Source organism: Amblyomma maculatum, chromosome 1, assembly GCF_055883805.1.
Source record: "Amblyomma maculatum isolate TAMU_Amacu chromosome 1, ASM5588380v1, whole genome shotgun sequence".
NCBI classification, from domain to species: Eukaryota; Metazoa; Arthropoda; class Arachnida; order Ixodida; family Ixodidae; genus Amblyomma; species Amblyomma maculatum.
In genome coordinates this window covers 82,758,478-82,830,566 of record NC_139344.1, presented here as the reverse complement: position 1 = coordinate 82,830,566, position 72,089 = coordinate 82,758,478, and the positions used below count along the sequence as shown (strand labels likewise).

Below are 72,089 nucleotides of genomic sequence, written 5' to 3'. Positions count from 1 at the left end.
TGCGTTGTTACTGCTCCGGTAGCGGACCAACGGGTAGCGAAAAGCCGAGTCAGACGTCGGGCTGCATGCACTTCAATATTGGGCGGTGGTCACCCAAGCAGAGACTGGCCGAGAGTTAGAGAGAACTTAACGAAGGTTTATTTACATGGTGAATCTGAGAAGGTACACACTGGAGAGCACTCGTGCTCTCGTTTTTAACAACTTTTTTGTCCCCAAGTACCTAGTTGGGGAATTTTCTATTTTGTCAAAGTCCAATCACATTTGAGTTCCTGATCTGCTGGCATTCGGGAACCGCCCACTAGAACGTCCTCCCAGCGCACTCTTTCCACTTTAGCGGCACGATGGCGACTCCGCCGGGGGAAGTCAGGCATGGGGGTCCCAAGGAGGCTTGCTGGCTGTCCAAGGTCGGAACCGCGCGCCACCCACGCGGACCCCTCGCGCGGGAGCACTCCGCGGGAAAGGAATGCGGTGACCGTTCTTCTCCACGGGGGGGAGATGACCCGCTCTCTCTCCTCGGTGCTAACACGCAGGCGCCGCGGCTCTCTGTTTCCAAACACAGGCGCGCCCGCTCTTCGGCGAATTCGTTAGCGCCTCTGCGCACAGTCCTCCGGACACAAACTGGGGCAACTGCTGCCGTCGCTGCCGATATGCGACACCGCGTTGCTGCGTCCTGGGTGGTTCTGGTCCACGAACTCCGAGGTGGTCGCGTGCAGTCTTCTTAGAAAAACGGACGCCCATCTCGACACGTGCACCGTCTCGTTACTCGGGAAGTTCGAAACGTAACATCCTCCATTCTGTTGGAAGCAGCATCAAAATTATCGAAGTTGCGAAGAGGATGGCCGTCAAAATGGCGGTTATTTTATACAATGCAAGATCTGACGGCGAAGAGAACTGGGAACTGCGGGCACCCACGGTTTGCCGAAAGGGTTGTGGTTATCGTAGTAAAGCAGTTCACCCTGCATTTTAAAGTTGGCAAGTTGACGGCGCAGTGGAGAATTCGGGATTATCGAACTACCGTTGAGTCGTTCTATCTGTGTGCGACAGTAGGAGTCCGCTTACTGCTACTGAGCGGAAGCCAGATCATGCTGAATGTCGGGCAAAGCGGCAATCGACGCGGTTGGACAAATAATTTGCACGTGCCGGGAAGAACGTGCTCAGGGAAGTACTCGGTGTAGAGGCGACAAGGGGGCAACGAGAGCTGGTATCGGCGTCGAAGTGTTTCTTGCCAGATGTTTAAGTTATTGTGAACTGAAATTCTTCAAGATGGAAAATGCAGCACCCGAGCCGCTAAGTAAAATTTTTCAGGGATGAGAGCCAGCACAAAGCGTAGTGGGTAGTGGCTACCATAAAATGCCGACCATAAAGTTAAGGGCAAAATATTTCAACGGCCCATACAAGTCTGCAAGACACCGGTAGCGCTGCTCAGCCGGAGTTCGCGAGCGACTGGCGTAAGCGACAACCCCTACGATGGATAATTCGATATATAAATCATGCCACCATATGTGCCCCTCTGTGACCCATAAGTGAGATGCGGTGTATCACGCTAGCGGCGCGCTTCCTGCAGCGACGTGCCGCTCGCCTGCATACCGGCAGCCTACCGTTCGCCACGGGTGCTTAGGTGTTCATTCTAGTAATTTCTTAAATATCTCGTAGAAAATCTGACCGATCATTCTGCTTCCAGACATCTTATTTGACTTCGTGAATTACGGGGCAATGAGCCGAGGAGTGCAGAAATTTCCCCAGTGGGGCGCGCGCGTGCGTGCGTCTGTGCGTGTGTGTGTGTGTGTGTGTGTGTGTGTGTGTGTGTGTGTGTGTGTGTGTGTGTGTGTGTGTGTGTGTGTGTGTGTGTGTGTGTGTGTGTGTGTGTGTGTGTGTGTGTGTGTGTGTGTGTGTGTGTGTGTGTGTGTGTGTGTGTGTGTGTGTGTGTGTGTGTGTGTGTGTGTGTGTGTGTGTGTGTGTGTGTGTGTGTGTGTGTGTGTGTGTGTGTGTGTGTGTGTGTGTGTGTGTGTGTGTGTGTGTGTGTGTGTGTGTGTGTGTGTGTGTGTGTACCTGTGTGTGTCCTCTCGGCGTCACGCACGAAAATTGCGAACTTGGCAACTATCCTCATAACGGTTCAGAAAAGGCTAAAATCTGTTTCGTGTTTTCTTATCTCGAGCCTCGGATTCCATGGCCTAGCGGGCGCTATTCGATCGCTCTCCTCGTCTTCCTAAGTTTTGTAGCGAAATGACACGCCTAAATATGATGTGGTTGGTTGGTTTGTGGGGTTTAACGTCCTAAAGCGACTCAGGCTATGACAAATGCCGTAGTGGAGGCCTCCGGAATCATACGTGTATATCATATCATGCGATCCGACCCTCTCCTCGTTTCCCATCAAGCTTTATTCGTACGCGCTGCTGCGCGCATATCTTTGAAAAACGCACTCGAGTGCTCGTTATGTTTAGAAAGGTAAATCTATCCCTCCGTATTAGGTTGACTTGATACTCCTGCGGGAGTAATTGGCTCACAGTGTGACGTCAGAGAGCGCTTATGCAATCTAGGCCACTTGTGCTCTCTGGAATGGACAATTTATATATTTTCATACGGCGCACTTATAATGACCGCCCAGCTAAGCATCGTATTGCACGAGTCCGGACAATGGATTCAGTTGCGGGATCGTATTCAGCCTTGATGAAAACGAGTCGACTCGCTCTACAACTGATCCCCGCTGAATAATTAGAAAGAGGAGAGGAGATATTCCATGGAGAGAAATACAATAAAATAATCGATGGTGGCGAAATTCCGAGAAAATGAAGAAATCTATCGGCTTTGTGGAAGCATCAAAGCAGCGCGGCCCTGAAGCTTGACATTTTGCGAGCGGAAAGTGACATTGCTTTGAGATATTAAAATGCCGCACTGGAAAAAAGTGCTGTCCTCTGGAGTGCTCTTCTTACTTAGTTACTTTAGTACTGCTTTTAATTTAAATGTTAACCTTTCCCTATTCGGGGAGCGCTTTCTCAGGTGCAACCGTTCTCTCCCGTGGCTCGGTTTCGAACTTTTGTGACTGGTTCTGGTGACGATTTCCGCCTTTAATCTCTTTTGCAGATTTCAATTAGCAGCGTACGCACGGCCAGTAAACTTCGGTGGACGAGTCCACTGATGACACTTGCTGCCGCATAGTGGTGGTCGCTACGTACTTACGTGGCTCTGCGGCGACCATATCGGTAATGGATTGCATCTCAGCCACAGCACCTTCGCCAAAAGCATAAGTGTGTTTATGCCTGCGATTTGCCCCCCCCCCCCCCCCCTAGAAAAAAAAGGGGGGCAGGTATCACAGACAAAATTAATTGCCTTTGTTTTTTGGTCCTTTGTGTGTACATTTGTTGTTCATTGCCTTTTGATCTTCAAAATATTCATCCAACGCATACCCTGAAACCTTGGACAAATTTGGGGGAAAGCGAAATTTTCGCACATGTTTTTGCAAAAATGCAACCAGTCAATCTGCACAATAGCAAAAATGTTCATCATAGCAACCAGTACGTCCGTAGATACTACCTTGGAAGATTCGTAGTTTTTGTTATTTATTTTTAACAAATATGTGGCCTAATCCGGGCGGCTACACCTAGATTAGCCCCCTGCAGGAATACACAAGTGTTGCTGACTAGAGCTGTGCACGGGCTCGAGCTGGCCCGAAAGCCCGTACCCGGGCCGCTCGGCAGCCCTTTCTCTCGGGCTCGGGCCGGGCCCGGGCCATGTTTTATTTCTCTCGGGCGGACCGGGCCGGACGTCCTGATCACTAACACATGCAACATTTGCGAATGCGCCATTACGGCCATAGTGCGAGTTAGACTTGGTTTTTCTTGTTGCAGTATGTAGTTGGTCCTAGAAATGTGCACAGGCTTGGGCCGGCCCGTACCCGTCTCGGCCCACAGGCCGGACTCGGGCAGCTCAGAAGCCCTCGGGCACGGGCCGGGCCCGGGCCAAACAAAATATGTTTGTCGCAGGCGGGCCGGGCCGGACACCCTGATCACGAACTGTCACAAATCCCCGCCTCTACGGTCAAAAGAGGCGCGGGATCCCCTTTACGGTTATCCGTCGTCATTCAATGAGGTTTAAGAACACATTTAAAAGTTAGGCCGGTCAACTCGTGAAGGTTGTTAGAACTGATGCTTGGGCGAGTTGGTATGCCATTTTCTGAAGAACAGCGCGACTTGGACTCCTTCCGTCCTTGTCCAAGTCGCGCTGTTCTTCAGAAAACTCGTGAAGCACGTGTGACGGTGCGTGATTGAGGAATAAGTTCAAATAGGTCACTTTCTTTTACAAACAATTGAATGTTTATAAATAGTAGTTCGAATTACATTGCATAATAGTAGAGTAGAATAAAAAAATAAAACGCCACGATGAGATATTGATAAAAGACGAAGAATAAATGACAACAGGAAAAACCCGACAACGAAAAAACGCTGCGATAAAAAGAAGACAATAAAGATAAAAAGCAAGTATTCTAGACATAATAAGTATGGGAAAACTCACATAGAGAACACAGCGAAAAAAAAAATATTACTCAGTCAGGTAAAGTTTAACAAAAGCCAAAAACAATGTTCGATTGAACAACAGTGTGTGGCGAATGCAATTCTCACGGCTTTCTTGTTTGTTGAGGCGTCGAAGGCTGGGTTGCTCGGTAGCGGCGGTCGTACACAGGTGCAGAGAACGATGCGGCGATCGCGGACCCGAGAAACACAATATGCTTTTCCGGAGCAGCCGCGAGAGAGGCTGGAAGACTGAACCCTTCCAGAGCACTGTGGCGCGGGCGTTCTGCGGTCGGTTATTTTATGCACTCTTCTTCTGCGCCGCGCCCGCGTCAAGGACAGGCGGTCGCTGTCCCTGCCGGCGTGCTGAATCTTGTTCAGAGGAGCAGCGGGGTCCCGTGAGTTTCGCTCTATATCTGAGGCAGAAACTCCCGCAATTTCCGCTGTATAATAGGTGAGGTGGCTTGTGGCACGAACACATGCAACTTTTTTGAAGGCGCAATTACGGTCATAGTGCGATAAGCGTATAGAATGCATAGCATTTTCCCGCGTCCTTAGCATGCGGGAGCTTCCGAGTTCTTGCCAGGCGTCGGCCCGCCTTTCCTACCCAACTTCTCGCAGCATACGGATCTTTGGTAGCCGGATGTGACCAAGCAGGTGGGGCACTTGTGGGCTATTTAGTTTCATGTTTCCCATCCGCTTTGGTAACGTAGGCGCTGACGTTTAGGTGAACGGCACACGATGAGCTAGGTGAGCTCAATGGGTGCTTGGCCACAAAATCAACCATTTGTTTAGGTTTAGAGCTAGCGCACCCTTAGGCATTCCAGCCCCAATTTGTTGCACCGAAACTTCGGCGCTCCCGGTTCACTATCCGGGAGCGCCGCAAATGCCTCAATTCAATGCATAACTTGTTGTTTCTGTACAATAGCTAAATTCTACGTATGTGCTGTGCCTCTATATGTTCAGCAAAATTGCATTTCAAAGTTAATAACTCAACACTTCAAGGTCTTGGATAACGTTATCATCCTGAAATTATTTTCTTCTTTTTCATCTCTTCAACTGCAATTATAGCTTGATGGGCCGGACCGGGTTCAGTGACTTGCAGAGACCGGCCGTGCCCAGGTCTGCAGCGTCGGGCCGGGGCCAGGCTCAAAATTTTGGCCCATGCACACCTCTACATGGTCCATGATAAGCGTCTAGAATGCACAGCATCTTCCCGCCTCCTCCCCAGGCGACAGCTTCTGAATTCTTTCCTGGCGTCGACCCGCCTTTTAATGCTAAAGCATTAAGTTAATGCTCTTCAATCGAACGCCGATCGGTGGTGCGCTCAAATTTATATATTAATGTAAATATGCCATTATGCTAGAACTGCCTGTGACCCTGAGGATGGTGGTAGAAAGAGCGGAGTCGTATCTAACGATTAGTTCGGTTCGTAATCGCGAAATTGCTAGTCTAAATCTACTCCCAATTTGATGAGGGAATCGCATCATCGACCTTTGGGGGTCCTAAATGGTAAAATTCGCGTTTGCAGAGGGTGCGGGGGGGGGGGGGGGGTGAGATCTACGCGAAATGAGATTGCGATAAATAAAATCTCACTTACTTGCATTTCAACGCCTATCGGTGGTGGCTGAATTTTTTGTTATTTCTCCGACTATTCAATTGTGTCACGTGTTCGATGTAAGGTAGGTCCGCCGGATGCAAGCGAGGAGGACGCTGTAGCGCTGGCGAAAGCATGCATACATTTTATGCACGCGATGAGCCAACCAGACACACAGAAACAGTTACATAAGAACACAAATGAGTCCACAGCAACCACGTGTGAGCGCAACGACAAGCGCGAGAGAATGCTAGAGGAGCGTGTGCTCGGACAAAAGATAAAAACGCATCGTAAAAAAAAAAAAAGAACTACACTTTCCAAAATAAAAAAAAAAAAGCAATATTTCCAAGGGGGTCTGTTTCTGGAAATCTCAGAAAGGTACGATTCATTGATGAAATAATTAAATTTCTCTCTCGTATGATGTCATTTTTACAGATATTTCTTTACTAGGTTCACCTTTATTCAGCTTGATACCAAGGAGAATTCGTGCACTGGATTTCTGCTTCTGGACACGCCAGTGAACGGATGCGGGATGCAGGGCTCTTCAGGAGCGGTTTCAGCGCCGATGCTTAGCCGCGAAAAGGGGGTTTTGATTGTGACAGTGACTGTCAGGTAGTTCTGCCGAGTCTTCCAACCGGACGTTTGGTTTTAAATACGTTTTTCTTTTTTTTTTTTTTTTTTTTTTTTTTTGCACGCGGATATCAACGAGCGCTCGTACAGAATGGAAGATTTTCATGATACGCTAGCGCGGCAGTCGTTCTTCCGGATGTTATCGCCCTGGGAACGTATCGCATGAACCATGCCTGGGATATCACATTCAAGGATACCGAAGGTGCAAAGAATATAGGCGACGGTGAAGAGCTACGTGTCAAGGACCATCGCTACCTGGTTATTGACCCAGCCAATCATAGACATATACGGCTGAAGCTCCACTGGTGCTCTACAATGTTCCTGATGAGGACGTTAGGAAAAGTCAGAGATGTTTCCCGCGAACGTTGGTGTGTTCAAGCGGTGTTGGAGAAGGGCTCGACCTCAAAGCACCTGACCCTAAACTTGATTGACTTGCCACGTCATTTGAACGTTGGCGGTGAGTTGGCGCTGGTCGCAGTACCGGGTAGACCTCCATTGTTGCTTCGTTGCCATGACACCGGGCGTATCCGACGCGAGTGTCGGGTTCCAGAGCCTGCCGACGCTACGGGCACGAAGAAAGGCCAATGTGTCCGCACTTATGCGAGCATTACTGGCCCCGGGACCGCTGAAGATACGTCCGAATTGCTGATTGACGAGGCGGAGGCGGAGGAGGCAGCCCATGTAACAGGGCAACCAGTGTCGCACAAGACGTCTTCATTGACGCTTCTGACAAAGAAGAGTGTGACGACGTCCAGTGCGGTGGTGAAAAAACTAGACAGGTGAGACTCTGAACGGTGGCATGGTGGAAGAAGCGAGGAAAGCTACTGGTGATACCGCAGACAGCGTGAAACCGGTCAGCAGCGAGTCCACGGACGTCAGCCAGGAGGCGCTGGTACTCTATCTGCAGGGAAGCGGACGCTCGAGGAGAGAATCGGCGAACAGTCAGGAGGAGGCAGCGGTGAGCCGCCGCCGAAAACCCCTGGGGTTCGACATTGAAGCCACGGCCGAATGTCTCGTCCGAGATGCGGCAAGCGGGGAAACCGCCTCCGTAACTGTGCATTTGGATTGTTTAATTTGGAAGTGGGCCGTTAACCGTTGACGGCCCACTTCCTGACGTCGTATGATGGCTTCTCTTGAACAACTCTATTATCGTGGCAAAAGGGGTTTAGGAAAAGCGGTGGAAATGTGATATTCTTTTTCTCTTGGAAAATTGCGTTTTTAAGGCCTCAGTTTTCAAGTTCCCTCGTGGTGTTACCGTACTCCCACTACTTTCTGCGATTACTGCACTGCGTTATTTCTGTTTCCGCAGGCTCTTCAGTCTTTCGCTCAGGACCCATAAAATGCGCCTTTCAATTGTTCCGCTCTATTTCGCTTACGTCAATACCGAAGCTGATATCCTCTTACTAATATTTCCTCTCGTTCTCGGCGACGTTTAATTTCCAGCTTTAAGCAAAAAATATGCCGGTGACAGGGATAATAAATGTTGCGGCTACTTCTAGCACCCGTCAAGCGGCCGACTTGACGCGCTAATTACGAAACCATATCAGTGTATACTGCGATAAATGCTTCCTTTCAGTGCGCCCTAATATGTAGATGCACAGTCTCATCTATATGCCATTTTCGTGCCGTCACCTAGAGTCATTAGACGGTAGTTTCGGGGGGACATAGCGGGTGTCTTTTCTTTCTTTTTTTTTTTACATTTGTTTTCATCCTACCAATTTTGTTTCCGTAGTCAGCATCGCGTAGTTTTGTTACAGTGCGAATAACTCTGATCTTATATAGCCAAAGTAGTTCTTTTCATTACAGTCTTTTTCATCGCGTGGAGAAGCCAGCAAATGAAGGATGTAGCTGGTGAGAAACATTTTAACAATAAGGCTTTGGCGGCCGGCCCGAGGCTCGTTCTTGATGACGCAGCTGCTGTGCCACCGCTAAGCGCTACCGATACATTCTGCTAGCAAGGGTGCCTGATAGCGTGAGCAGCTCGTGCGACGAAAATGCTAAATCACGGAAAAGGGGCGTGAAGAACGCACAGAGCTGGCCTGAGCGTTTAGGACAAGGGTTACACTGGTTACACTGCGCAACGGATCAGTGGAACTACTTGCTTTAATGTCTCGAAAGGCAGCGAAAGGCGCCCCCTTTACCTCTGATGTCATCGGTCGCAAGAGCTCCCATGGTGGGTCGACCGCTACCGAGTCGACCTGAGACATTAGGCGACGCTCGCTATATTGTGCAGTGGAAAATGGCCCGTTGGAGTTTTGTTTCTTTTAATCTGGGGAACACATTTAGAGTCGATGTTGCCGAAACGATGGGCTCGCTCTAGAACGGGCTCGTCGTCGTGAGAATACTTGCGCACATAGGCCTGCGCAGGGTTCTGCATTAGGGAAAGCCAAGTCCCGCCCCAGTGCACCCCCCCCCCCCCTCCCTCCCACCAAGGCCCCAACGGCCAAAACACAGCGCAATGATGAGGAATGGTTATAAAGTTTTTTATGTGATGGTATCACAACATATGTAAAATATTGTGCGCTTAAAAAACAAAACACGCTTAGCCTTGGATGCAGATACTGCAAATGACGCGACGACGTGCTTCTTAGTGCACAGGTGAATGGCGTGTACAACTTCATAAAAAGTACGTGAAGTTGAGAGGAGAGGAGCGGGCATCGAGAAAGAGGCTAGCCGATATTGCGGTAGGTAGCAGCACCTGTGTTCCTCTTCCTGGATGCGTGTTGTCATCCTACTGAGGGCAGGCATCTTTCAGTGAACGGTCGTTTAGGTGGACGTTTACATATCCCTGTAAATATGCTTTCTCTTATAGAAACCACATTTCAATTGCCTCCATATCAGCACGGATAGCGCAGAGCAACATCAAAAGCTGGTCCGGTTGGTCATATTCCCGATGCGCAACGTTGCGTTTTGTGCTAGCAGTCTTCTGCCGTTCTCCATGATCGATGCATTCGTGTAAACGATACTTGTATTGCCACGAAAAGCATTTTGTTATTGTTTTAACAGCCTCCGGCGTGCGGCCTTATCGCCGTGAATGTAGCGCGCACGAAAGGATCCCGCATCCATTGTATTTTCACGCTCGGTATCGCGAAACGCGGGTATCGTTTTCTTTGTCGCGTAAGGTGCGCCGAGATGTGTCTCGAATGATTACAACCAGTCTGGTCTGTTTCCGTTCTGGTCACTTTGCTGCTTTATCCAAATGTTTCTTCGCTGACTTTAAATCGAGCGCTGCAGCAGGCATTCTTAGTTCGACAAACACGTTTGCTGCTTTCGACGCCACCGTGTTGCTTTATTATGTTGCGGGCGCAAGTCAGCTCAGCGAATCTTTCAGTGCATAGCTAGTCTATTCTTTTCTCGCCTAGGGAATTGTCGCTACCACGTGCCATCTGATGGGGGTGTTGTGTGTCCGTTGACGTGCTCAGGTCTCAGAAGATGAATCCAGACGAAATTGCCTTCTTGCAGACCTGTGAGCCCCCCACCTTCCACGGACGGCCTGATGAGGATGCGGAAGACTGGCTCGACCTATTCGAGCGCTTGCCAACATTCAAAGCCTGTAATGACGAAGCCAAACTTAGGCAAGTCTACTTTGCACTTTAAGGGTCTGCCCGAACCTGGTTTGAGAATCACAAGACTCGTTTGAAGGATTGGGACACTTTCAAGGCAGAGCTTTTGAATGATTTTACAACAATTATCAGAAAAGAAAGAGCCCAGTCACTCATTTAATCAAGTATTCAACTCCCAAATGAGCCTGTCCTGATTTACGTTGAAGAGAAGCTTCTCTATACCGCTGCGCCGATCCCAACATGAGCGAGGTGACCAAGGTTAACTTGCTGATGCGCGGTGTAAAAGACCAAATATTTGCGCGCCAGCCGCCAAAAACTGAGGCGGACTTCTGCCCACAGGCAGCAATTATCAAAAAGCCCTTGGATGCGCCAGTGCAACCGACCACTTCACATACTCTCTGCAAGCCACTGCGGCTCTGCAGCTGCAGATAACCTGCGTGAACTGATCAGCCACGTCGTCCGCGAAGCACTGCGCCAACTCTTATACTATCGGCCCAATAATCCGTGGTAGTGATGCTTGCGGACGTCATGTGCGCAGTTGTTCAGCATCGGGTCCCGTCATCATCGGCTGGAGCTGAAGCCCAAGTCATGAATTACGCCACTGCAGCACGTGCGCCGTCCTGCATCACGATGCGAACATTTATGACATACTATATGAAATACTATTTTACGTGCGCATTGAGGTAGAAGAATGTGAAATGACATTGCTCGCATTCGAAATTCGTGAAGGGCACAAACCAAAGGGTGATCGATCGAGGCACTTTTGCATCAAACTCGATAGATGGACGAACTCTCGTGTCCCATGTCGGGTTGACGAGATAAGCAAACTGCACCGGGTTTTCTGTGCGCGCGTCGGGCCGTAGCCACGAACGAAACGCAGCGAAATGGGTCCGGCAAGAGCGCTCACTTTACCTCACGGTCAGATGCGCGCAAGGTAATTCAAATAACCGAGTTGCGCTTCAGCTGCCGCAAACACGCGGAGAACAATGCCTTGGCTCCTGCGGCCTAAGCTTCGGGGTGCTAGCGTCAATCTAGCTGCCGAGTGTTCGTGTTAAACGTGCTGGCGGCGGTGCATGTCCGCTTTCTGTACAATCAACCTAACCTGACCGCACAGAGGTTAATCTGTAAGCGTGAAAGAAAATCACCCGGTATAACTAAAAAAATGGTAGGGGTAACATTAAGAAATAGGAAGCGTGCAGAGTTGGTCAGAGAAATAACTCAAGTTACTGACATTATATAGTGGAAATCAAGAAGAAATGGACATGGGCAGTACATGTAGTGCGAGGAGAGGATAACAGATGGTCGCTTAGGGTAACAAACTGGATTCCAAGGGAAAGAAAGCGTAGCAAGGGGCGGCAGAAAGTTAGGTGGGCGGATGAGGTTAAGAAGTTCGCAGGGGTCAAGTGGATGCAGCTAGCACAGAACCGGGTTAATTGGAGAAAGATGGGAGAGGCCTCCGCCCTGCAGTGGCCATAGTCAAGCTGATCATGATGATGTCGAATGCACAGCATGTGCTTACCTGCGTATCCCCGAGTGAGTTCTTTTCCTCTTCGACGTCAAAACTCCTTTCTCCACGCGCCCTTACCCTGAACAGAACAAAGGGGTCGTTTGAGGGCGCTGAGTTCTGACTTTCGCCTCCCGTTTCGCATGGATAAGGAGCGAGCGTGACATCACGCGGCCCTGTGTGCAGTGGCGAACATGGGACCGCGCCGATTCCCCGGTGCTACTAGGAGGGAGCGCGCGCAGCCTCCGCAAGCCAATCTCCTCTGACGCCACTCCCTTCTCTCTCTTGCGCGCAATGATTCTTGGGAATTTAGCCAACATAATTGCCACTCAAAAGCAGCAGGGTACATGGGATTCTTTAGTGATTTTAGATGCCCCAGCAGAAAGTCTATACCGGAGTGAACTACCGAACGTTGTGCGTCTCGTAACACATGTTACGTTGTTTACAGATGTTGCATTGCACTCCGTGTTTATAGGCACACTGGTGAGAACTGCAGGTGGCCTTTTTATCCTCGGTTTCATAAGGGAGACTACGAATACGACATAACGTTGCATTCCTGGGGAACCATGACTTCAGCATAACAATGTGTATTTGAGGTCTGCATTTCCTGAATGAAACAGACGATTTTCGCCTCGAACAATGCATGCACATGCCCTGACAAACATTCAGTTTCTTGAACAGTGCCCATAACAGGATACTCACCTTTGGAGCGACAGCTCCGGGTGGTATATTCGTGTAGTTCTGTAGCATACCGGCACGCAGGATTTCATATGGCAGTACTTGTTGCTGGGTTAGTTGGTTTGATTCCATGCTTGCGGGACTCGGCGCACGGAAACGAAGCACAAGAACACAAAGGACGACAGGACGAAGCGATGATCAGCGCTTCGTCCTTGTGCTTCGTTTGTACGCCGAGCCCCGCAAGCTTTTCACATGGCGCAGTTGAGGGGACTCAGCCACACGTCGCGAAATACACGGGTGCACTGTGTGGCGATGGCAGCACACCGGCCCGTCTAAAAGTCCAATGTTCAATCCATCCTCTGCTCGCAGCGCGCGCCTCAGGTTTCTAGCGCAGGCATTCCTTCAGAGCGGAGCGTGCAAAACCATAGAGGAAACTCAATGTGCGAAGTCGCAACCGAAACCAGCTACCACTTTCCGTGTCACGTGATGGTTAATTTCCCACGATGCTTTCCATTATATTTTATATGACTAGGCTTCACGTTTACCCAACCACGCGCGACGCCGATTCGCGCATGCGCGCGCGCACAGCGGTAGTAGATATCGCCGCAAACTATCGCGTGGTCTAATCACGTGGGGACCGACTGGCTCCCTTTTATATTTTATGACTAGATTTCAAACGTGTTGTCGCGCACTCCGTCCTTAGTTTTTTTTCCTCCATGCCGTTTCGCTCCACCATAGCAGGTGTTTAGGTGTCCGATTCGAGATTTGTGCCACGCTGTCGCCTTTCACGCGTCACTGCTGTGGCTTCCTCTGGGCTACACATATCCTCGGTGGAACTGGCGCATAGCACATATATAGTCAAAGAATCCGAGGTGCTCGAGTTGCTTCTTGTTACTCGGCTCAGGCCATGGAGTGCCGGCGCCGTGAAAGGCACGCATGAATGAGACGAGCTCACCAAGTAATACAGGCTCCCAGAATCAGTTACTTGCTCAGAGTTGAGCAACGCAGTTTTGGATAAGCAAGATGCTGCGTAGTACGTACCTTGTTCTAAGGAAGTTTTTTCCAGCCACCAGATCGAGCAGCGAAAAGAACTTCACCGCTGCCGGGCTCGCTATGGAGTGCCACACGCGTCTGAGGCCTTCTTTAACGGATAACTTGTTTTTGCATATTTACCAAGAATGATTATTCTGTGTGTACTGTGCTTCTATATGTTCCCCAAATCTGCCAAACGTGAGAATTGCTCATCATCCGACAGTTCTTTCTCTGGCTTTGCTTCAGCTGAAAGTATAGCAGGTTATGCGGGCCCGGACCTTACGTCTGAGCGCAGGCCCAGGGCAGACTAGGTCATATGTCGGGCCAGGCGGGCCAGGCGGGGCTCTTGTCGGTATCATTGAGCCCGGGCCGAGCGTATGCTCAGAATTTAGGACTGCGGAACGCACACACCTCTAGGCTACCCTATGATGTGCAGCACACATCACGTTGACTCAATTCCCTGGCTTCAAAAATTTTCGACCCCTCATCCCCGCTCCCTTTGCATCTTAAATTGCACAGCTACCGAGATTCCAGGAGCGCAGCCTTCCCCGTCCCACGATCTTCCAGAGAACCGTCTCTTGGTAGAATGAAAATTATTTCCCGCACCTTTGTTGGGCTCATCTACTAACTGCTACGCTGACACTCGTTCATAGCTACACCTTGTTTTTAGACACGCTAGAACCGCGCTTCCAGCAGCTGCACCAGCTATTGACTGCCGCCAACGCAACGCTTTCAAGCAAGTCTTTGCATTCACCACGGGTTCTGTACCCAACGTGTGCAATCAAATGAAGCTCTCTGCGTTCAGGCGCTGCTCAACACGGATGGCCAATGACTCTCCAAGTGCGATGAAATGTAAGGCACTTTATTAAAATATTTTCATTTATAAAGGCCGGACTTTGGCCATCATCACTCAACAAGAACAGTGAAGTGAAATAACATGACTAAAATACGCGAAACGAATGAAAGTTTTTCACAGAAATCAGAGCAACGAAACAAAATGAAACCGACAAGGTACCCATATTCAAACTTGCTATTACAAGCAAAAAAAGAAAAAAAAGCGCCTAAAACTTGCTATTAACAGCAAAAAAAAGAAAGAAAAGAAAAAAAGTTTTTGAAACAAACAAAGCTGTCCGGCGAAAAGAATGTTCCTGAACAGATTCAATAAGCACTTTCTTCTGGGCGAGTTGGTTCATATTAGCAAAAGGTAAACGACTTGCGCAAAAAGTAGATGAAGAAAGAGACGTGACAACAAGACAGAGCGCTCTGTCTTGTTGTCACGTCTCTTTCTTCATCTACTTTTTGCGCAAGTCGTTTACCTTTTCCTGAACAGAGGTGCGAAAATCCCTCATTTTGGGCTTTCCTCCCTCGCTGCTGATCGTCAGTGTTAGGGACAGTCGAGAAAGTGAGCGAGGGATGGGGAATTTTGTGAAGAGAGGGTGACGAAGTTGAGGCCACTGACAGAAAAGTGTGGGCGAAGGAAGAAGGCCTAAAATGAGGGCATCTTGCTTACCATGTTCCAATTAAATTGTACCAAAATGTACCAAAATTGTACCAAAATGCAGGTACTGGCTTCTTGTGGCCAAAAGACACTTCGCAAAAAATGAGATCAGCGAAAAAATGAGAACAACGACTAATTAACGAGGTTTAGATTAGGGGTTCCCTTGCGGGCCGGCAGTGCACATGCACGGTAGGCTGCGCTGAAAGCGCGGAAATATGCGCACTCGCCCTTCCCCCTCCGGTTTTTCCCCTTAACCGTCAGGGCCCCCCTATTCTAATCCTCGCTATGCGAGTGTGGCATCTAGTTGTTGAAGTCGCCGCCAATCTGCAGCGCCAGCTTTATGTCCTGCGGCGTGATCGTCACCCGATTCGCATGGATGGCTAACAAGTTGGCGTTCTCAAGCAGGGTAGTCAGGCGCTGCTCGCAAGCTTCCTGCAATGTGGACAAAAGACACATCACCGACCTAACTATCAAAAAGAGAAGTCCGAGTGCAATGCCGGCATGGATGTCGCAACACTATGATTCCGTGCATATGTTAAATAAAAAAAAGCTGTCTAGCCTAGCAGTGCTTATGCACGAAGGGAGCAGACAGCCGAACGCATCTGCCACAAAAATACTGCTCAAGAACTGCAAACCATTTGTACGAGCAACAGTTACGTGCATTTCCGTGTCCATGAGGAAGTTGTTGCAGGAAGAATACAGGTGCTGTCTGCCCACTTCTGGGTACCATTTTTGGCTGGCTTCACGCACCAAGGCAAGAAAGTTGCAATAACTGCACTCTCAAGCACAACAAGCTCGAGGGAACGCACAGCAGTACATGCATGTTATTTCTGTTCTCCTCATGAGGATTAATTATTGTGCACTGCACTGACCTTTCCAACACAGAGCTACATTTTATAACAGTGCACCGTAATGTAGTCGTATCTGCCGTGCAGCCCAAGAAACAGCACTGTCGGTGTTCACTGAAATTTCCTTTTAGGAGCACACTCACTGTTGTCATATTAGCACTGCCCTGCACCTGCAACAGTTTTAAAACACGAAAGAGACGTCACAGAAAACGTGGCACAGAACACCGGGGAGCAAGCTGGAAGGTTTACCACGGAGAAGATAAATGGAGCTATAAAAAACAGAAACCCCTCGCCAGCAAGTTTTTATTTAACAAGCAAGAAATGCATGTGGCCGCGCATTAGGTATTTCATACTTTTAATACTTATCATTTCCTTTGAAAGGAACGACTGTACAAGAAAGCTATTTAGCGCGGTTAGAGCTATGCTCACAGCCACATTTTCTTCCTTTTTAAATCCATTGCACCCTAACGGACGACAGTTAGCTGTTCGTTTGCATGCACAAGCCCTGCCCATTTTCTCGTCTCAATATGAGGTAGGATATCATAGTAATCCGCAAATCTTGTTTTGTCTGATAATCAATTCTCTTTTCACTGGTCTATCCAGTGAGCTCGACGTTTTATGTCATGTATAGTTAGCCACATAGTTTCGGCCCCTACAGCCGAGTACTGACTGGCTGCGACTACACAATCATATCTATAGAGGGATCATGGAGTCTGACCTGCAACGCCGCAATAGCGGCGGCTTGGAAGCGAATGTCAATCTTGAAATCCTGAACGATCTCCTTGACAAGGCGCTGGAAAGGCAGCTTGGGTATAAGCAGCTGGACAGACTTCTGATACTGTCGGATCTCCCGCAAGGCCACGGTGCCCGGTCGGTAGCGACGGGGCTTTCTGATGTTTTCCGTCGGGGGTGCCTTGCGCAGTGGCCTCGTGGGAATCGGTTGACGGGGGACTTTGCTGCTTGACACGATTGTCACCTGCAGAAACAAAACAACAAAAAAATCATAACGGTTGAACCCTGGTTACACCCATGATCGAGCGACCGCTGTACGATTATATATATTCTCTGATTCTACTCGTCGAAACCTTTCACAACGATATATATGACGAAGCTGTAGCATCAGGTTTAATCACAGGTTAATAATTACTGGTAATTCAGTAAATACTAAATTAGTGCACCGTAATTGCACTCATATAAGCTATCCAACCATATATGACTTGGTACATGTCGCGCGAAGTCAACATTTTAATCACTAGTTACCTTAATTACAACACGTAATTAATTGGTAAGCCGGTCAGTCAAGTGGTCATGCACCAGTTCCCCCCAGCACTATACTAAGCAGGTTAAACTGGTTTATAGAGAAGGTATAGTATCTGTCACACTTACCGGTGGCACCTGAGCCGGGCGGCGGAGCTTTCTGATGTTTTCCGGGAGCGCCTTGCGCAGTGGCCTCGTGGGAATAGGTTGACAGGGGACTTTGCTTTACATGATTGTCACCTGCAGAAACAAAACAAAAAAAAAATCATAACGGTTGAACCCTGGTTACACCCATGATCGAGCGACAGCTGTACGATGATATATATTCTCTGATTCTACTCGTCGAAACCTAGCTTTCACAACGATATATATGACGACGCTGTAGCATCAAGTTTCATCACAGTTAAATAATTACTGGTAATTAAGTAGAAATTTAATTAGCGCACTGTAATTGCGCTCATATAAGCTATCCAACGATACATGACTTGGTACGTGTAGCGTGAAGTTAAAATTTTAATCGCTAGTTACCTGTAATTATAAAGCGTAATTGATTGGTAAACCGGTCAGGCATGTGGTCATGCGCCAGTTCGCCCCAGCACACACTATTTGTTTATTTATTTTACCCTCAGGGCCGTTAGGCGTTACAGAGGGGAGTGGATATAACATACACGAAAAGAAACAAAAAAGCAGCAGATAATAAATTAATTGCAGTACAGGCACACACTTATATAAAATCTATAACAGCATCTTGAAAGGCAACAGCATCAGTAAATTCAGCAATATTATGGGGAAGGTGATTCCAGCTGACACAAGTTCTAGGTATGAATGAATCATGAAAACATCTTGTGTGAGAAGGAGGGATGCAAACTTTGTGGCAGTAATCAATGCGTGCAGGAATATATGGTGGTCTTTTTAATAACCTGTCTTTAAGATAAGGATTACGATAAACCTTGTGAAAAGTACACAAAGAAGCTATTGACCTGCGATGAGAAAGAAGCGGGAGGGAAAGGTTGCAGTAACACTACTAGTGCGATGGTAGTTGGAAAGTATGAAACGACAACCGTGGTTTTGAACAGATTCTAAGTCAGAAATGAGAGGTTCGACCCCGGGGTTCCAGACCGATGCCGCATACTCTAATTTAGAGCGGCCCAATAATTTGTAAAGTAGTAATTTTAATGAACTAAGCAGGTTAAACTGTTTTATGGAGCAGGTGTATAGTATCTGTTACACTTCCCAGTGGCACCTGAACCGCGCCGGCAGGCTAAGTCCTACTTTAACGTTGGTCGATATTGGAGGTCCTCATATCAAACCGAGGAGGTTCCCCGAATTCGTTTGGTGACGCTTCAAAAAAAAAAAAAAATCGAATGTCTTCAAGCGCATGACAGTGTTAAAAGCTCCTGTCATCTGTTCTCCTTTCAGACTCTACACGCCCCCAATTCGCTAATTGTTTATTAATGATCCCGTTATTTTTTCTACCTATTCTCGCACAAGCAATCATTTGCACACAGTGTTAAGCGATTACGTTATGTGAAAGGCCATCCGACGTAGACATAAAGCCCCGCCTTATCCGTGCCATAAAGAACGTGTCTGCGTGACCTAGGGGTAGCCTGTCTAACTCGAGATTCAAGAACCTGGGATGGTTCTATTTCCCTCGGAGAGAAACAACCGCAGTCGGCACAACCTTCCAACCAATCGGTGTCCGGGCCTCTGCTAGCAATCACCTGCTGTAGGCATGCCGATGATATTTTGCTGATAACGCCGGCGCAAAAATTTTTGACGTTAGCGGTTTGAAACGAATTACGATTAGCAACTACACCGTCACAGCATGCGCAACAAAACACTGAACGAAAACTCAAACACATAGGCTAAAGCAACGCAACGACTACACAACATGCGCAACAAAGCACCGAACGAGAACCATTGCACGTCGAGAACAGTGCACTTGTGCCCTGACCAAACACAAGGCTTAAGCCGAAGCACAGGATCCGGCATCGCAAACCTACCGCGACGCTCACCAGTCGTCACCCGCGGAGCTGTTCTGCCTGGCGCTCAAAGCGCGCTGCCCAGTGCCGAAACAGGGCGCTGGAAAGCAACCGTCGGCGTCAATCGACGCTCGGCGTATTCTATGGTCGCCATCTTGCCACCGAGCAGTGCGGACGTGTTTCGCATGGGCTCCGAAGATTTGCGCATCATTGGGCGAAAATACGGACCTGAAGGACCCGGAAACTTCTTACCGAGGTCAGTAAGGGTGCCTAGTACCCTCCCGTCACCTTTCCTGGGAGGAACCACTAATTTTAGACCGTTTTCGGGTACTTTTGCTCTCAGGCAGCATAAGGCCGAGCTAGGCCTGTTTTAGGCCTAGCACGACTAAGGAAACCACCGCCACGTCTAGCCGCGGGCGAGATGCAGCACGTACACTGCGCAAGGGGAGGAGATTCCTCCGACATAATATGACAACCCCAATTTATAGACCCATGCCTCCAAGGCCCACGACCCGATCCATACGAAGAAAACAAACGCTACGTCAGCGTATGATATTACACCCAAGAACGGCGCCGGCAAGACCGTCATGCTGGAGACTTCATCCCCGAAGCGTCGACCAATTGGGAAGAGGAAACCGCTTCCACGCCTCCGGCAGAGGACTATAAAGTGGTTTTCAGACCCAAAGGAGGACTTGACCTCCACTCCGAACACGCCAACAGCCTACTGCAGGTCTGCCATGACTCCGAAGTAGACTTCGCAGCTGCCAGAAGGCAAGATCAAGTACGCATGAACCCAACCAATGATCATTCACTGTGAGCTCCCCGTTGCGACAGAGAGCCAGCAAGTATATGTCAACCTTCAAAACTTGCAAATACTATACCAAATGTACCAGGTCAGCACTTACATGGCGTCACTGGACGAAGCCGTCAAGGTGTCACACACCCCCACCTTTACGGTCAAAAGAGGTGCGGGATCCCCTTTACGATTACCCGTCGTTCCTCTATGAGGGTTGTGAACACATTTAAAAGTTAGGCCGGTCAACCCGTGCAGCACGTGTGTCGGTGTGTGATTGAGGAATAAGTACAAATAGGTCACTTTCTTTTACAAACAATTGAAGGTTTATAAATAGCAGACCAAAATTACACTGATAATAATAGAGTACAATGAAAGAGAATACAACGCCACGACAAGATATTGATAAAGACGAAGAAATAAATGATAAGAGAGAAAAAAAAATAACCCGACAATGAACAAAACACTGTGATAAAAAAATATGAAGACTATAAAGATAATAAAGCAGGTATTTCAGATATTATAAGTATGAGCAAAAGTTCCATAAGAACACAGCGTAAAATACTACTAAGTCAGGTCAAAAGTTAACAAAGCGAAAATAATGTTCGATTGAACAACAGTCCGTGGCGAATGAAATTCTCACGTCTTTCTTGTTTGCTGAGGCGTCGAAGGCTGTGTTGCTCGGTAGCGGCGGCCGTACAGGTGCAGAGGACGATGCGTCGATCGCGGGCCCGAAGAACACAATACGCTTTCAGAGCACCGCGGAGTGGCCGGAAGTTTGAATCTTCCCAAACGCGCTGGTGACGGCGTGCTGCTGTCGGTTATTTTATACCCTCAGCCGACTATGCAGCAGCCGCGTCAAGGACAGGCGGTCGCTGCCCCATCGGCTTGTCGAATCTTGTCCAGAGGAGCGACGGAGTCCCGTGAATTTCGCTCTATATTCCAGCCATAAGCTCCCGCATCTTCCGCTGTATAATAGGTGAAGCAGCTTGTGACACTGCCCCCCACTGAAGAATATTGCCTCGGAATATTCTAGAACTCCACAAGCGCCGAGAACGATGTTATTACGCCCCTATAGAGGGGTGCAGTAGATTGGGTCCGTTCAGTGCACTGAAGATCGTTCGTCACTCACTACCGTTCATGACGCGCACCATATACGCACTGATCTGAACCCGCACACACCACAACTCTGTAGTTCTTCAGTCATGTCTTGCGCACATGTCACAAGTCACGGATCACTGATAACAATCAAGTGCACATATATACAGGCACATCGTGTACGATTTTCATTACACAATCAACACAATGCAGCTATGCAGTAGTGCAAGCTTAACAACTATTCCAGCCGGCTCATGTAATCTGCTCCCACGTTCTCGCTGCCTTTAATATACTCGACACGGAAGTTGTATTCCTGAAGCTTAATACTCCAGCTAAGAACGCGGCTGTTTGCAGATTTTGTTTCTTTTATGAACTTCAAAGGCTGGTGATCCGTCTGAACGAGAAACCTCCCGTAGAGGAAGACTTGAAATTTCTCGATTCCCCAAACGAGCGCTAAAGCCTCTTTCTCAGTGGTTGAATAGGCTACCTCTCGAGGGAGCAACTTGCGGCTCGCATAGGCAACTGGGTGCAGGATTCCGTCATGCGATTGAAGCAGAACGGCTCCAACACCTCTATCAGAAGCATCTGTTCGCAGGACGAATTCCCGGTCAAAATCTGGCAATTTCAGAATTGGTGCCTCAGCCAGTTTTTCCCGCAAGTTCTTGAAAGCCCGTTCTTGCTCGGGGCCCCAGCTCACGACTGAAGGTTGACCTTTCCGTGTTAGATCTGACAGAGGACAGGTTAGGTCAGCATAGTTCGGGATGAAATCACGGTAGTAACCCGTGAGTCCTAAGAAGGATCGGACCTGCTTCTTTGTTGTCGGCCGTGAAGCTTCTTGTATCTTCTGTATGGTCTTGGTGAGGGGTGACAATTCTCCGGACGCAATTTGGTGGCCCAGGAATGCGACGGTTTCCATTCCGATCTCGCATTTCAGCGGTTTGATGGTGAGACCAGCCGCTTCAATTCGAGCAAAGACCTCGTACAATGTTTGGAGATGCTGTTCCCATGTCGCACTGGCAATGAGAACATCGTCGAAGTAGTACGCCACGTCGGGAATATCGGCCAAGATGTTCCGCATCAGCTTCGTAAAAATGGCTGGCGCCGTCTTAATACCGAAGGGCATATATCGGAATTGAAAGCGCCCCGTGCCAACCGTGAAAGCAGTCATCGCCTTTGAATCGGGTGACAACGGTACTTGCCAATATCCCTTGGATAAGTCCAGCTTGGAAAAGAATTTCTTGCGGCCTACCGAGGCGATAAGGTAGTCCGCACGTGGTAAGGGCTCGAGGCAACGAACCGCTTAGCGTCAGCCTGCATTGCTGGCCAGAAGAATTCTGTCTGAAGCTTCAGTAGGGTTTCCTTCGCGCCTTGGTGGCCTCCCATCAACCCATCATGTGCCAGCTTGAGAATAGCTGATCTGTACTTTTGGGGCACAACAACTTGAGTGTACTCCCCGCCCGACTCGGCGACGTATTTCCTTTGAAGGACGCCGTTAGCAATGAAAAACTGGTGGCTACCCTTTCCTTTCTTCGCTTGCGGCGGGCCTACGCGATCGAAACACGAGCGTAGGGTCGCGTCATTCTCTTGCTCTTGAACCAACTCTTCGCGGCATACACTAGGGAGGCCTTGCAGGACTTTAAGCTTTTTCAGCGTTTTATCCTTGCACTCCTGCGCTCTAGTCACTACCGGACAAGCTTCAGCGGCATCCGAAATGGGTGCGGGGCTCTCGGTGTCAGGCGCTAGCTCTTCAACTTTTACTGCAGTGGACTTCGTAGTCTCGCTTTCTGTTGTCTTGTGCCAGTTCGGATCGGGGTCGTCTGCTGGCCTAGCACCTTCCACATTTCCCAGCACCAAATCGTACAAGGGATTCTCCATACACTTAGCGAGAAGTCGTCCCTGAAAGTACGGGGTGTCGACATCGACCCAAGCTTCTGGGAGCATTAGGACTGAGCGGTCAAGTAGGTAAACTGGAGACTTCGTATCGGTGATATCTTCTTTCCGTACTAAGTCCTTTCTTACCACCACCGTGTTGCAGCCTGTGTCTCTCAGGACTCGGACTGTCTGGCCTCCGATCATGCCGGCTACGACAGGTAAGCATTCCCTGACGGCGCATTCTTTACTGGTGAACCCAGCGTTGATGACGGGGATCTTCCCTCCATCCTTAAGTTCGAGGTATCCGTTCTCAACACATACTGCAGCGGACTCCCGATTTTCTTCTCTCTGTTTCGGGGCCCCATTTGCCCAGCATCTCCAGCTTGGATGACCTGGTTTTCCGCATTTGTGGCATTTCTTGGGCGGTCCCGATCCGTCGGATGGGGCGGCCCGGCAATTTTCGGGGCGGTGTCCCGTGCGTGAACAAATAAAACATTTTTTTTTCATCGCTGCTCTTCGCATCCCATGATTGAAGCAAAGTTTCCTTTCTCTCGGTCGTCTTGGAGACGGCGTTTTCTGCCTTATTCTTCGGGGTGCTTTGCTTTCCGAAGTTTGACCAGCCATGGGCCTCCACATACTTTTCAGCCCTTGCTACTGTTTCAGAGAAGGATGTGTCCTTCTTTTCTTTCAAAAACATTTGTAGCGGAGTGGCGCAGTTAGAAAGGAACTGTTCCTTTAGAATCAGGTCAAAGAGATCTGCGTACTCTTTCTTTGTGTCCGACAGCTCTATCCATCTGTCTAGGAAGTTCTGAAGACGCGTCACGAACTGTGAACACGTTTCCTCGTTCCGGGGACTAGCAGACCTGAATTTTTCTCTGAACCCTTCCTCTGTCATACGGAAGCGAATCATGAGTGCCTGCCGGAGCTTGTTGTAGTCCAAGCACTCGGACGCAGACATGCGACTAAAAACGCTGAGCGCTTCGCCGCTTAAACATAGACTAAGGGCTGTAGCCCACTGGTCGCGAGGCCAATTCTGACTCTCAGCGACGCGCTCGAAACGCATGAGGTAAGCGTCAAGGTCGTCCCTGCCCTCAATAAAAACCGGCATCAGCTTGTGCGGGCTTATGCGTTCGGGCCGAGCAGCTTGACTCTCCCCCGTTTCTGACCTTGTCTCTCCGGTGCTGTTAGCGTCAGTTGCCGGATTATTAGGTAGGTCTCGTCGGAGCATCAGTAACTCCTTTTCTTTTTCCATCTCCGCTATCCGGAGTTGGGCTTTCTGCGACTCTATTTCCTTTTCTTTCTCCATCTCCGCCATCCGTAACTCCTTTTCTTTCTCCATCTCCGCCATCCGGAGTTTAGATTCTAGTTCTGCCTCCTCTTTCCGCCGCGTACGTTCCTCATTGCGTTCTTCTCTGCGACGAGCTCGCTCCTGATCTACCCATTTGAGCAGCTCTTGACCCTCAAAGCCAAAAGTTCGGCCATACTCAACAAGCCGTTCTCTCTGCATCAGCCATGTTAGGTGGAAAGCGTTATGCAGTGCTAGGATACAACACTAAAAAAAATTGCACCTACTCCTCTCTCCCTCACCGACACTTGGTTGACCAGTCCTGTCGCGGACGCCAATTATGTCACACACCCCCGCCTTTACGGTCAAAAGAGGTGCGGGATCCCCTTTACGATTACCCGTCGTTCCTCTATGAGGGTTGTGAACACATTTAAAAGTTTAGGCCGGTCAACCCGTGAAGCACGTGTGTCGGTGTGTGATTGAGGAATAAGTACAAATAGGTCACTTTCTTTTACAAACAATTGAAGGTTTATAAATAGCAGACCAAAATTACACTGATAATAATAGAGTACAATGAAAGAGAATACAACGCCACGACAAGATATTGATAAAGACGAAGAAATAAATGATAAGAGAGAAAAAAAAAATAACCCGACTATGAACAAAACACTGTGATAAAAATATGAAGACTATAAAGATAATAAAGCAGGTATTTCAGATATTATAAGTATGAGCAAAAGTTCCATAAGAACACAGCGTAAAATACTACTAAGTCAGGTCAAAAGTTAACAAAGCGAAAATAATGTTCGATTGAACAACAGTCCGTGGCGAATGAAATTCTCACGTCTTTCTTGTTTGCTGAGGCGTCGAAGGCTGTGTTGCTCGGTAGCGGCGGCCGTACAGGTGCAGAGGACGATGCGTCGATCGCGGGCCCGAAGAACACAATACGCTTTCGGAGCACCGCGGAGTGGCCGGAAGTTTGAATCTTCCCAAACGCACTGGTGAGGGCGTGCTGCTGTCGGTTATTTTATACCCTCAGCCGACTATGCAGCAGCCGCGTCAAGGACAGGCGGTCGCTGCCCCATCGGCTTGTCGAATCTTGTCCAGAGGAGCGACGGAGTCCCGTGAATTTCGCTCTATATTCCAGCCATAAGCTCCCGCATCTTCCGCTGTATAATAGGTGAACAGCTTGTGACACAAGGGGATCGTCTACAACGCACCGGACGACCAATCCCACGAGGAAATCATCAAGGACATCACAGACCTGAACAGGGACTGCCAGGTTGCCAACGCCAGGCGGCTGCTAATTACCTTACATCGGCACTGCTAATTACCTTCACTAGGACCAACAGAGCGCCCAGGTAAATCCGATTCTACGGAAGGCTCTACCCGTGCTACCCTTTCAAAACCAAAGTGGAAGCCTGTTTTAACTGCCGACTTGCTGGCCACAGGGCCGACGTTTGTCCGAGAGCAAAGGACGAATTTTTACAACCGCTGCGGGAAGGAGCACCCTGCAAAAAAAGAACCAGATTGCACACCGACATGTATATTATGACGCGGAGATCACTTCACTGGAACGAAGAAATGCAAGGTGCGCTTTGACAGACCCGGGAACCCCAAGCGAGAAAAAAAAAGAAGCCACCGCTTTCAACAAATACAGCAGGGACAACACGAGCCCCGGAGCAGATTCAAGTCCAACAGCGAGAGAAACCGGATGAGCCGAGGCCGATCCGTCTCTTTCCCGCCCCTACCGAGAGCTGAGAGCAAAGAGCGTCTTCCTAAACAGGTAAGCCGGAAACCGCAGCTCAACTCCCAAGGGGGAATGGCGGAGCTCAGGGCAATAATTCACCAGCAAAACGAGGCTATGAGTGAACTTAGGACGACGATTTCAAACCAGAAAGAAAAGACACCTCCGCCCCTCCCCCCCACAAAAGGAGACTCCAAGCCCTCCGATAGAATATACCCCACGGGCTAACCCAAACAACTAGGTACCCGCATCCACGAGCTCGCGAGCCACATCGCCACATCGCCACAGCGTAACAGCCCCCGGCTAAAAAGTGAACCATGGAAACGACTAGAGTCGGAGAACCCCATTCTCAAAGACATTATTCAACTCATACAAATCTCGAACGCTATAGCTTGGAAGAGATTACGAAAACCGCCGAAAAAAATAGAGCCGATATCAAAGGCCAGATAGGCGGGCTTTCCACACAGCTAAACAGTCGCATGGACTCTCTTGAAGCACGACTCAGCCAAACGGAGGCTAAGTGGCCGCTATGCAAACCCAAATCAAGAATCATGCGGAAATCATCGAAGTTTCCGCCAAAATCGGGAGAACCTGTAGCTCCACAGAATATGAGCGTCTCGGAAATCCCGGACGTTATCGCACTTCAGGAAAGCAACACCAAAGTAAACCTCAGAAATTATAAAACCTGCGAAAACTCGCGCGCAGCCGTTTTGGTCCATAGAAACGTAACGGCCCTTCAGCACGAAATTAATACGACGGACGGCGATTGCCTCCTCGTGGAACTCATACCGACAATAAAAGGTAACCGAAATCGCAACACCCCCAGGTAACGGAAGCCATAGGCAAAGCTCTCAGAATTAGTGGACGCAGGCTGCTGTTTACTGTGGGTTACTTCAACGCCAGACACATGGCCTGGGGTTACAAAATTAATAAGATGGGCACGGCAATCTGGAACTACATCCCGGACGAAGGTCTAACACTGCTAAACGACACGCTACAACCTACACGAATAGGCAACAGCGCGCAAGCTGACACTAGCCCGAATCTCACGCTCTGTAAGAACGTGGGAAACAGGCAGTGGAAAAACACCACGTGTAGCCTAGGCAGCGACCATTACATTATCGAAACTAAAATCCCGGCACTATCGCTCAACAAAAAGGGAAGGAAAGAAATCAAAATCTCAGACTAGGATAAATTCCGGCTCGTTCGAAAGCAAAACAGAGCAGGTAAAATAGAGAACCTCGAAGATTGGTTAAAACAGCTAGAAAAAGATGTCGAAACCGCGACCGAGGCAGTACCGGTCACGGCGGAAACGCAATGTGTCGACAGCAGACTAATACACATGTAGCAGGCGCACGAAAGCCTCCGGAAGAGGTGGATGAAATAAAAGGATAATAGGCATTTAAAACTTAAAATTGCGCGCCTCGTCAAAGACGTGGAATCCCGGAATCGCATGCGCAAGAATCGCTGAAACAACAATGGGGCCAAACGTGCGACCGAATGAGCGGCATGCTCGGACTCAAGGACACGTGGCAACTTCTTAGACGCCTCCTATACCCAGAGAACAGCAAATCGACGCACAACAAAAACATTCGCCGAATCATAGACGCATACCCGCTCGAGGACGGCAATATCCTCGAATCGCTCAGAGACAAGTACCCAGTCACGTCCGTGCCAGAAAAAGTCCCGAAATACGACGGGTCGCCAAATCCAGAAATGGAAGACGAGATCACCGTAGCGGAGGTAAGGGAGGCGCTGCACCAGCTGCGCACTTCCTCAGCACCGGGAGCTGACGGGTAGCCAATAAGCTAATTAAGAATCACGACTACACCTTGATCGAAGAAATCATCGAACTTTTTAACGACTGCTGGGAAAAAGGGGAAGTGCCGGCCTCCTGGAGGCACGCGAAAGTTACCCTCATCCCAAAGCCGGTAAGGGCCTGGAAATTCAAAACCAGAGGCCCATATCCCTCACATCGTGCCTAGGCTAACTCCTAGAACACGTCATCCTAGACCGCATACAAACACATATGGGCAAACTTGAACTCATCCCCAACATCATGGTAGGCTTCAGACCGCATCTCTCCACGCAGGACATTATCCCGGCTGTCGGAAGACGTGGTAAGCTCAGGGCATAAGAAAGGTACGACACCAATCTTGGCCCTCGTCTTAACTAAGGCTTTCCACAATGTCGAACACGAGGCTATAACGGCAGCAATTTCAGACTTGGACGTAGGCGAGCGCAAAGCCTACCTATCCAATAGGACAGCGGAGATACGTTTCGGGTTGCTCAAATCGGACACCTTCAAACTCTGCAGCAAAGGCACCCCGCAAGGATCGGTGTTCTCACCCCTGCTCTTTAATATCGCACTCATACCAATGACTCGACTCCTAAAGCGAGTTCCGAGCGTGTAGCACTCTCTCTACACGGACGACATCACGCTATTGACGACTAGAGAGAGTTACGGCGACATATAGCAGACGCTGCAATCGGGAGCTGACATTGTCTCGGAGCGGGCGGGAACTGGAGCTTCTGGTCATGCGTTACAAACAGACAGGATCGGCAAGCCTATCCCCATAGAGATCTACGTAAACAACACGTTAGTCCCTGAAGTCGAAACGATTCGAATATTAAGCATGCACCTTCAAAGCAATGGCAAAAATGCAGCGACACTCAACAAACTCACTGCGTGTGTAAACCACAGGAATTCGACGCATCGCCAACAAGCATGCGGGAATGAAGGAGGCGGACCTCAGACGACTGGTCCAGGTCTTCGTGCTGAGCCGCTTCGTCTATTCCCTTCCGTACCTGAACCTTTCTAAAGCAGAAAAGTAAAAAGTCAACTGCCTAATAAGACAAGCGTACAAAGCAGCCCTACATCTGGCGAGATTCACACCAACCACGAAACTCTCGAAAATGGGCATCCATAACGCGCTCGAAGAGCACAGGATCGGCCAATGCGAGAGGTTGTCCAATACACCTTCAGGGAGACACACTCCCCGGGAACTAGAAATATCTTTCGAAACAACTAAATCGAACGAAAGATCCGTACCCCGAGATATATTCAAGCAAGCACGTCGTAGCGCACCCGATCCCAAAAAATATGCACTTGGAGTACCACAAGGAGAAAAGGCAGGCCAGAGCCAAAGCTCTCCACAAGCATTATGGGAACCGCGAGGAGGCAATCTACGTAGATGCGGTCGAACACGAAGAGCGGGACGCCTTCGCGGTCGCCATCGTTGACCAAAAATTTAAACACCTCTCCGCCGCTACCGTCCTTGGCAGACGCGCGGACGAAGCGGAGGAATCCGCGATAGCAATTGCAATCACCAATACCGCCTGTGGAATAATTTTTAGCGACTCAAAAACTACCGTGCATAACTTTGGAAAAGGCGAAATTCACAAAACGGCATATAGAATCCTACAAAAATCACATTTATCTCCCCGCTAGTATAAAATTATCTGGGTCCCTCTTGAGCACTCGTCCCACCCGGGAAACTAAGCGGCCCACATATAACCCAAGGATTTGTCAACCGGGCAGTGGACTAATCGTTCCTGCGAGGGGTGAAGGAACGCATGATAATGTACCAAGAAATCATAATGTAAAAAATAGCGCGAACACACGGACAGAAAGGACGACGCAGACCGTGTGTTCTTCGCGCTATTTTTTACATCATGAACGTTCACCAACTCGCCCAGATTTCTGCTTTACCAAGAAATCACGATGCATTACAGGAATAGCAGAGAATACCCATCCCCGGATAAATCCCCCAGTAAAAACCAGCAAGTGACTTGGAGGCAGCTTCGATCGGATACCTTCCCTAACCCTTTTAAACTATCACTGGTTAACCCAGGGTTGTACACCCCCGAATGCACGCTTTGCGATGCCAAAAAGGCTGACTTAGCGCATATACTACGCATATGCCCTGAGCTCCAACCCAGAGGCGAATGGCTATAATCTAACCACTACAATGGGAGGCTGCGGTGACCAGCTCCGAAACTGTGGTACAACTGCGGCCGGTGAGCTGGGCTTTGGAAGTCGCCGAAACGCACGGTCTGACGGCCACATCACGAAACCAACGAAAAGAAGCCCATTGATCGAGTGAAATTATTTGTTTCTTTTTTCTTTACGGAAATAATGTTTTCACCACCCGCAAATATTGCGGGCGCCAGTTTCCAAAAAGCAGCGCGAGCCTTCGCAATGTGGTCGCGTGGACAGCGCAGGAAGCCGAGATGAGAGCAACCGCACGCTTCTGCGCAAAAATTAGCTGTCCACCTTATGATACACGGGAGCGGACGTTACCTAGTCTGCGGCGATGGCGAGGACAAGTCATCCGGCAGGGGTGAGCGGAGCGGCCGTCAGCTAAAAGGCGGCTGCAGGAAATGAAATCCTTCCGTACTCTACTCTGGTTTCAACGTTGTTCTCACGGTTCGAGTGCAGAGATGTGCGAAGCCAGCAACGAGACCGCACGACGTGAAAACGACGAACGCATTGAGCGAAGCTCTTCAAAACGGCTGCGGCTTGTCGGTTGGCGCCCGTCCGCGCCAGAACTAAAATGCGAGAGAGACAGATGTAGGTTTACACTGCACAATAAACAGACCGCAACCAGAAACCTAATGTCAAAAATGCGAACCGCCGAGACTTACGTTCGAAGCGGGGCCGAAGACACAAAGACAAAATAAGGCGCCGACAGACCGGAGCTACGTCCTCGAGGTGGATGGTGGTGGTGGTGACAAACGTTTATTGAATCAAAAAGGGGTAGATGTATGCATCGGCCGGATCTATGAACATCCAGCCCTTACAGATACTGGGTGGGGTCCCTAGTACGGGACCCCAGTGGCGTCGGCCGCTGCCCGGGCGCGCTCGACCAAGGCCTTTTGGGCCTGCAGGTCATAGCAGCCGAGCAGGGTCGCCTCCCAGTCTTCCCGAGTGGGGTTGGGGTGAGGAGGAATAGCTGGGTTGGATGGGCAAGCCCACACCATGTGGTAGATGTCCGAAGACTTCTCCGCACAGTGCGGACAACTGCCCGTGAAGGAGGGATTAAAATGTTTTAGTGCTGCCGGGCACAGCAGAGTGTTGGTATAAAGACGGAGTAGAAGCCGCTCCTCCGTCTTAGATAGACCTTTACATGGGCGAGGGTAAAGGCTATGACAAGATTGATAATAAAGAACAATGTCTTTAAAAGAATACGCGGGTTCGAATTCGAAATCCTGATCTAGGGGGTCGAGATGGGAAGCCCGGAAAGAGAGCGCGCGGGCGGCGGCGTCGGCTGCCTCATTCCCCTCGAGACCCATATGAGCAGGAGCCCATACTATTTTCCGGTAAGCGGGGTCCCCGGTGTAGGTGCAATTTTGAAGTAGTCGGTAGGCTAGGTATGGCGCCCAGCCTTGCTCGACGTTCCGACAGGCCCCTCGCGAGTCGGAGATAATTGTTTTAGAATCAGTGTGGGTAGCTGCCAGCGCAATGGCGACCTCCTCCGCGTGGGTTATGTCATGGGCGCGAAATGCAAGCCCGTTAACCGTTTTAGACTGGTGGACCACTGCGGTCGTGTACCATCCCCCATGGTGGGGGCCGGAGGCGTCCACGTAGTAAATGCCGGGTTTCGACCCATAATGGCGGCCCAGGGCTTCCGCCCGCGCCAGGCGCCGGCCATTGTGGTCTTCACTGCACAGCTTGATCCATTTCGCAATACTGCCAGCAGTGAGCTCGCGTCCAACCCGTTCTCTCTCCTTCGAGCAATCATCCCTTCCTGGTCCAATTCAAACGGATCTGATTCTTCTCTGAGTGGCTGTAGTGCTCATGGCCACGTGAGTGCTCCTGCCAATAGCGGCCCTACCACGACGCTGTCTCCCCCGGCCCGATGTCTGACGCGATTTGGTTACGTGAGCGCCGGAGGGGGGTTCATCTCCTTCAAGCCGAGTTCTGCGCGAGCTTCACACCAACGAAGTTCATCGGCATGTTCCGCGGCCTGGGAACGTTTCTTCGCGGCACGTAGTAGCGTAGATCACCGCGTTAGCGTCGAATTACTTTTTTTTCCTTGCAGGTACGCAAAGGCTGGATTTTCGCGAGGGGCCTTATTCAGTGTATTTGAGCTTGCATTTTCGATGACACATCTTTGCGACTCCGTGAGTGTGACTGCATATTCTGTAGAGGCGTGCACATTGAAAGAGCGAAAGCTTTCGTGGTCCACTGGTGAGCTGAATGCGATGATGGCACTGACCACGCTTGAAAATCGTGTTACGAAACCCATCGAAGAGCTCTTCTTCAGCAAGCGCTGTGAGAGTGCAATGTGAACTCTACGACGGATAGGTGTGATACGGGATAATATGCGACAAATGTTAATACCAGTCAGTGGGTGCCAAGGGCAAAAGCAGACGTTTGTGTTTTCGCGGCATGTTTGCGAAATGCAGCCGTCCCTCCGGTGGAGTGTCTCTTTAAGAGGTTGATAGATAAGCCTTTGGTGCACCTTCCCGTTCCCGGCCTTTGGTGCACCTTCCCGTTCCCGGGATGCTAAAGAAATCAATGATGTCACTTAGTGGGCTCAAACAACTTACTCTGGCGCACATCTAGTCGGAATATCTTAATTATATTCACGTATACACTGACGTATCGGCGTCAGCACAGGCATACGCTACAGCTGTTGTCATACCCGCTCAGAAGACGACTCTACATTTTCTTTTGGGATATGCTTCTACGTCAACCGCTGCTGAACTTGTAGCCCTTCGGGAATCTATTCGCTACAAATGTGGGGAACCACCTCGAAAATGGTGTATATTCAGGGACTCAGACTGCACTGCAAGTTTTGGAAAATTTCTTACGCCACACCGCCTGCTAATGTCTGGCACTAAACATTATGAAGCTCCTAACACCTGCCCGACTGCAAGGCCACGGGATAATGCTTCAATGGATCCCTGCCCACTGCGGACTCCATAGAAATGAACAGGCAGTTGTTGAAGCAAAAAGTGCCCTCGGCCTCTAAACAGCTGTGCCTTTTTTAAGAGTTTTTAAGAGCTGATACAGCGTGTCTTGTAGTGAACTGTAATGAAGAAGACTACGGCAGCTTACTGAGCCCAGCCAGACTTCGTCTAAGAATGCTCGATCGAACATTATTTTATGTTTCGCGTGAAATTCCGTCCCGTCACGTATCCTTGTTACATACACTGCGTTTAAACGTGCCTTTCACGCGCAGGTACTTACATTTAATTGGACAGGTGGACTCCCCGGAATGTTCAACTTGTGGCATCCCAGAGACTGTGGACCATAAATTACTGGTGTGATCAGTGTATGCGCGTGAAAGAAATGTGCTAGCCGTTTCCTTAAAGCGTTTGGGCAAGAGGCTTCTATCGGAGGAGTTGTTGCTGGGCGCTTAGCAGGACAAGGGGAAGGGTGTCCAGGCAGTTCTGGCTCTTCGCTGTTTTTTTGTGCGCCATCGGACTCGATTCGCGCTTGTAAAGCAAACTGCCGTGGCTGTATATTTTTTCACATGCCTCCTCCCACATCATCGCCTATCATGATCCTCTTTCTTGTCCCCTTCCCCCAACCTGAGTCGGCGGCGCTACAACAGCTAGCCGGCATCGGTGAAATCTGAGCTCTGGTGGCACGGCTGGACGGCGTTGCAGTGCGTCTCGTGACAAGCGAGCGGTGCACCGAAATGACGCGCCGGCGCGTCGGTAATATATATATATATATATATATATATATATATATATATATATATATATATATATATATATATATATATATATATATATATATATATATATATATATATATTCTTGCTTTTAGATTTGAGCCTCGAAACGTTGTAGTATAGTGTACTAGAATACTGAGAAGTCTGCCGTCTTCGGCGTGGGGCAATGGCGCCAGGTGGCCGCTCTGAATGATGTCTGTTCGCTCGCGAAGCGCGGAAAACGCGCGGCGTCCGCTTCTGCAACTCGTTTCGTGCGTTGTGTTCTGCCGGGTAACGCTATTTTGCACTCGTGCATATAATTGAACAGAAGACTGAGAGGTGACGTGACAAGAGAGACGCGCACGCGAAGCGGTCGCCGGTCGAGGAAAGAAGCGCGATCCGTATTTGGCTTTCGGCTGCAAGCCCAACAACGCAAGCTTATTATTCATGGTTCTGGAAAAAAAGAAACTACGGCAGTTTCGTCCGTATTGTAAGATAGTTTACTAGCAATAAATATAATCGTACATCACACCAGTTTCCACTGATGCTAACGTTAAATATTACCGAGTTCTATTTTACTAAGAAATGGCCCGGTCGCTACACGCGTTGGTAGGAGGATTGACAGCTTTGAAAAAAAAAAAAAAAAAAATATTGCTATAGCAGGTCTGGCCACTGGTAAGTCGATACCACTTCTACGATTTGCGCAAAAAATGAATTCGAATGGTTCGTGCTAGTTCGGTACTCTCGAACCTCGAAGCCGTGGTCGCTAATTCGTTTCGATGTATGTAGTGCGGTTGTTATTATATATATTATTATTGATTCCAGACGCGTTGTTAAACGTTTCGAATAATCATTTCCCACGGAGAGCAGTGCTTCCTATTCCAATCACCTTTCTTATTCTTATTATGTATGGAGCTAGTAAGCTTTCGCTTTAGTAAAACACTTCTAGCTCAGGAGGTGGAAATAATCACTGGTACGGCGCAACATGCATATGTTATATAGTTGCCGTATAACGTTAATTTGTTTGTGGCTCTGGCCCGCACATTCACATTGCCCGTGTTTTTATTATTCGTCTTTTTAGAAACTACATTAACGCATTATGCTTCAGTCGCACCTTCGTATACGCACACCTGTATACGCCTGTTCATTGTTTAACGCAATGTAATTATACCATGCCAGTGAATGGCTGTTGTATAAGCCGTGCAGTCATCCATTTTACAAACGGTCTATTTAATTACTGCCATAATTTTATTTAGCGCTGTCTATACTGGGGGCCGGCCTGCTGCCTTTACGTAGTGGTTTGCAAGGTACTAACTTCCCGCTAAAATATTTTGCTGAGTTTTCCGCACGTCGATTTATCATAATTTTCCAGCTCCCCTTTGTGAAATAAAGTGTGAAGGATCACTGGTTCACTTCTTTTCTTGAAGTGCTATTTGCATGTATACTGTACATAGCTGTGTCAGCATGTGTACGAATTACACAGACTTTCTAACGCGCAGGCTACCCTACCTGCACATCTAGGGTAAACACGTTCGACAGCCTAACTCTTACAAGTAGTCGAATTCGTACAGGGCGTTCAGGAAATTGCGGGATAATTTACACGGACGCTTAACCACATATCATAAGGCGTTAAAAACCCGGCGAGCCCTCCAGGCAGCCATGAACATGAACAACATCGGGTCAGAAATCTTTGCTGCCCTACGAGTTCACAGCTGCCGTTACACGCCCCAACTGAAGCATGTTTGATATGCTACCCAACTGCTATGGCGCGACACGGTAAAACACCTTGGAATATGCATCGGCGCCCACCTTGCCATGGGGCCGGTGATGCACAACTCCGCAAGTCTTTCTGGAGAATAGCAAAATATCGAGGTTGCTACAAAGCATAATGCATATGACTCTGTGAGGGGCTGGCTATTTCCCAAGTACTGTGCTGGAAGCAGGTGGACGCGGACAACAGCAGGTTCATTCGCTAAGCTTCGGACCTGCCTTGGCATATATTGCCAGTGCACTTAAAGCCGGATATCCCATACATAACTGAAATCGACTTAATTACATCCTTTATTTTATTCCCGCTTATTTCAGAAACTCCCACTTTAGATAGTCCTTTCGTATAGACGTTTTTCCTTGAATCCCTTTTAAGTCGAATATTTCTCTCTGCCTCTGCGTGCGTGCGTGCGTGCGTGCGTGCGTGCGTGCGTGCGTGCGTGCGTGTGTGTGTGTGTGTGTGTGTGTGTGTGTGTGTGTGTGTGTGTGTGTGTGTGTGTGTGTGCGTGCGTGCGTGCGTGCGTGCGTGCGTGCGTGCGTGCGTGCGTGCGTGCGCGCGCGCACGCGTGTTGACCTTTTGCACCTTTATCTCCCTTCTGCTGACCGATCTTGCTAAAGGCAAGCAACAAATTCGCTCTCTCCAGCGAACGACCCTTTTTTTTCTTTAGCTTATATTCAGACAGGAATAAAAAAAGAGGAAAGTTCAAGGTATAAGTGAACGTCAGCGGCCGGCAAAGCGCTGAAGCCCTGCGCTGGAATTCAACGCCTGCCGGACGAGCGAGGACTATAAATTAGGAATCGAACCGGGGGTTTAGGTGTGGGGGAGGGGGGGGGGGGGCTTAATCTTAACACGCACAATGGTACCTTAGCGGGAAGGCGGGTATTGCTACTTGCCAGCTCGGCCGGAAACTTCTCAACTTCCCTAGGAATGGCAGGAATGTGGACTTCAGGCTACACGCAGCCCTAGCATGGAGGGAGCGCTTAAAAATGGGTGTGGACTCGGGGTTCACCTCACACCGCTTACACTACCTACGCAATAATATCTACAGCGTCTGTTGCTAAAGGTGTCTTTGTTTTTTTGTTTTTTTTGATAATATTATTGGAAGCCACGTCGGCAAAATATGCGTCGTCACTCGCGAAATTGCCAGCATCTGAAGTGACTTCACCGGACCGAAGGTGACAACTAGATGTTTGGACGTGTCTTCAGTGCATCCGTTGTGGCTACCTTCAAAAACCTCGGGGTAAAATATAATCACCAGCTGTGTAGCCCTTAGAGAGGTCTGTTTCTGTGCTGCCTCCGTCTTTCTTCTGGTGCTCCAGTTTCTCACCTGCGAATTTTTAAAGCTACAGCTTTACTACGCCCTGGTCGACGTGTGTTTCATATATGGTGTTGGACGTGCCTATCGGCGCGCGGCCTCCGCGGCGCCCGCTTCTTCTTCGCATGTGTGGCGCGCGGTGCCGGTAGCGCACGCTTCTTCTACATCGCTCACCTGCTTCTTCTTCTTCTTCACGCACTGACAAGCTTCATTCGTACTGGTACATACTCCACAAATATAAAACATAATCTGACACAATGCCACTCAGCCTTCCAGTCCCCTGCCTACTCTTCCCCGCCACAGCCCTCTACCTGGCTCGCCTCCTGGGACCTCCCCCCTTCAAAATACCCTCGACACCTTCGTGTCGTCTAGAACTGTAAGGACAGTTTACTCAAGGCTAAAGCCCCGCTATAAAGCGTTACCAATGACCAATAAGTATCCCAATAAACTTTCGCCGTTCCCGCCTGTAGTGTCTAGTTCTGAGCGATATCGTTCAACGCTTAATAATTGCACATAACCTCCGCCTTCAAAATGCCCTCGACGTCTTCTGTGTGTCGTCTAGACCCGGCTGTAGTGTCCTTGAGGTTCGCAGGCATCCATGAATGAGTCGCGCGTTTTCGCGTTGTCTACATGCGTCTCTCATAGCCTGAGTCGTTTTGGGACGTTAAACCCCACAAACAAAACAAACCATTATTATTTCTTTACATGCTGTTTAAGGGCCTTGTGTTTGTACTTCTCATTGTGAGTAGAATATCCGAGACACACTGCGCCTGTAGGATGCATCTATATTGTTCTTTCCAAGCATGGCGCACAGAAACGGCCTGACCCCTCACAAAACCTGCGGTTTAAAATATTTCTTCAAGGACTGTTGAAACAAATGCGTAACTAGATAAACCTAGATTAACCTATAACGCCTGAAAGCCTGCATTTTTGCAATTACTAAGCGCGTTGACTAAGAGCCTACAACTGCTTTTAATAGAAGAGGATTCTGCTATTCTAATTGCTAGTCGCAGTTGTATGCTTCTCCAGTCAGTGCGGGGTCAAAGCGTTAATTTCCTATACATTAACATCAAAAGCAGAAAAATGACTATGCTTTTATTTTTTTATAGGGTCGATATAACTATGGCCTGGCTGTCCCATAAAGCTTATTTGAATTTCCCGCAGACAGAGAGCCCGAAGAATGGGTCAGAAATTAAGCACTTTTTCAAAGTCAGGGCCGTGTCACTGGAAGAAGTCGAAGCCAAGTGACACGAGAAATAATTGACGCACCTAAAGTAGCATGACCTGGAAATAGCAGCGTCAGCTCACTGCCCACCCCACGATCAGAAACGCGCGCAGCTTCTTTAATAATGCTTAGCAACCTTTCACCTGTTTTCTTGGTACTGCGGTGGTCACTATGAAGACGCGCATAAAGATCGTGTGGGTTTCACTCAAAAAATCAGAAGCAGCGCTCGTTCTCCTCTGTCTTTCCCTCCATGTCGGAGCTTCACCAAATAAAGAGACGTGAACACCACCGACGTCAGTATTGAATCCACGCCTCGGGTATTCAGTACTTGCTAGCCGTTCATATCGCGTATTGATTAAGTAATACGGTGCCGTCTCTTAATATCCATAACTCTTACGAACTTGAATTCAATTTCGATGGACCAAAGAAATGCATCGTGCTTGTTACGAATGTCTTAGCAGGAAAGTAGCACTCAACATGGGCTGTCGTCTTCATGCGACTAGCAACTTGGGCTAAGCACGCACATGCAACCTCCGACGAATGCTTTTTGTTTCTTCCTTTTTTTTTTTTCTTTTGCTATGTTCGGCCCGTTACGCTTCGCCCCGTTGTGTGGAATCGCCGCCGCGGCCACAGCGAACTCGAGATCACATTTCAGCGAATTTGGGTAATCTATGCAGCGTGAGGAACGGCCAACCGCCTTCTCTTGCCACGTGTCTTCGTGTCTGTCTGTGTGTGCATGTGTTTGTGAGAACGCTTTGCAAACGCGGTGCTCGACAGAGAATAGGCATCGCGGATAGTGCGAGGAGGTCTTCTGAACCCCATTTTCCTACTGTCTGGGAAGTGTATAATAATTGCCTACAGTAAACGGCGGCGGTCGCTCCCGCCGAGCGAATTCGCTGTTGTGAAACTGTACGAACCGTGCCTCGTTTCTCTCTTGAGCCTGCTTCTCCGGCCGTTCTTACGAGATGCAATATTAAACGTCGTTCTAGTGAGTCGACGCCGTGTCTTTTCTCGGGACCTGCTGAGCTGATGCTTTCCGCTGGATGCCGGGCGGTCATGCCAACGCTACCATTGGTGTCTCTTGACACAATAAAGCCCTCGAAGGCTTCAATATAAGTGATAAATTTTGTGGTGCCCTGCATGACGATTTTTTTCTTGCCTTTTTTATTTTTTTACCGATGAAAAATTTAGGGTTTAGGGCGTGCTTTGCTGCTCGGAGTCAGGTACAACTGTTCAGCCCCTAGAGCCTTGTTACTGCCTTGTCAGGCTTCTTCCTCGTTTCAACGTTGCCATTCCATCTGATTCATTTTACTCTACTTTCTTACGCAGCACAGACCAAATTCCTGGTGTTTTCTAGGAAGCCAGCAGCGCAGTGCCACTGCTGTCAGGTCCCCTTACTTCCGTCGCTACCATTATGAGCGTACTGGATTCCTTGCCTCCCACGCGTGTCAACTCACCATCTTTCAGCGCGCACATCTCCTGCCCTCTCTATCTCTTCTAGAAAGGTGGACGCTGCCTTAAAAGACCGTCCGCCGTCACAGGGCGATACTGAAACCAATTGAATGAACTAATTCTGTCAGCCTGCAACGGAATGTTTTACTTTTATCCAAGATGGTGAGGCTGAACCTGTAACGTTCTCGGAACAGCGAGGCGGAATAATTGTCTCCTTACCGAGAATAAACGTTTTTCAATCAATCAATCAATCGGCACCCTTGACTTCGACAGAAACAATGATCCCAACCGCGCTTGGGCGGCAAAAAAATGTGCCGTGCAGACAGCGATGAGGAGTGTTCGGAAGAAATAAGGGAAACGGCTGACTTATTGACGGAGAGGCTTTCACTGGAGTGTGGCAAGTTTTATTCTTCTCTCCAAGATGTGCAACGCGCCGTGAGGGAATTGAATTCGTCCTTTTGTGCCCTTCTATGCTTCCTGCGGGTGGGATTCTTGAAGCTCTTCGAGTGGACCCGTATTTTCATCACACGCGACCTTGTTATGTGCGTGTGCACTCGGCAATTAAGTAGGTATATGTTAATCAAGGCTCGCTGAGGCGCCTTAATAAAGGCGACACGCAGAGAGCCGCAGAATGAGCTGTATTTGTCATTTTTACTATCGCAAACAAGAAAAAAAAATAATTTCCAAGTGGTGAATATGTGATTCAGAGCAATCTCCGAGTCTGGTGCACTAACGATGATCCTTGCATATGCGAGAGAATAAGAGCGTAAGGCGTTTTGCAGCAGCTGGTTATTCGAAAATTTGTGAGCTTATCAACTGCCGCTTTTCACTCTCGCTCTGTTGCGGTTGATGGTTACACGCAAATGGTATGGTGAATATAGTGCTGGATACGCGCGTGCATGTTGGCTTCCTTCGTAACAATAATGAATGGCTTTGTTACAGCAGACGCTACTCTACGTATTGTTTACGCTCGGAATTTCCGCTTCCTTGGTAGATTAGTTGTTGCTTGTGAGCAACGCAGTTAAGTGAACAAAACCTCAAAACGCGAAAGCATTCATTAATGTGTCAAACATTTACAGATGTCTTTGCTAAAGTTAAAGCCGCTTATAAAAGACTCCAACCAAGCACCAAAGGGAAAAGCGGTACAGGCGTAAAAGACCCACCACATTTATGGCAGCTTGAGCGCGCTTGGATTTATTACCGAGTCCAGGAAAGATTCACAGCGCGTGGGAATAGGTGCGACGCGCTCAGCAGATGTTTCGTCAAACACTGTCGTGGTGTTATATATAGTGTCGGCTGGCGAACGCGGCAACGCTTCGCAGTCCAGAGGAGATCCTGTTCGTTTTTCTTCTTCTTCGGTTGGTAGACGGCACTTTCCACAACCTGGCGTCCTAAAAAGCGTGCTGGTAACCCTGTGTTGCGCCCTGCGCGATAACCGTGCAAAAATATTTAAAGAGGTTTATTGTGCTGGCGCCCGTCTGTGCTGCAGGGCCACGACGGCGTATATACTATAGGTTCTGAGCGGGGCGCTATGCTTAGCCACCTCAACGCTGGTCCGAAAAAAGAGCCGAATATAATTCGTACAGCGTGCTCCATCAAGCCAGAAAATGCGATCTTCGCCTTGTGTGATGCTGATAAACGCACAGATCCCGGCGACAGAGACGTCATCTGCCGACGAATTCCTTTTTCGTCATTTCCGTTGTGCGAAGAGCCGAGAAGAGCTTGTCCATCAGAGTGCGTGGTTTTCCTCTATTTTCTTCGTCCTCCCTTTGAACTTAGGTCACACAGGGAACGTGCGAGGATAAACTTTAGAGCCCTTACGAATGGAAACAGTGGGGCTAAGGAGTATGAAACAAAATACTGGCGCTAAGTCAACGGTACACGAACAAAGACGGCAATCCCGTCAGCGGGGCTCGCCCTCGGAAATATATAGCTTCTCTCCGCAGGCTGTATGTGGATACGGTGGTCATATTTGTCACGTTCCGGAAACCGGAACGTATACTCGCTATGCTGCGGGTGGTGGCACACATCATTTTCTTCCCATAACGGTCTAAACAAGGCAGGAGCCCCTTTGACCCGGGAAAATATTGCAAAGGGGATTATTGGACCCCCAGTCTCATTGGGCCCAGTAAGCTGCCGTAGCCTTCTTCACACAGTTCATTAGAAGCCACGTCGTGTCCGCCCTTGAAAAAGGCACAGCTGTTTTCTTTGTCTTTTTGGATGTGAGCGTGCTTTTGCAAGTTTTGTACTAAAAAAATATCTAAAACCGTGATTCCGTAAAATGCACTGCACAATAGTACATAAAGCGTTCTTAAAACACTTCTATGAATTATACAAAGTGTGTTCAGTTGGCCTCATTAAAATATATGGCGTTCATTTTTAAACGTCATTGTTGTCACTTAACCCACAGCATACAGCGATTTTTTCTACTGTAGGGGAAGAGTTGAAGGATAAATAATGGAAGGCCGAATGATTAATCTCATCTTGTTTAGCCTCGAAGAGGACTAATAGCTATGGCAAGTAAGTCGTCTCCGAAAGGACCAATCGCAACGCTTTTTTTCCCCGACAGGAAGAAAAATCTCTCACAGCGTATAGAAAAATACATGCATGTACGGAAAAGCTGACATAACTGAAGGGTCTGAGAAATGGTTACGAGTATGGTTATTATAGCGGAATGCATTAAGGTACATATACAGAAAGGAATCGGCCAGCGCAGAGTGCGGGCGCCAAAGTAGCATTATACAGATTGCACCAGATTATCGTATTTCTCTTACCGCTGCTGCGCCCTATACACAAGCCTAACGAACATAACTCCTAAATGCTAACCATCTTGCACGCCCGAGAAGCGGAAGCCATTATTTTGCCGTTGGTTCACACTCCGCGCACGACGTTTCCACCTTGGCGACGGCTCGGCAAATCTGTTTCGCGTTATCCCTGTTCGCGCCCCAGCTCGACGCTTTAGAAGCGTTCGCCAGAGTCTAGCTGTCTATCTTGTTTATAACTAATTCACCACGTTAGAATCCTCCTTACCTATCTTCGCAATGCAGTAGCTACATACGCACAGTGACTGCCGCCCGTGATCCAAATCCCTTCTTTCGCTTCGCCTTCCAGTCTTCCTTTTCTTTCTTTCTTTCTTTCTTTCTTTCTTTCTTTCTTTCTTTCTTTCTTTCTTTCTTTCTTTCTTTCTTTCTTTCTTTCTTTCTTTCTTTCTTTCTTTCTTTCTTTCTTTCTTTCTTTCTTTCTTTCTTTCTTTTTTTTTTGTTCAAGGTCTGCCTGTCTACGCACTGAATAGCAACTTGCACTTGTGTAAGCTATCTCCTCATTTCGCTTGCAGCCATATTCGACAATTGCGTCCATTGAAGGCTGTGCATGCACAAGTCGGCGTATTTTGAACATACACTGCTTCTCGCTGGACAGCCATTTGAACAAAGAAAACTATACACATAAGGAAAGTGTGTTTCTCTATGAACTGCCTTCGAGCACAGCGCTCACGGTGAGTACGCATTGCATTACAGTACGCGCGGATTCATATTGCTTATTTCGGCACAAAAGACGTTGTTAAGAGAGCGAAGGAGCAGTAAACAAAAAGAAAGAAAAAAAAAAAACTTGGGTTGCTTTGTCGTCAAAGCTGATTACAGAGGTTACAAAAGGTGTTTGAAAACGATCTTCCTTATAATAAGGCTACAAGTGAGCGCATGTGTCGTTACCTTGGTTGAATCTACGCAGCTCGCGCTTTGTAGATGGCAGTTAAGGTGTCTCGTGTGAATGGTGTCTTGCGCGAAGTCCTAACGCGAAGTGACTCTACGCTGGCTTTCCTTGCCCCTCCCCCCCCCCCCCCCTTTTTTTTTTTCTTTTTTTTTTTTTTTGCTCTGTGTCATTTTATGCATGGCAGGCTTCAAGATATTGCAAAGATAATGTTCTACTGCATTCTGCAGCAGAAAAAGGTTTGATTTACATGACGCCGGGTTGATCATCTTTCTATTACGCATGAGAAAAAGAAAAGAAAAGCTTGATCTTCCGCTGGTATTAAGTGCAGGTGTGTTCTGAAAACACCGCAAGCAAAATCGAGCCCGCTGGTGTCATTTGAAATAAAATAAAATATATGTACATGTTTTTAGCGCGTTAATTTTCACAAAACCATACACGTTCGTTGCTTATAATGTTCCCTCTAGTCCTTGTGAGACCTTCAACACCCATAGGTCGCTATACTTGAAAAAACAAAAAACAAAAAAAAAAAAAACAAGGCGGGGGGGGGGGGGGGACAATTTAATTCGTTGTTTTCGGTCCTACCGAGAAAGATGTTGCACGTGTGTGGTTGGGACCTGGGGATTAGTTTATTGCTTTCGCTTTTAATGGCAGCGCGTGCGTTGTAATCAAATATTTTATTACCTTCCAAGGACGCTGTCCTATGTAGCTACACTTCTTTTCGCGTCCGTGCACTTCCCCTTCCGTTTTTACATAATCGGATCGGGAAAATTATGTCGAATTAAACGGGCAAAAGAGTTTGGCGCTCCTGTTGACCGCGCGGCCGTAATGTAAGCGTAATGCATTGTCTTCCGATTTCAGTGCCACGGGAGTCTCGTATACTTCGGGCACAATGCCCACTTAGGCAGATATTGCTCGCCGCGGTGCTCGAGGGGTGCACGCAACTAACGGGGAAGGACAGAAATTCCCACCAGACCGATAATGTAATCGGCTCGTGCGTTGCTAGCAGTTAGTTGAACATGTTTATTTTGTTTTTGTTTTTGTTTTTTTTTTTGTTTTTACATAACAGTTACTGCGTTGCCTTCAGGTCTCCCGACTGTGTTATACCTAATCCGAGACAGTTTGGCAAATCTACCACGAGGAGTCTTTGTGTACTTGGGAAGCGCAATTTTCTTTCCGTCACGGCCCAGTTTGGACCCATTCCGCGGAAACAAATAGGTTAGGAAAATATAAAAAATTAACGCAGCATTTTCTGCACTGAACTACAGGAAGTGTAATTATGACTAGCCGTTCGAAAACAAAACAACTAAACGTGTGCAGCACACAGGAGCATTACCATGCCGCTCAGGTTAACAACTTCATCAGTAATGGCTTCTGTGTACAAAGAACAAGCTACGTTGGCGTCGCGCGAGGTCGCCTCTTGCCGGATTTTCACTGCATATTTTGACTTTGCTTAAATGACAGTAATAGAATCGCATTAAATAAAAGTAACTTCGAATTTGCTGCTTTCTCATTTTAGCCGAAATTTTATATGGTGCTGCTTGCAAGTATTTGGAAGAGAAAGTAAGGCCGCACCAGCTCCGGGTGGGGGGAAGGGAGGCTGTTTAAGCTGTGATTACCATATTTAAAAACAATAACCCGGGAACTGGCGTGGCCTTCTTTCAATTTACTGCCAAACGCTTTGCAAGCTGCCCCATAAAAAAAGTTAGCAGGGTTTCAACTAAGATTAAACCTAGGACGTGCGAAAGCATGGTTTATTTCGGGTTAGCTGTTGGTCGTTTTTTTTTTTTTTTTGCTCTAAATTTTTATGTGGTTACGCTCTGGGACATACACACATTAGGCAACCTGTTGACGTTTATGGCATCTTCTCTCCCGTCCCAACTCAGCCCGCCGGACACGGCGCGCTTCTACGGCCGAGACAGTAAAAGGACCCGGCTGACTCGCCATCCTGGCGTGGTCTGACGTGTCGTAGAAATTGTGCGGTGCGCCTGTGCAGGCAACCATGGTGCGTAGCAATTTGTTATTTTATTTATTTTTGTTGTTATTTTAGTTTTTATTCTATTCATAACCCACTAATTACCGTTGGTTATATTTTATTACTATTTGTTTCAATTTTCATCATGGCTATCATTTTTACACCACCCTACTAATGCTTTTATTAGCAGTCGGTTTACAGGAAAGGAAAGGCAGCATCTGTGGCGCACTTCATAACGGTCCGGTTAGACCTCGTGAAATAGTGCATTCGCACTAAAGAATTATGTCTAGGAGAGCAGCAACAAACTAGACGCTGCTTTCCTTACAGCCACTCAATTAGTGCTATGTGTGCAAAAAAGAAAAAAAGAGAGAGAGAACGAGGTATTTAGTGACCATCCGCCAAGAAATGACCTCGCGTGGCAACACCCCACGTAGCTTTTCCACCGGAAACAGATTCTTTTAAAACATGTATATGCCGAAACACAAAATTACAACGCTAACATTGCAGAATGCGAGGCCGTACTCAACACCCGTGTGTAATTCACACATTGTGTTCAAAGCAATCCATGGCATCCATGGTTACAGACCGCCGCAAGTGTCGCCCAGATATTACGCTGTGGTATTGTCCAGGGCTCTTCAGCGTGATAGGAAAAATGAAAAGGAGGTTATTACACTGCGAGCTGTAACCCTGGGAGTTTTCAGCAGAAGAAGATAAGCGATAATACACCATCACTGGATATATTCGGCGCAAATGCCGTTCCATTCCTGGTAAAAGAGCGATAACAGAAGCGGAAATGCCAAGAAAAGGTGTTGTATAATTGGATCAACATTCTCAAACCGCCCATTGATTTCGGCAAGTACTGTGCACACATGATGGCACGCTCACAAGCAGTCTTTTCGCTTTTGGATCGATAACGGAGAAAACTGTGCCTCTCGTGTAGGTGGCCTAATGCTTCTACTTGCCGAGTGCCTATCGTGCCACTCCGTAGCTTTGAACGGAACCGCACGTGACCCTATAATCTTTATTACGCTTGCATTGTCGCAAGCATGACGGTGTGAGAGAGAGACCATGAATTACGCATGTATTGTGCAATGTTACGCTGGCTAGCATTATTAGCCGGGTGACCACGCGCGTATCAAGATAAAATCAGTCTATATCCCATTCCGCACCATGTGTGCGACTAACACGGCGCACGTATATATGTTTAACGACCCATCGCGATAACGCAGTCGCTATGTCGCACGGCTGCAGAGCCGAAGGTCGCAGGATGTAATGCCGGCCCTAAGGGCGATATTTCGATGAAGGCAAGCCGAGTTCTGTGCAATGTCAGCGCATGTTCAAGAATTCCAGGTGATTAACATTATTCAGGAATCAGGATCCTCCGACTACGGCGCCTCTGAAGATCTCGCGGCAGTTTCGACGTGTGATATTGTCACGACTCAAGCCACAGGGAGCCGTCAAGGTACACGGTACCGTGAAGGTAAGACCCGAGAGTCAGGTTTGCGTCTAGCTCCGATGACAGTGTCCAGCACCAGCGAGCCGCTTGTGCCCACAACCGCTTCGTCGTCGTCGTCGGCACCAAGCACGGTTGTCACGCGGCGCTAGGCACGTGGCAATATCATCCATATTGAATACTTATTAAAAGCATCAAATATTTCGCTTCAAGCACATAATAGAGGAATCTTGTGTGGTGGTAACCTTATTAGGGGTGGAACCCTAGCCTGTTCATTGTTTGTAAAGACGTCCTTTCCCTACGGTCACCGTCTGAATTCACCACCGCCGAAACTACAATATCCACGCAACGCGGAACTATTCTGCCGTACGAAAGCTGGGCCATTCATTGTTAAATCTCTCTAACTCTGTGAATGCTCCGCGAGAGGAAGGAGGAGGAAGATGAGGAGGAGGAAAGGCAGGGACACTCCACGAGAAGCTTTCTAAAGTTCTCACGACAATGACGTGTCAATCAATTTAGAGCAATTTCACGCTATGTAAACTAGAGTAGTTTTGCAGGTGTAGAGGGGGCAAACATGATTTCGCGGCGATTAAATTAGCTAGACCATGGAGTCAAGGATGCCGTCAACTACAAGAGGGAAAACGTGATGCCGTATCTGCCGTCAGAGGTTAGGCACCAAAGTTCAAGTTCAAAGGTCAAGTGGTGGTACCCGCATAGTTAAGCTATTAGCCACACTGTGACCTCCGGCTTTTTTAAGGTCAAGTGGATGCCAGGCTGACTTTGGATGACACATGGCGCAGTGAAGCTTTCGCTTCAAAAGATGCGTTGAGAGTAAAGATCTGATACAGTATAGGACGACTGGTGCGCTTGCCGGAGATTTCGATCGACGTTAAAAAAAAAAGAAGCATTGCAGGACAGCGTTAAACTGTGTAGTCATCTGCGTTCCAGAAGGACAGTAGGGCACCTTCTCGATGAGGCTAGTGGCTATACTTACTGAGAGGCCTAGATGATGGAGTAGCGATTGTGGCGGCGAACCAGGTTGGTGACAGCGCGGCTTCTTCGCCTGTGACTCGATATTTCGCCTCCGGTCGTGCAAGCGCAGCGCAGATACTCTCTGGCACTTTCAGGAGCATCACTGGTTGACCGAAATCCTGTGCCATGCACAGTCCTCAGAGCAAGCGGCGGAACAGTCTTGATCTCGCAATTTGCAGAGTGGGGCACGCTTTAGTTGAAAAGCATTTTGCATGCATCGATGGCACAAAAGCTTACGTGTTAGCTTGTCGTCTTTGGCCTCTTCTTAGTCCGTCCTGTTTCAAACCGAAAAGCTTTTCTTCAAAATTGAACCATATTTTTTTATTTCGTCTTACGCTGCAGACTTCTGAAGACACTTTTTTTTTTTTTTTTTTTTTTTTTTTTTTACATGCTCAACCGAGATTCATTCAAGTAATCGACGTAAAAATTTTTGCAGTTTTCCAGTCACAGCTGCACGAGTGACCTATCCTGACGAAAACACTTTGAAACGTAAAACTGCAGCCTTCATCTTTACTGCTTGTTAGGTGCTCTCCAGGCGGGATGAACCACATGAACTACGTCACTATAGACAATGGGTGCATGAAGGCTGAGATGTGGACGCGCTACATGAACGGGCAAAGGAGACGAAATTGAGGAAGGGGGACTCATCCCCTTGAGGGTATGCCTTTTAACTCGAAAGCCTTTCTTGGCTTATCGTCAAAATCTCGCGTGCGTGAGGCCTGTGCGCGACACATGTGAGCGAGATCTGTTCGGGATATTCCGCGAGATGTGTTCTCCTTGTATAGTGTTCCCGCCATCTTCAATCCCACACTTTGACGCGCTCAAAGAACGCCACGCTACAGGAGCGAGGGTGTACCGTTCAATGTCGCACTTGCCGGAGAGTGTGCGACAGGTACGGCGCCTTTCCTTTCCTGTAAACCGATTATAAATATAGCCCTGCAACGAACACGTGCCAAATGGAGGAATTTTTCACTGTGCGGCATGAGCTCCGGCCTTGTTAGCAAAAGCTCTAAAAGGAACGCGCGATCTACCGTGTGCATGCAGCAGCAACGCTCAGGCTTTCGCATTTCTCCACTGCAGATTCTGCAGGGCTCTCGGATTTTTGCACCGAAAGCGACCGCGGCTCAGAGCCGAGTTTCGCGTCAGTGTGCGCCGCCTGTTATGTGCATGCGCCAGAGCTGCGTCTAATTGCGAAGAAAAAGAAGAAGAAGGACGCTCGGTCACCCGCAGCTAATTCTTTCGCCCCATATTCGGCTCAGCAGCACTGAACCCTACTATTTTTTTTTTCTTTTTTAAGGATTTCTATATTGAACAATTCCAGGGTGCAGAGATTGTAATTTTATGCACCAAGTTCCATGTGAAATGATGGGAACGCTTTCAGAAACGTCCGGTATGGGCTGTAGCGCAGCACCGGTGCTATTTCTGCGAGTATCTTCTTGCAAGGGTGAAAGAGCGGGCTAGTTGGTAGTCCATGTTGGAAAACAAAAAACAATAAACAGCGCTCTGTTGACATATGGACAAAGAAAGAAAGACCGCACTGTGTTGTCGTTTCTTTCTTCGTCCATGTCTCAAGAGCGCGCTCTTTATTTTTTTTCCTAGAGGCTGAGAGTATACTGACTTTTGATTATTACTATGACTTCGTCCAGCATTCCTAGCAGAGAGTATCGGCAAAAATCTGAGTCACCCCGAGCTGTTCAACGTGCACTAGCAACGCACAGAACACGCGTGCGTTTCCTGCACACCGCGTCCCGGGTGAGCTGCAACAACCGCGGCCAGAATGCAAAGCTGCGTCCAAGTGCTCAGCATCGCAACGCCATAACCTCAGCTCTGGCTTGAGCGCTGTGGTTTGAGGATTGAGAAACATCAGAAGAAATCACAGAAGAAAAAAATTACAAGGGTTCAACGCTGCTGAACCAAATATTGAGCGAAAGTATTACCTGCGGGTGACCGAGCGATCTTCCTCTTCTCTTCTTCCTCAGCACACATATAAAGCCCCGCTTTAACCAACCCATATGAACGTGCCTTATAATGGCTTATATGGGTAACGTGAATGCCAGAGTCCTAGCAGGCTGATTCTGACATAACCGTCCCATGTGAAACGAGAGACCCAAGTTGGCAGCTCCTGCCAGCTTGGGGTCGTCGTCTAAAGGTCAAAGGTCAATAGTGGTCACCGCCGTTCCACGCTTGAAAGCTCAAACCGCGAGTAGTATTGCTTTCGCAATGAAATTGTTTGTAGCCGCAGTTTCATGGCGGATGTGTTTTTGGTGCACCTCGGACGAAATGTAAGAAAACAGAAATAGGAGATGTCGTTTTCGGCTTCAGCTTTGTTGCACCGACGACCCCTGGTATAGCGTGTCAGCAGTTGCGCAAATGCCATCGCAATATGTAATTACTTCAGGATTAACGTTAGGTATGTGGAAAATGAGCCATGGTATTTTCTATTGTTCTGAAATTTTCAATTAACAGTCACTTCTCAACCATTTTCACTTTTCGTGCTGAGTATAATCTCGTTATTCCATTATATATATATATATATATATATATGCGCGCGCGCGCGCGTGTGTGTGTGTGTGTGTGTGTGTGTGTGTGTGTGTGTGAGAGAGAGAGAGAGAGAGAGAGAGAGAGAGAGAGAGAGAGAGAGAGAGAGAGAGAGAGAGAGAGAGAGAGAGAGATCGCCAACTCTCGTCATACGAAGATGCCCTGCCGAGCGGCCGGCCTGTGAGCTAGGCAAAGGGAACGCTGTAAGCGAGGCAGATTCTGCAACTCGAGCCGTCTGCAGGTGCAGAGAGCGATGAAGAGAGAGAGAGTGAGGAGGACGCGCGGCCGCGCGCGGCACCAGTGAGAAGTACGGACGGGCGTGTCGGATACGGTCGAGGCAAGTTCGCTGTTTTCATGCTAATCTATTGTTTTGTAATCAATAAGTGTAATAAACTCAGTTTAATTTGTTGCTCCTACTATATATATATCACAAATATGATCGCACTTAGTTTTTATTTTTAACACCTGAGGCTATGTGTGAATGTAGTGTTACGCCTTTCTTGCTCAGGCCGTCTACACGTGGAGGATTATAAAGTAGCTAAATTATAAAGGATTTCAATAAGCTTTGGTTAGCACACGATCAACCTATTGCTTCTTGCTCCACCGAACTACCAATGATGGTTCTTGTTTACTTGGCTCCTTTTACACCCCCCCCCCCCCCTTCTCTTTCTCTCTACATTAATAGCTTGTCCATTAATATAGAGGCCCCGACGCGGTGCGTTCGAATGTTAATAATAGTAGTGAAAAAATAACCACACTCAGAGAAGGAAATAGACAACAATTATCCTTTATATATAAAAGGTAATCCGTAGTTTCGTTCCTTATCGTACCAGTATTGTTAGGACGTGTAAGCGTCGAAGAAGTGAAAAGAAACAAAACATCTGCTAAGTATCTATCCCCGCTTCCTCCAGCGTAACGTCTCCACTACGCATTTGGCTCGACACTACCTTCAGTGACAGGTATAAAGCGCCCCAAGAGCGGGCGTAGAATGGGCTATTAAGCGGCGCCGAAGGATGTCTGTCCAGTTGCAGGCTTAACCTGGTCGCTGAAGTGCTTCCGCGACTGACGCCGACGAGTCTACGGGCAGTTCCGGCCCCTTGTTTTCCGCTAATCGAAGCTGTTCGCAAAGGCACTTTCAGCGCCTTGGACGGAGGATGGTCAGGCGAGGAGCCAGAGGGAACGGCCGAGGTTCCACGCGGTCTCCCCGCTACCGCAGCCACGTACAGCGCGGGGAGGGCATCGCGGCCATTACCGGGGGAGCCATCTTCCCCTGCCTAAGGCTGCCTCTAATGGGCAGCAGTTTAATGCGGTCCGACGGGCCCCTGGCGCTGCACACCGTGCGAAGGAGCTAATGGTACGGAAAGCAAATCGAACTTGGGTGCACCGCCGCGCCCCGCTTGGCCCGGCCAGAAGGCTAATAGCACGCCCGACTTGACTTCCCGATAGGGAGCTCGTTCGGTTCCTTTTTTTCCCCATTCGACCGCTTCGGTTATCCTCACCTCTTATTTCTATCGCATTCCCGTGTTTTCATGCTGATTCTGCATGCACCCTGAAGGGAATATTCGCTCAGCGTTGTTATGGCAGCGCAGCGCGCATCGAGAACACGAGGCTTCTACGAGAGTATTGTTTACATTAACAAGGCCAGTGGTCATGAGAGCCGTTTTGCCGCAGCAGCGTTCGCTCGTTCAGTGGATTACACTTTGACGAGCTCGCTTCGTCGGTATGCTTCCGGGTAGAACGTTATCCACTTTCTGAAAATTAGAGGCGCCATTATACTGGCGAAATTTACGCTTCACTGCCATAGTATACGCGCATACACATACGCGGCATTGTAAAAGTTGGGAATGGTGTTTGGAGAAAAATTGTATACGAGGGCTGTTTATGGCTGTCTTCGATCAGGATAACGCTTTGGCAATTGCAAGAAAGTGTAGAAGTACTCTTATTAAACGCTTCGTACGTTTTGCGAAGGCAGAATGCGCTGCTGTTTAGAAACTTTATGAGCCCTGTTGTGTTCCTATGCAACCATATAAGCGTGATCTAAATCGACATAGGGATTAGCCTCTCTTAAAACCAATGCAGTCGGTGCTCATACCTCCATAGGAGGACTTGGAAAAAAAACTGTATAATCGACAAAGTTGCTATCTGTGAAACTAACGGAAGATCGTGTGCTAGCGTCAGCGCTATCTCGGACGTCGTTACTCCAAACTATAGAGAGGACGCAAATGAGAAAGTAGCATTTTATGACAAGAAAATATGTGGTGCGATATCGAGAGTAAATATTTGATACTAAGTGTGCTTGTAAAGTTTTACGACGGAGATATTTCTTTTCCACACTCATCCATGCAGACCATCTAGTTCATATTCGATATAAAGCCCACTACTAGCTCGGGACTCATATCTTATTGAGCGCCTAAAGTCTTTGTCAAAAGTGCAGAGCCCAGGGGGTCTGCTTCTGAGCTGTGTACCGGCGCTGATTTAGCATTAGCGGAGGCCCTTCCCATTGAGGAGGGTAGGAGAAAAAAGTCTTCTTACCATCAAGAGACTCGGAACGCTGTAAATGCACTACAAGCTGCATGAAGGGGCTCTGAAGCAGATCCCCTGGGCTCTATACTTTTGACAAAGACTACATGCCTCAAGAGGAAAGTATACAACAGTTGCATCTCACCTGTACTCACCTATGGGGCTGAAACGTGGAGGCTAACCAAGAGAGTTTACTTATGTTAAGGACAACCCAGAAGGCTATGGAACAAAAATGGTAGGGGTAACATTAAGAGATAGGAAGCGTGCAGAGTGGGTCAGAGAAATAACTCAAGTTACCGACATTCTAGTGGAAATTAAGAAGAAGAAATGGGCATGGGCAGGACATGTAGTGCGAAGAGAGGATAACCGATGGTCGCTTAGGGTAACAAACTGGATTCCAAGGGAAGGAAAGCGTAGCAGGGGGCGGCAGAAAGTTAGGTGGGCGGATGAGGTTAAGAAGTTCGCAGGGGTCAAGTGGATGCAGCTAGCACAGAACCGGGTTAAGTGGAGAAATATGGGAGAGGCCTTCGCCCTGCAGTGGGTATAGCCAGGCTGATGATGATGATGACATGCCTCTGCCGCTTGTCCTGTGAGATACAGGAGCTACTGCCGGATTTATCGGGCAAAAGGTTACGTGGCTTATTTTTTTTTTAATTGGGAAAAAGCATCTGCTACTCTATTAGGCAGGAAACCCATGTAAGAATATCCACAACGCTCAATTACTAAATTACAATTTTATTAAAGCGTATTTATTTAGGATTTTTGCAGAGACGTTCGAGATCCTATTAGGAACTTGAATGCAAGTAATATTTTTGGAATGCACAACTTTTCTAAGAAGCTGATATTTTAAGATATTCATTGAGAAAAAAAAATATCCCCTGAACGAATGTTGACAGATTCATATGCGTGATTCGCGACAGTAGGGTCCTGCCAGATGTGACGTCGGTCCCTTTTGGTTTCAGAGCAGAATGCAGTAGATAACAATGTCGTGATTCCTGCCGTCTCTACAGACAGGCCAGTACAATGCGACATGCAATGCCCTTAAACAATCCATGCGGACCTTACACAGGCAGTCTACCCAATGTTACAACGAATAGATCTCTCGGCAATTGTTTAACACGAAGAATTTCTGTCTTACATTCCCTTTTTTGGTATTCTCCATGTTGGAGCTGTTTGTGACCTGATTACGAAATATTCGAAATAAAAGAACCACTTGGTGGCTTTACTGTCTATTTTAAACCTGTCGTGTTGTTGTTCTCGCGTTGGAATGGCCTCGCTTATTCTAATGTTGCTTTAATTGAATATGATGTTGTTAAGCCAGTCATTAGTCACACGATACACAATTCGTAAATGTTAGGTAAATTTTGCTGATTTTCAGCTCATTTGTGAGGCATCGACCAAACGCAGTGTATCGCTCCTGTTTTCGTCCGAAGGAACCAGACATGCATTTGGACAAGAAAGCTTGAAATGTAATAAGACCAGGGCTAGCAACGTCTAGAGCTGTAGTAGATGTTATCGAAGGTACAAAGAAGAAGATCGCAATAAAAAGGGAACAAAGGCGAGTTAATGTGAGCTCAAACTAGGACTAAAAAAACCTTTAACAAAAAACAGGTGCTGCGGCGAGCAGGTGGCCGGTCCTCCATTAAAATAATGGAGTGGATACATAAGGAAGGCAAAAAAAAAAAAAAACAGACACAGACTTTCAGAAGAGATGGAGTGATGATTACCTATGGGGTTGAAACGTGGAGGCTAACCAATAGGGTTCTACTTAAGTTGAGGACAACCCAGAGGGCTATGGAACGAAAAATGGTAGGGGTAACATTAAGAGATAGGAAACGTGCAGAGTGGGTCAGAGAAATAACTCAAGTTACCGAGATTCTAGTGGAAATTAAGAAGAAATGAGCATGGGCAGGACATGTAGTGCGAAGAGAGGATAACCGATGGTCGCTTAGGGTAACAAACTGGATTCCAAGGGAAGGAAAGCGTAGCAGGGGGCGGCAGAAAGTTAGGTGGGCGGATGAGGTTAAGAAGTTCGCAGGGGTCAAGTGGATGCAGCTAGCACAGAACCGGGTTAATTGGAGAAATATGGCAGAGGCCTTCGCCCTGCGTGGGTATAGTCAGGCTGATGATGATGGTGATGATGATGCAAAAAAAAAAAAAGGAATTGCAAGAAAGGCTTGCTCGCGAAAACCATACCACACGATTATTAACTGAGAGCGCCGCGAGAAGGCTTTGTCTTGCGATTTAGTTCAGCCAGCAGATATGATAGTGACGTTAGGAGAAATGCTGAAATTGTGTTCGCCATGTTAGGGGTTGCGATGAAACATTCAATCACCAACTGCACAACACTGTGCAGAATTAACACTTCAAATTGAGCGCTCATAGCTACGATGGTGTTCAATTCAGTTTAAGCACGAAACCTCAGTAAACATGCAGAGAACAGAGAGAAGCTTTGAGCCATAAATGTAAGATTTTTAAGGTAAGTAAATGCACTTAACCGGGTGTTCGGTGGGGGATGGTGTGTATGTGTGTGGGGGGTTGCGAATGGGTAGAACGATAGGTAAGAAAAAAAAATTTGAATAAGAAACGAACGGATATGATAAACAACAGGTCTTGCACATTTCCTGCGGTCGTCCTGATGTAGAGACTATACGCCATGCCATCTATTCTGCTCAGATTGCGTTATTAAACAGCGCACTGTTCAGAACAACACAGAGACCCCTGAGGTGATCTGCACGCCTAACTGAAGAGAGCAAGAGTCGTGCAGCCGATGTGGACATTGCACGTGTCACGGGCGTGATCTTACGTATACCAGCGCCTGAAGTCAGCTGAGAATTGCTCCTTCCTCCGACTTCTTCATAGTCTCTATCCACGGCCCCACGGCGTATGCTTAGATGTCACGGCGCTTATCTGTTGATCCCAAGGACGCGGGATCAAATCCCAGCCGCGGCGGCCGCATTTTGATAGAAGCAAAAAGCAAGGCTCCCGTGTTCTGTGGGAATGAACCCCAGGTGGCTACCATTACGCCCTTCCTCATATCCTTAGTTGCTTTTGGACGAGAAACTCCTATAAGCCAAACCGCATCAAACCTCCCCCGATGGTAGCAATCCTCTAAATTCTCCCGTCGAAGCCAGCCAATTCCAGCTGTGCATTCCTCCGCTCTCGCCGTAACCACCCAAGCCGCGTACTAGGCTCCCCGTCGCTTCCCATACTTCTCTCTCTTGCTCTTCTTTCCTAAAAGAGGGTAGGATGAATTCCCTCCGTATATTTGGCCACCTTCCAAACGAGGCAGTCTTCCTTCAATTTCCTTGAATTGAAGCAAGCCACCTTCTATGACTTTCAGGTTGCGATCGTTGTCTTTACTTTATACTTTTAATGTATATCACCGCCACCTATCAACCACAGCAAATAGCTTAATTTACAAATAAACTTTATTATCTAACTCTTCATTTCACCCAATAAAATGAAACTAAAGCAGTCACGGAGTAATCAGGTGCTTACGGCTGACGCTATCGATTCCACCGATCCTGTAAGAGTTTTAGTCATAAAAAAACAACTTTATATGCGCGACGAGCCTCCTAGTTCGCCTTAAGGGAGAGGAGGACGTGATGCAACATGTCATGAGCGAGACCTTAACTCCGGAAGACGTTCACCCGGAATCAAGCTCGTAAACAGGGTCAAGAAATTAATATCTCTCATTGCTGTGATCGAGCATAAGTTTTGCTTACCTTGCGAGAGCGCGTATGGCTGCTGTGGGTGGCTGTAGCTCGGATAAAGCTCAAAGCCAAAAAATAAATAAATAAAAAAGCTTCAAGTTTGGTGATTACAAATTAGTAGAAGTAGGGGTGTGCTCAAATTTGAAGTTCTCAAACATGATGAAACAATGGAAAGTCCCAATTATTGAGACTATTTGGATATTTTAGCAATTTTTAGAATAATTTTGAATGCTATTGTAATTTCGTGCGAAAGAGCACACTCAACTTAGACACCTCTCTCGAGGGCAGCATTAACTTCGTTTTATACGCTCAACCGACTTGTCTGCGCGAGAATTAGAGAGGCCTACACGCTTCAGCGCCGCGACTGGCAGCACGCGGCCCATTCGACTATAAACATTCATAATGCTGGCCTGGCTAGCAATCTCGGATGCCACTTCTTATTGCCGTCTCATAACTCACACGCCTCTCATCTAACTAGTCGTAGCGCTACAAGTTTACTTACTGAAAATGGAAGTCAATTTCATAATTAATTTCGGAAGCTAATTAATTTCTTGTGCGCCTGGTGTATGAAATGTGTTGTTGCATGGACGCGCGTGGAGGTGAGTGGTTGCATCCCCTTATCGAAAATAAGCGTTGTGCCTTTTCCTATCCGCGGCCGGGATTGAAATGAACTTCACAAGGGAAAATGTTTGGGCGTGTTGGTTCATCGTCAACATAGCAAGCGCTAAAAAAGACAAAGGAGGAGGAGGGGACAGGACAATAGCGCACTTTCAACAAATCTTTATTGCGGTTCCTAAGCATATATATATATATATATATATATATATATATATATATATATATATATATATATATATATATATATATATATATATATATATATATATACACACTTCAGTATCACAAAGGGAAAGAAAGAAAGACATGTACACGTGCCGCCTAAGCTAAGAAATCCAGCTCTCTTTTTGATAGAGCCACCGACAGTTTGCTAACGGATTCATCTCCTGATCGTGCTATCTGCGATGCTTCCACAATCTCCCTATTCAGGCTGGTGCGGTGGCAATACAAAGCAATTGTTTTGCCGAACAAAGAATAGCAAGGTGTCTCACTGTCATCACACTTTTTACAATGCGCAGCTATCTGTCCCTCTATGGCAATGTTGCCGACCTTTTTAGTGTGTTCTTGCAGCCGGACGTTCAGACATCATCTAGTTTGGCCGATGTAGTGTCTACCACACGAAAGCGGGATTTTGCACACAACATCCTTCTGACAAGGTACCAAGGGATCCCTATCTTCGATATTGCACGATGGTTTTTGCGTACGAGTGGGACAAGTTAACCTACAAAGGCTCATATAAGCTTCTTTGTAAGTTAACTTGCCTCACTCGTACGCAAAAACCAGCGTGCAATATCGAAGATAGGGATCCCTGTGTTGACGTAGTGAAAAGTCTCAATTTTAGATACATTTGTGTCTCATTCAGTAGTTATATTTTTCAACATCAAGTAATTAAGATCATATTTTTCCCGGATTATACGTTTTTTAGTTAAAGTGTTTAGTTTAGTTTTAGTAAGTTAAAGACAATGCAGTAGCGACGCGGATGGAATGTGAGCCCAGTGCGTGCTGAGAAAGCTTGTTTTTTTTTACTTGTTTATTAATTGAATTACTCCGCCGCGGTGGATTAGCTGCTAAGGTGGCACACGAGTTAGATCCTGGCGGCGGCGGCCGAGAAAAGCAAAAAATTGCAGCCGTGTACTTTGCGTTGTCAGCAGGCGCTAGAGAACCATAGGTGGCCAAATTGTCAGACCTCTACTGCGGCGTCTCTCACAGACTGAGGCGTCTTGTGTCCGTAAGCCCCAAGAGCATAATCTTTATTCATTTGTTGTTGTTTCTGGATGAGCGCTGTAGTTTAGTCATGATTTGAGCCGTAGATTGAGTCGATCAGCGTCACTCACGGCGCATTGTGAAATTAATTTTTGAAACGCGCATTGACCGTACATTGTGCGATACACCCTAAGTTAAATGGTTTGTTCAGTGATTGACGAGCGGCAGTTACAGAGGGCTGCCGCCTGTTCAAGAGCACAAAACCCAGCAGCGGGCTGATATATTGTGTTGAGCGGATTGATGTAACGCCTGTCACGCGGCTCATATTTTCAACGTCTGCATTCGCCTACTAAACGCACAGGCAACGCTGGCTGTTCTTTTTTTTTTTTTTTTTTTGTTTCAGCTGTTATCTTTCTATCAAAAGGCACGGCGCATCTGTTGAGTGTTTTGTTACCGCTGGTGACTGCAGACATTGGAAGAACGTCCGATGGCTGGCAAGCTGCCGTCTGTTTTAAGGTCGTTTTCTCTGTGACGTCTAAGCCGCCAGGGTAGGGTATGTGGCGTGCGCTGTACATACATTTTGTTTTGAAGACCGCGTTGACGCTCACAGCGCCGAATTTCTCAAGCGGCGGGGCCCTCCTGAGCACGTGGCATCGTTCGGCGCTGTTCTTGTGAACTATCACATAACTCGCCGCTGCGGGCCACAGTGCGGCCATGTCTCCCCAGCTTGTCTTTCGTCTACCGTGACCACCTGCAGTCCGCAGAGAAAGGTGTTTTATATCAGTACTTCCCGTCTACTACACCGATGGCATGGTCGCAATGCGGTGCGCGAGGGCCCCGCCGCCAAGGTCAGCACGTGTTCAGGTCGCTAGCTAGCTAGTTCTCCGGTGATTCTGCACGGTGCAGGTGTAGTTATTCAATGCTCGCATCCCCCCCCCCCCCCCCTCCTTCCGCTTTATTGCGCTCGAGCAATTCGACCGGGGTAGCGTCAGTAGATGTCCGTACCTCGCGCACGCGGCTTAGGCGTCAAAGAGAGCTTGAAAACGATCTGATAACAGACAGCCGCTCATCCAGCGACCGAATATTGTTTTTCTTAGTGTCTGCATGCCCCAAGCGGTAACATAAAGCTGAACATATATGTCGCGCCTTCAGCTGGGAAGATGATCGCTAAAAACCGCAGCCAGCTTTGCGCAGTGCATGGAGTAGGCGAATGTACGTGCGGAAAAAGCCGCGTGCGAAACGTTACACGACTCCAGTCAACATCACGGTGGAGCTGCCCGCTGCTGGGCTTTGCCCTTTTAACACGAGAGCCGCCTACATGGCCGCCCCGTCACCTTGCTTTCACTGCGCAGAGGAAGGTGTTCGATAACAAGATTTCGACTTTATTCGGCGGGAGGGGCACCTTTTCATGAGCCATAAGAAAGGTAAATATGGTATGAGTTTGCAGGGCCATTGCTTTTAAATGTGTTTTTTTTTTCTAGAATTGGAAGATATTGTAAACATTTCTTTTTTGCCTTTATTCAGATTGGTAAAGTTTTAGCTATAATCCTTAGGGTCTGTCAGCAATCATTTAGCTCACGTCTTTTTGCTTTGTGACATGTATTATTATATTTTATTTTAACTAGATAGGCTCATTTTGTAGAATCAGTGCTCTTGCTAGAAAACTTGTTCGACGTCAAGAAAGGCAGGTTACACCATGCTGAGAGCTTTTGCTCACCTTACAGATTGCACTGTATAATCTATGATTGTATGTAGCATTCGTGAACTGTACTGTTTGTATTAATATAAAAACAATTGTCGTGTTTGTTATTATTGCGCAGCAACAAAAGTGAGTAGCATAATGTTCCACCAGATTCGTTTCATATTTGTTAGTGTACTTATGCAAAGTACAACTTACTATTTTAAAAACTGAGAGAAACATCTACATGCTCTCTGCAGGTAGATTTTGCAGCAAGGCAGCCATCATGTAAGATAGAATTTTACGATTAAAAGAGCATTTATATAGGATAGACTAAAAAACTTTTCATTTATCGTTTTTAGTGTGCAATACTATTAATTTTAAACGGGCAGTATAGAATGCTGAGCCTGAAAAATACGAGTTTGAAAGCTTCTTGAGTTGACTTTCCAGCATTACAATTTCAAACAATGGCATTTTTTTCAGTTATTTTGCATCAAATACAGATGCCTCTTGTGTATTTGATAATGTAGAAGAAGCTAATATTTTCTGGCGGCATTGCCACACTTGACAATGTCTATAGGTAATTAGGCAATGCAAGAAAGCAACTTCAATGAGCTTTCAAATGCACATTTTTGAAATTCCGTATTCCAAACCACACTGCCGGCTTCTAGGCTGCGCTTCTAATCGCTCTATCACATACTTAGTGCCTATGTAGCTCTGAACCTCACCTGCACAGTCGTATATCTTGTAGCTTTTGAAATGCAAGTGTGTGAATGGCTAATATATTACCAAGTATAATGATGGCAATAGAGTTGCCTCTTGCTATGTTTATTTACACATTGCCACGTCACAGGGAGCCGTGAAGGTACACGTCGACGAGGACCTGAGAATAAGGTCGGCTTCTAGCTCCGATAACAGAGTCCAGCACCAACGCGCCTGTCGAGCCAACAACCGCTTCGTCGTCGTCGGCACCAAGCACGGCGGCAGCGCGGCGCTAGGCACGTGGCAATATCAAGCTCGTGTCAGCATCCATTTCGGTCTCGGTGGGGCACTTTTGCTGTGCTTTTATATTAACATTTTGTATATATCCCTTAATTAAATACCTGTATCCAATCTGAGTATACATTATGTTCTGTTTACCAGTTACCATGGACCTTAGCTGCGGTGGTGGTGGTGGTGGTAGTGGTTGACTTGAAGATGAAGAGGGAGTGCACTGCAGCCGGTTGACTGCCGACGGTGTCGACACTGCCGAAGTGCAGATAGTTGGAGGAGGGGAGGAAAGATGAGGGAGAAAGGATGGTCCTTCCTCCTTCGACTCCGAGCCGGCTCCGCTCGGACAGCCTCCCGTTTTCACAGGTTCGGCCTCATCCCCTGTCCGGCATGTCTGCAATGCGGACACACAGACGAAACCCTCAAACATCTTCTCTGTGAGTGTCCATCCTTCGCGCTGCAGCGTGCCGTCCTTTCCTCAGGCTATCGCTCCCTCTATCTTCCCTCTTCCACCTCAGAAGAGGTTCTGTTTCTGCTTGGGCCCGTCTCACACAAGCCTTTCGTGCACCTGCTCCTCGCCTTCCTGGCGGCAACCGGCCTCGCCGACCTCTTCTAGACACCCTGGGGGGCATGACTGCGACTGCTATTCTGCAGAAGGAACACCTCAGTGAATAGAGCAAGTCACAAGTTTGATATTGTATTTTTTTGCTACTTTACATGTATTTATGAAGAATAAACATCTCAGTAACAATGCCGATTTCGTAGCTTCTTTTATAACATACTGGATAATCAAGACTTTAGCTTGACTATATTATAGATTACTGGCAAGCTAGTGGGGTTCTACCGTATTAGAAGGCCTTGATAAAAAAAAATAAAGGAATTGCAAATTATCAACAAAAACAACAGTTGAATCGTTGCACTGAGGTGAGGAACAAGAGTTCTCAGAGAACCTACTAAGGTCTGCGAAAGAAATATGTAAGGTATGTGCACGGATACCCTATATAAAATTGCAACTCTGCTCGAACTTTGTTTCAATAATGCCTGCAGCAACTAGCATGCAAAGAAGGGCGTGCGGTACTCTTTCATTTGGTGCTTCAGTAAGAGGAAGTGTCAGAGCCATTAGAACTGCACAAGAGGAGAGACATCAGACCGGAAGACAGTCATCTGTCTGGAAATTCTTTTACGCTTTGTAATTGTGAAGATACCAAGAAAGTCCATGTTTTTGAAGGAGGGAACACTTTTTATATTCAGTCCCATTAGTCTTTCCTTGTGATAATTGTCCATTTCAGTGATATGGCAAAGGGGGAAGAAAAAAAAAACATTGGCAATGGCTATGTCACTGCCAATGGCATGCTTGGTTGTGCCAGGATATACGTAAGGAGAGGTACACGTTTTCGTGGCTGAGCTTGTTGTGGTCACTATGTTTAGTGATGAGAGACATTTGGCAAGCATATCTTTTATTTGTATTGGTTGAGAGAGACGAAGACTTCTGAATGATCTCTGAAGTAGCATGCAGTGGTCTCAGTTTTGTCTATACAGTATATCGATTTGATAATGCCTTTCTTCTCTCTGTTCGGGCGTATATGCTCTTCTCTTCGCCTTCTTACATTCATTCCCTCTGTTGAGTAGCCAAGTGCCAGGTGATAACCTCAGGATCGCAAGAATTAATCTTCTCTTGTCTATACTGCCGTTTAGCAGCAGCTGGACTCTCCTTCCCTGCTTCCATGTTAAACGTTGGTACAGCCGCTTATTTAACCTCTGCCTTTTATACGCAAAGCTGCGCATGAAACGCACAGTTTCTGGCTACAGAGCGGCGTGCGGCGAGGCGGTGACGAAGCGCGCCGCGCACCTGTGGGGTCTCTAGTTACCGTGGTATCGACGCATGCGCACAACTGCTCATCCGCGGGACGTCAGCGCGGCTTCGACAAGGCTACAGTGAACTAGAATATTGGGTAGTGTGTTCACTCCGTGGCGGCTCGACGCCGAGAGGAGGTCCCACGTACGCTGACAGGCGTCTGCTTCGCGGCGCCGGCACCAGGTGGCGCCACGGTCGACTTCATGGTAGGATTTTGCGCCGCTCGTCGCTGTCAGCCGCACAATTTGCCACTGCGTTGTGTGCATTTGTGGCTTCGTTGTTACTCTGTTGTGTGCATGTTTTTTTTTTTTTTTTTAGCGCTTATCGGAGGCCGCTTTAAGCGTTTGTTCAGTAAAGGCCAGTCAGGCTCGTGTTTAAGCACCCGTCGAAAGTGAGTGTTGACTACACCACGTGCGTCGGTGTATGCGTGTTCTGCCTGGAGATCAGAACTCTTCGTGCTTTTTTTCGCACCTGATGGGGTAAGCGGACATGTGGCCTGTACTAACCGGTAGCTTCACTGGGACAGACTGCTAATATGCAAGACTGCTAATATGTGTATACTACAGGTGCCCAAAAATAGCCCTGTTCGGCAGTCCCAAAGATGACGCTCTAAGGAAGCAGTGGGAGATCAACCTCCGTCGCTTGGACAAGATGCTGGATGAGAGCTGTGCTGTTTGTGAGCTTCATTTCGAACCTTGTTTCGTTCTACGGGACTATGTTCATATTGTGAATTGGGAAGAAGTCCGCACCCTTCGTGGGAAGCCAGCTTTATCCCCCGATGTCGTACCGACGCTATTGCCTAATCTGCCGGCCTATCTTTCAAAAAAACATATCGAAAGAAAAACAACAAAGAAAGAGAAAACCCACTGGTGTTGAAACTCATGGGCCCTCGAAAACAAAATTTTCAAGTCTGCCCGATGTACCTGTAACAACACAAGAGCAGCAGTGCACCGTAGGTTATCTACAAGACTTCCGCTATTAGTCCGGGTACCAAACATTGTCACATCATAGCCGGACTGTAGGGTACCGGAGCGAAACATGGGCTATGAATTCAGCCACCTGTGGCTTTTTTTTTTTTTTAACATGCTCTAACATCGCAATGTACTGCATAAGCTCGTTCTTGTTTTTCATCTCCATCGAAACACGGACGCCGTCGCTCTGATCGAATCCTTGAGTTTGAAACTGGGAGGCGAAAGCCAAAGCCGCAGAGCCATCACGTGCTGACAGTCTAGCGCAACTCGCGAACCCGGAGGCAAATGCTCTGCACAGGATCGAGGCCCCCAATCAACAGCATCGAACTATTGAGTTGTCGCGGTCGATCGCCTTCTGTCTGCCAATGATATGTTACCAGCATCACGCTAGTAGGCGTAGGATGAACGCGACGCGATAACTCTAGGACGACGCCATTGAAAGGGTGGCTTCCATTGTGTTCGTGAGAAGATGGGGGAGGGGACTATTTGTCATACCATTCAGGAATCAGTTAAATAGAGCGTGCAGGACACACTCGAGTCAATTTTCTATTCTTTGTCTCTTTTGCGTGTTATAATTCTTCTTAAAAAAAAGAAAAGAAAAGGAGGCTATCCGTCTCATTAGGACAACTTCGGTCAACTTCATATATGACATCTTTGTGAGACTCGCCTTTGACTACTTCCTCGATATCTTGACTAAAATGTGAGACGAATAATTGGCAGCAAAATTAAACGGAATAAATAATGAAGTCCGTGTAATGGCACTAGCACATGGGATACTCACTACACATCATCGCCGTCATCATCATGAGCCGGAATATACCCACTGCAGGGTGAATGCCTCTCCCATATTCCTCCAATTAACCCGGTCCTGTGCTAATGGCATCCACTTGACCCCTACGAACTTCTTAACCTCATCCGCCCACCTAATTCCCCCTGCTACGCTTTCCTTCCCTTGGAATCCAGTTTGTTACCCTAAGCAACCATCGGTTATCCTCTTTTCGTACTACATGTCTTGCCAATGCCCATTTGTTCTTCTTGATGCCCACTAGAATATCAGTAACGAGTTATTTTTATGACCCACTCTGCACGCTTTCTATCTCTTAACGTTAACCATTTTTCGTTCCATAGCCTTTTGCATTGTCCTAAACTAAGTAGAACCCTTTTCCTCCACGTTTCAGCCCTATGGGTGAGTACAGGTATGGTGCAACTAATGTATACTTCCCTCTTGAGCGATACCGTAAGCTGCTAGTCATAATCTGGAAGTATTTGTCAAATGCGCTCCATCCCAATCTTATTCTCCTTGTTATTTCCCTTTCATGGTCCGGATCTGCGGTTACCTGTCCTACGTTGACACATTCGCCTACTAGCAGTGCTTCGCTACCTTACGTAAACTGCTGTTCCTTTCTGAGGCTGTTGAACATTACCTTAGTCTTCGGCATATTGATTTTCAATCCTACCTTTCTACTTTTCCTGTCTAAGTCACCAATCATTCTTTGCTGTTCATCTCCTGAGTTACTTAGCAAGGCAATGTCATCAACAAATCGCAGATTACTGAGGTATTCTCCGTCTGCCCTTATTCCTAACTGCTCTCATTCTGAGTCTCTGTACTTCCTCTAAGCAAGCTGTAATAATACTGGGAAGATCGTGTCTCCTTGCCTAACACCTTTCTTTATAGGAATTTTGCTTTCTCTATGCAGAACTATGGTTGCTGTGCAGCTGCTCTCTCTCTCTCTCTCTCTCTCACTTTATATATATATATATATATATATATATATATTCCAGTACTTTCACATATGGCTCGTCGACATCCTGATTACACAAAGCCTGCATGATAGCCCAGGTTTCTGCTGAGTCAAATGCTTTTTCGTAATCAATGGATGCTATGTATAAGGGCTGGTTATATTCAGAGCATTTTTATGGTTGGTTGGTTTGTGGGGTTTAACGTCCCAAAGCGACTCAGGCTATGAGAGACGCCGTAGGGGAGGACTCCGGAAATTTCGACCACCTGGGGTTCTTTAACGTGCACTGACAACTCACAGCCAGAGCATTTTTCTATCACCTGGTTGATGGAATAGATATGATCGATAGCAGAGTACCCTTTCCGAAAACCTGTTTGATCTTTTGTTTGACTTCAAACTCGTTCACACTAGAGAATTCGGCGGCGAAAGCGAGCGAAATCCATCGCCACCGACGCCGCTTCCGACTGCGAGCTCGTTATCCTCCCCGAAAGAACGAGGTTTCACGATGCTGATGTTGGCGCCATCTGACGACAGCCCATCAAAGCTATCCTTTTCGCGCGCGTTTTTCAGCTGCGGGTCGATGTGTTTTCATTGACAGCGCTCGATATTTTGTGCAAGTAGTGTGCACCGTAATAAAACATGAGGATTCTGAAGAAGAGATTCTCCTGATTCTTCTGGCGAACTCTTTGAGTGCCGCGGAGTAACGGCAACGTGTGTTGGACGCTCCGAAGAAATGTCGGTGACAGCGGCGTTGGTGGGTACGACTAGCGCTTCAACAAGGTGAGGAGCTCGGCCACTCCAGCAAGCTACTGCCACTTCGTTCTCGTGACGTAGAATACTACGAAGAGTAAGTCTGGCAGCCTTTTGTACGTTCTATTAGTTCTCCGGTTATGTGCTGTGTAGAAGTACCATGAATAGACTGCTAAAATAGCACAAGTCGCCGTATGGCTCGTGGGTTTGGTGTTCGTCTGCTAATGAAAATAGAGGTGTGCACGGGCCGCAGTTTTGAGCCCGAGCCCGGCCTTGGCCAGACGCTACAGACCCAAGCCCGGCCCGGCCCGACATGGATAAGAACTCAGCCCGGCCCGGCGCTTAAATTTAAGGCCCGGGCCCTGCCCGTTATGCTCTAATTGCAGTTTAATATAGATATGAAAGAGAAGAAAACAATTTCAGGATGATAAGTTTATCCAAGATCTTAAAAATGTAGAGTTCTCATGTTTGAAATTACAATTTTTCTGAATATATAGGGGACAGCACGGGCGTAGAATTAACTTATTGCACAAAAACAACAAGTTATTCATTGAATTGAGGCATTTGCTGCGCTGTGGATAATGCACCCGGTAGCGCTGAGGTTTCTTTCGGTGCTATAGCAATGACTAACACGTTATTTGATAGGAAAACAAGCTTTCGATAAGCAGCTGGTTTTTTTCTCCAAATGTGAGCAAGCTATAAACCTAAAAAGGGGCTGATTTTGTAGCCAGGTACTCGGCCTGGCCAGAAAAGCCTGGTTCACGGCTTGCCTTTCAAGTGAAAATTTCGCAACAAGAGAAGCAAGAGTAAACCCTTGCATTGCACAAGCTTTGAGCTATGTCTCGCTTCAAACCAGGACATGTCGAGGCAGGAGTGCGTCACAATAGAGACGTGTTATTGGTGGCAGCATGGCGCGAAGTTTAAACGGACACGTAAACATCAGCGCTGTAGTATCCAACAAGACTTCGAGAATGTAAGCACTGCGTCGTGCTAATCAAGGCAAAACCTTTGCATTCAGGCGTGTGCGGGCGCCGCCATATTTGGACTACTGGCTCCGTCTAGCATCTGCTTGGAAGCGCGGCCATTTTGGACAGTCGGCGTTCGTGTAAAGTCGGCCCTCAGCACCGTGGCTGCTGTCTGCATCTGGGTTTCTGTCTACCTTCCGTCATCACAGCGTCATCTTGCGACCTTCGGCTAATCTCACTAGTGTCTTGAGTCATCGCCGACACACCGAGACACACACTGCTTCTGACAGCGTCCGCATACGGCTGCCTAGCGACTGCGGAAAGCATCGGTTGCCTTTCGACGTCTCAATATCGCTTTTGACCTTTAGGGCTAGTCACCTGGTGTTGAGAAGTGTCTTTTACTTATCGAGGCGAATACTTTCCTACTGTGAGTGCCTGAGGCGGCGGATCAATTCGTGCGACGGCCGGATAGCGTCGACGTCAACCACTGTCGGCTTGCCGCCGGACTCCAAGGCACCTGCCGATATCGGAGGTAAGTACAATGGTCCACACTTTAATCATTGCTTCTGCGCGGAAATCATGACATTGAATGCAATCAGTGCCGTTCGGTGCAATTCTACAGTTTTTCAATGCAGATTGTTATGAGAAACGAGGAAGTGCATTTCAGGAAGTAATGGCTGGCTTTTGAAGTTCTTCATTGCATCATTGCTTCAGCGCAAATAACTATGAGAATTCGCAAAGAGCGACCGGGACCGTGATTCACGCGCTACGTGTGACGCCTGGTCACTTTTCGCCATCAAACTTGCAGCTGCTGATCAATTTCATGTAGGTTATGTACCGTACTGCGCGATAACGTACTTCACGTTGCTAGAAATATACGCTTATAATGCGCTTAATGTTGTTGGCTGTTCGTTCCTAACTGACGTGGAAATGCATTCAGAACAGTGTTTACACATACATCGTAGCTGCATGTGTACTTCCGACTACCGCTGTCAGGATCGCTTACAGGTTCGCTCTAGACAAAGTGCCAAAGAGAAAGATGCTGGGTACAGTAATCTGACGCATATTTCTTCCTTTCCTAACAAGGCATAGATTACTGCTACTTTTAAAGGCAGGGAGATCAGATTCTCTGTGTTACTCTCATCGCGCATGCAATCTGCCCTTCTATACGCGATTGTCACTCGTCTGTGATAAATTACAATTGTTTGCCTCATCTGTGTGTACTTTTCTATGTATTTCTCTTGCAGATTAAAAGCGATGAAGTTGCAAACATTTTTTTTTTTCAGACAATCTCACAGCCACTCTGGTGCAGTCACTGCATGGACAGAAGACATTCGCGAATGGCTGTGTGTGAATGCTGCGGATATCCTTTACCTGGCGAATTCTAAGGGGAAATGAGGGTGCTCGTTATATAATACATGAAGGAAAGAAGCCAACAGTCGGCGAGGCCAAGCAAAGCGTTGGGGATGGTACTTTGTCTTTTTTTAATGTTTACTTGGATAATCACAGAGATTAACAAAGTAATCTGTTTAGGGAAACATAATTAAACACAAAGTAGAAGAAAAAACAACGTGCTGATGGTGGGAACCGAACTCACGACCTCCGGATAACGCGTCCGGTACTCTTCCAACTGAGCTGCATCGGCCGCTGTCCCCCCTGCTACTTTCTTGGGTATTTATGCTGCCTGTATACGAACCTTGAGAGTGTTCACCAGCGCCACCCTCAGCCAAGGCGGCGGACGTGAAACGTCCTTTGTTACCGCCAGCGTCACGTAGAACGTGATCAACAGCGAGGGCGAAAGATGTGCTACAACCCTCTTACGCTACCTATGGCTTCAAGACTGCCAGAACCGAGACCCCCGTAAGCTACAAGCAAATCAATTAAGGGGAAATGAGGGTACTCTTTATAATACACTCTTCAAGTTTGTTGACATATACATTTTCTATACTCACTTTATGCTCATCAAGTAGATTCCAGGTTGAGTGTATGAGTATTATGTACTTGTGAAGTGCCTAATATGTAACTAGGAAAAACTATAAACCGAGTCTTTGGGATAATCTAATATTACTGTGTGAAGACTCGTGCGGACAAGAGAGGCATTAGACATTACCCTGAAGCGCTAAGCTGCCACACTTGTTCTCCAAGTATGCAGTCCTTACCCCAATTCAGTACTTGAATAGTACTAAGAAGAACTCATCTCTTACCAGTGACTAGCTCCGCAATGTTGGAGCAGAGAAAAGCTTGCTTTCAGAGAGGTATGGCTTTTTATATTGGTACAAAAAAGATGAAAAACAAGTAAGGACCGAGTCTGCAATGTTAGTGAGGCTTTAGATAGACCGTCCGTTCCAACGCCTCCACTATTTTGGTTTTTACAACTCTGCTGCTGTCAGTGCAATCATTCATTTGGGTGGATGATGAGAACTAAATGAGACCAAAAAATATAACTATAATGGACTCATAGTTAATTGCAGAAGACAATGCGAAGACAGTTGTCCTATTCTTGTTTCAAACCTACATACATCTCAGCCCTACTTAAAGCAGTGAGGTTAATATCTGAGTATGGAAAAGTGTAGATGTATGGCCTTGTGAATTAACAGTGATTGGCACTTAACAAGCCTTTACGCTGGCAGAATTGCAGCCGCTGAAATGTTATCTGTATTGCTAGATTCGTAAAACTAAGGATCTGCCGAAGTGGCTCAATGGTTATGGTGCTCGGCTGCTTAACACGAGGATGCGGAAATCCTCATTGGTTTTTTATGGCGGTAAAAAGCAAGGTGCCCATCAGTGCACATTAGGACATCTAGTGGTCGATATTTCCAGAGCCCTTAACTATGGCACCTTATAATTCAAATCACTTCACAGCGTTAAACTCTATAAACAAAACTAAACCATCAAATTTAACATCCACTTTTGTCATTCCACTTTTATAGCCTCCTCACAGCGGGCATCAACAACTTACTGCTGTGATTTTACAATGGTGGTTTTCAAATGCCAATCAGAGTGCTTTCTTCGTACTTTTCGTCTTTTATGCCTCCAAGAAACAAACAACTGGCTTGCATAAGACTACCATCATTGATAAACAAGTGCGGGTTTTGTTAAATTAAAGAGAAACTATACCTACGAGGACTACAGGATATGCCCCAGTTGCCTCTATATTAGATTACTTAAACCACCTTCTTTAGGTCATACAAAATTGGCAATACAGTGCTCAATTTGATGAGGGAACTGTAAACAAGTCAGAAAAGATAAGCCAGATGTTCATTGACTGCATGCTGTGCACTATTACAGCATCTGATATCAGGCCATCACAATAATTTTACTTTTTCTAATGATATTCTTGACATTTCCTTGATTTCCTAAAATATGCAACTTGCCCTGTCAACTTCACATTGCTAGACACCCTGTTTAATGAGAGCAGGCTTAAGGTTGCACAACCCTGTACAGACAAAAACCATATCGCTAATTGTCTTTGATGTGGTTGGAAGAGCTTGCTTGAAAATCCTGTAGGTCTTGAATCTGTTGATCGCTTGCTCCACATGAATGCAAACAGATACAATTCGTCTTGTGGCAGTAACCTCTTTTTCTGTCAGTTGTTTTTTTCCTACAAAAAAAATGACAATGTCATCATCATCATCATCAGCCTGACTATACCCACTGCAGGGCGAAGACCTCTCCCATATTTCTCCACTTAACCCGGTTCTGTGCTAGCTGCATCCACTTGACCCCCGCGAACTTCTTAACCTCATCCGCCCACCTAACTTTCTTGCCGCCCCCTGCTATGCTTTCCTTCTCTTGAAATCCAGTTTGTTACCTTAAACGACCATCAGTTATCCTCTCTTCGCACTACATGTCCTGCCCATGCCCATTTCTTCTTCTTAATTTCCACTAGAATGTCGGTAACTTGAGTTATTTCTCTGACCCACTCTGCACGCTTCCTATCTCTTAATGTTACTCCTAACATTTTTCGTTCCATAGCCCTCTGGGTTGTCCTCAACTTAAGTAGAACTCTCTTGGTTAGCCTCCACGTTTCAGCCCCATAGGTGAGTACAGGTAAGATGCAACTGTTGTATACTTCCCTCTTGAGCGATACCGGTAAGCTGCTAGTCATAATCTGCGAGGGCTTGCCAAAGGCGCTCCATCCCAATCTTATTCTTCTTGTTATTTCCTTTTCATGGTCAGGATCTGCTGTTACTACCTGTCCTAAGTAGGCATAATCGCCTACTACTTCCAGTACTTCGCTACCTAATGTAAACTGCTGTTCCTTCCCGAGGCTGTTGAACATTACCTTAGTCTTCTGCATATTGATTTTCAAGCCTACCTTTCTACGTTTCCTGTCTATGTCATCAATCATTATTTGCAGTTCATCCCCCGAGTTGCTTAGCAAGGCAATGTCATCTGCAAATCGCAGATTACTGAGGTATTCTCCATCTACCCTTATCCCTAACTGCTCTCATTTCAAGTCTCTGAATACTTCCTCTAAGCAAGCTGTGAATAGTACTGGGGAGATTGTGTCTCTTTGCCTAACACCTTTCTTTATGGGAATTTTGTTACTTTCTTTATGCAGAACTATGGTTGCTGTGCAGCCACTGTATATATCTTCCAGCACTTTCACGTACGGCTCGTCTACCCCCTGATTTCGCAATGTCTGCATCACCGCCGATGTTTCAACTGAGTCAAATGCTTTTTCGTAATCAATGAATGCTATGTATAAGGGCTGGTTATATTCCGAGCATTTTTCTATCACCTGATTGATGGTATGGATATGATCGATAGTAGAGTACCGTTTCCGAAAACCTGCTTGATCCTTTGCTTGATTGCAGTCTAAGGTTGTCCGGATTCTATTAGCGATTACCTTAGTAAATACCTTATACGTAACAGACAGTAAGCTGACTGGTCTGTAATTTTTAAGGTCCGAGTCCCCTTTCTTATCAATGAGGATATTGTTTGCATTCTTCCATGGTTCCGGTACCATCGATGACACCAGGCACTGCGTATACACGGTGGCCAGTTTTTCTAGCACGATATCCCCCCCCGTCTTTTAGCAAATCTATAGTTATCTGAT

At 47.5% G+C, this 72,089-nt stretch overlaps 1 protein-coding gene across 1 annotated transcript; it reads right to left on the bottom strand.

Moving 5' to 3' along the window:
- Positions 1 to 15,307: 15,307 nt before the first annotated feature.
- Positions 15,308 to 62,807, bottom strand: LOC146202971 (histone H3-like). Its single transcript, XM_084602443.1, has 4 exons — positions 62,751 to 62,807; positions 60,905 to 61,141; positions 16,574 to 16,831; positions 15,308 to 15,439 (listed from the first exon to the last, which is right to left on the bottom strand). The coding sequence occupies exons 1-4, from the start codon at positions 62,805 to 62,807 to the stop codon at positions 15,308 to 15,310; spliced, it is 684 nt and encodes a 227-aa protein (XP_084458569.1).
- Positions 62,808 to 72,089: the final 9,282 nt, after the last annotated feature.

What these genes read in the sequence shown, in the direction of transcription:
- LOC146202971 (XM_084602443.1), bottom strand. Translation starts at nt 62,807, where the DNA reads ATGAAGTCGACCGTGGCGCCACCTGGTGCCGGCGCCGCGAAGCAGACG. An exon ending in CGAAGCAGACGCCTGTCAGC is followed by an intron (nt 61,142 to 62,750) that starts GTACGTGGGACC and finishes TCCGCATTGCAG; the next exon opens with ACATGCCGGACAGGGGATGA. An exon ending in CACCGCAGCTAAGGTCCATG is followed by an intron (nt 16,832 to 60,904) that starts GTAACTGGTAAA and finishes TTGTTTCTGCAG; the next exon opens with GTGACAATCGTGTCAAGCAG.